The sequence below is a fragment of the Polypterus senegalus genome, chromosome 11, assembly GCF_016835505.1.
Source record: "Polypterus senegalus isolate Bchr_013 chromosome 11, ASM1683550v1, whole genome shotgun sequence".
Lineage (NCBI taxonomy): Eukaryota > Metazoa > Chordata > Cladistia > Polypteriformes > Polypteridae > Polypterus > Polypterus senegalus.
In genome coordinates this window covers 124,762,855-124,834,943 of record NC_053164.1, presented here as the reverse complement: position 1 = coordinate 124,834,943, position 72,089 = coordinate 124,762,855, and positions in this window count along the sequence as shown.

Here is a 72,089-nt window from a genome sequence, read left to right as displayed (position 1 = left end):
TACAGTGCTTATAAAAAGTATTCAACCCCTTGGAAGTTTGCACTTAGCATTGTTATGCAGCATTGAATAACAGTGGATTAAATTTGGATTTTCTGACACTCATCTGCAGTAAAATAAAAAACAAAATACAAAATAATTGACTACATAAGTATTCACCCTCTTTATTATGGCACACTAAAATCATCACTGGTGCAGCTAATTGGTTTTAGAAGTGACATAATGAGTTCAATGGACATCATCTGTTTATAGTCAATTGGTTTCATTTGATTGTACAAATGCTTCTGTATCTGGGAGATCCACCATGTGGTGAGTCTGTATTGTGGCCCAACAACACAATGCTTCTTTAATTTTTTTTTTACATTTTTTACTAGCTATGTAAGCCTATGTAAAAAGTCTGGGCTCCTAGAAACTTTTGAAATTGTCAGAAAAAAAGTTGAAATGCAGAGATGTCAGGTAATTGAAAGGAACTACTCTGGGCAAGGGATGAGAGTCTATCTCTAATGTTGTCCCACTGGACCAGTTAAGTAGGCACTCATGATATTATTTTCATTGTCCCTGCAGACTTTACATTCAATGTCATACACCTTAAAAAACTTCATGGTAAACAACATTCCGTATAAAAACCTTGTCCCCTTACGGCGATCAAGCCTCAGACATCAGCACCTGAAGGAAAAGAATCTGACACTGAGCCACGGCGGCTGATTCATTAATTTGACAGGGTGAATATCAGACCATTACATTCTTAGGCGGAACAGACAGATACACACACTTCCACACGTAGACGTTTATATATCAGATGCTCCAGACTGGTGTTGACATGAAGTCCTCAAGTTCTCCCTGCTCATCAAGGGAAAATAACAAGTGACTATCAATGATGTTAACTTGATGATTCATGAAACAACAATAGACTAACAACTGTCGACTTCCCCCATAACCCTCCATCAATCCTTCCATGAAGGGCTCCATGCATGTGATGTGCATATAGGAATGAGTGGCTGTTATCATCTGTTTCCTATTGTCCACTTTAAGTGACTGATATTATGCAACAGGTCTCTGTCTTTATGCCACTTTCTCCTTACCACAAACATTTTTAATCCTGGTAGTAAGTCCTAACCAACACTAACTTCACACCTATAGGCACAAAATAGCAATGGTGGTTAAGTAGGTTTATTTCTCATGCTTTGGTCACATGGCTCCCCATGATCATGGGTTGGGTAGGAATGTTATATATAAGAAAGTGGATGGATTGATTCTTCCTTACAATATATTGTGAAAGGTAAAAAAAGGTTTGATATAATTCACCTTGATTTTATCATTTACTTTTATAAAATCTTAAATTTTAGCATGAGTGTATAGCTTTTGAGTTCCACATGTTATATCATTAGGTTCCAGTTTTTAAATACACAGAGACAGCAAATACATATGACTCAAGTAAATGAATTAAAATAGCATACAGCAACATATTTTACCAGTTAGCATTTTTACTTTCATAGTTTTGTCATTTTAAATATAAAATATTCTCAAAACCATTATAGAAAGTTACTTAATGCATTGTTATTTTTCAATGTACTCAAGAAACACCTTCACTAACTAACATTTTTTAAACTGCAGTTACTGTTATGACACCAGACATACCTGTATATTTCATGAAGATGGCTTCATTTTGGGGGGCACTCCTTTGCTGAAAAATGAAATCTTATATTTCACAGCCTTCACTTATTTGCTAATATTGCCTTAGAAAATCAATCTCAAGAAAGGTGTCAGAAGGTGAAATGTTCAAACAGAAAAAAACAGCTCTGTGATGCCCTGTGCAATGGCACTTTGCACCTAGCTTGGACTGCAGGCACCTATAGACATAACCAAGAAAGAAAAACAAAAGCCTCTTAAGAAAAAAACACAAATATATATTTCAGGCTATGCAATAGATTATTAATAAAATCAGTCTTTTGTGCTCAGACACATTCGAGAGAAAACATACAATTATAAATGAATAACATTAAAAAACACTTGCACCATTTACCCTCTCCAGAATTACTTGAGGTAAAGAAGTTTCACTGAGCTCCTCCACAGGTTAAGACTAGTTCACAAGCTCACACTGCTAATTAACTACATTGGCTCTAATCTTGGACTTTCAGTGGACTTCTGTCTCCAGACACTGCCTTACCTTCTTTCCCCTCCGAGGCCTGTCAAAAACATAAAAGCAAATCCAAGAAATTCCCAGTAACAACTACAGCATCTGATCTTTCCAGGTTCTTACCTGCACCTCAATAAATAATTGAAGGACATAACTCCAGAATACTGCATCCGATTCTTCCCCTTTCATTGAATTTGCAGAAGGCTGCTATACTTCAGTCACTAAACACAACACACCAACAGAATCTCTCTCCCTCACTAGCCCTTGTGGTGTTTCAAGTATCTTCATGGGATATCTGCAGCCAATCCTTGTCTGATCAACTATTCAACCTCACCCAGTGGGTCATACACAGCTGCATTTGATCACCTAATTAATGTTCCTGTATCAGTGGAGTCACAAATTCTCCTGCATGTACAGGCATTCACTTACATTACTGTTCAGTCTTATCTCCTGAAGCCTTCATGAGGTAATCCATATCTATGAACTCTCTCTGGGCATTTGCATGGCTTTTATTGTCCAGCACATCACCTGTCTCCCTCCTTTCACAGGCAATGGGATACCACCAGGATGTTGGCACCTCCCACAGATGCATGCACAGTCAGATAGGCCTCCCATACTCACACACACTTGCTTGTCACCTCCACCCACTAAGCACTCTGGTGTAACTGTCCAGCTTCTCGCACTGACACAACACACTGCATTTGCACAGCCGTCTAGCCTCCATCGGCATGTTGCACTGTGCCTTCTCTTTCCATTGAGGTAAGTATAAAATTATGTTTTTTCTGTTATACCGAAAAGTAAACCAATACACCAAGCCTTATTTAGCCACATACATTAACATGGCCCACCATAGGCTCTTAATGTGAATTTTAGAACTAATTTAACTTTTTTAAACAAACAGTGGTTAAGGCTTAGGAAAACAGAACATCATCATCAGAAAAATGATGTCTGGTCCAGTAGAAGAAAGAGGGTCATGGATAAGTTTCTTGTATTTTCAAAGTTCTTGACTCTGTAGCTTTGCCCAGAAGCATAGGCTTAGGGTCCAAGTGCAGAAAGACTTGACAAATCCCAAACAAAGGGCAATCACATGTTAACCATTTTGGCAGACAGATAGTCAGGATCAATTGTAACAAATAAAAAATTGTTTACTAGGAGAAGTTCAACTAGTGTTGAATACACATCCGTAGATTAAACATGTTCTTCATCTTAAGTCCAAAAGCACTGAACTTTTCCCTTAATCTTAATTTGTAGCAATATACTAAGCTACATCTCAGTTACAACAAACCCAAAACATCAGCTGCTACCCTCTGTTAGTGACAAAAGTCACATTGGCATGAAGAAGACATGAAGCGCAGCAATGCATATGGCATTGCATCAGACCAAATTAGATAAAGCCAGAAGAGCAAAAATTCATGACGTACCGAGGCAGGGGGTCAAGCTTAATGGAAAAAAAAGTCTCAAAGCATCTATATTCCCAGTCTTTAGACGAGGTTTGGGATATATGACTTGGTAGGGCAGCAGATATCAGAGTCAGATTCCACAGAACAAATCTCTGGGCATCCTCCCAATGTGGAAGCACAAGTAGCACAAGACATGATATGACAAACAGAACTGCTGTAATATTCTTCATTGTGTTCCAAAAAAATTGATAATTGCTTTTCTCCTGTATTCGTTGTGTATCCTGTCATTTTGTCAAGTTATCAGGTAGGAAAGATTTGCTTTCATAGCTATGCTGATGGTACATATATACAGTATATATATTGTGACTTCCACAGTTTGGAATGACACGTTACTCAGTTGCGGACTATGAGAAGATGCAGAGCAGCCTGGAGAAGCCGGCCATAATTGCAGCCTATGTAGAGCATGGAGAAAGTGGTGCAGATACGCCATTTATTTGGGAGCATGTAGAAGGAGCTTCTTCCCTGCTCAGGTCAATTTTCCTGAGGGAATCTTGGGAAGGATCCTGAATTGGATTGGCTCATGGAGATGGGAAACGTTTGACAGATAGTGTTTCTACTGATACCCATGTAAGCAGTATATGATGAAGCCATTGACATAAATGCATAAGCGAAAGAGTAGACAGATGGGCACTCATGGAGCCATAAGAATTCAGGGCCATGGTGAAGAGCAGGATATGAAAAGAAGCAGTGATTCAGGCATTAAGGAAAATTGGTCCTTTTAAGGGCTACACAGCACCAGTGTCATCAAGAGCACAACTTTCCTTCCTCTGTATTTCTCCCTCCCCAGGACTGTTACATTGGAGGTAGTGGCAGGAGAAAAAACAACTAACAACCAGTGATGGGGGATTGGTTTAGCACTAATGTTGGTGGTTTCATTTTAACGTTGGTGCTTTCCCTCAACCTCTCACTGGATCTGGCTCAGTTTGGGCAAACCAGAAGAGAAGGAGAAGAAGAACTCCTCACACCTCTCAAATGGCCAGGAGGAAGACCTTCATATTACCTTCAAAGATCAAGGGTTTTAAGAAGATCGAAGTGTAACACCTACAATCCAGACTCTAGAGGGACAAGTGGAGAAGCTGGCTATATAAGCAGTCAAGGCAGAGTATGGAGGAGAGGATGCAGATACAGCAGTTATTTGAAAGAACTTTAGATGTTCATCTCTGCTTCCAATGTCCACTGACTTGGGTGTGTGGCTGCCAGTGAGCCTTGGGAAGGATCCTAAGCTTAGATCAGCTCATGGAACTGGGGCTGATGACATTGTCACTGATCCTAGGTGAACGGTGTAAGGCAGAACCAGAAATTTGAAGGCTCAGCAGTAAAGAAATCAACCATCCTTTTAGGGGATGCCTACAAGAGTGCAGTCTTTTCCTCCATCTCTTGCCCACCTCTGGGTCATTACAATATATACACATATACTGTGTTTGTTAGTGTATGCATGTGTCTGTGCTGGACCAGATAATGCTAGTGCTGTAAACCATTTTGAAAATTGTTTGACAGCATCATTTAGTGATAGAAACTACTTTTTGAAATAAATATAAGTATTATTGGTGATAACACTCAGAGAGATCAGGGAAGACTTGCTTCAAGAATTAGATCTAAGGAATATTGGACTGATTTAAGTTTTATCTTGTGTGTTATGTCACCTTAGACTGCCAGAGGGCCATTTCTTTCCCTACAAGATGCCAAAAAAACTGGCAGATGCATTTTTGTTTTATCATGCTGTATTGCTCAGATTACCAAAATAAACTCCAAGTGGTGTAAAATAGACCTGCCAGATTACTGGTATGATCTCAGAAGAATGAATTATGGAATTTGTTTAGTTAAAGAAATTTGTTTTGTTTAAAAAACAGCTAAAAAGAAATGTTTTTAATTTGACCCTGGTGAATTGCATTTTATCTGCTTAATTATCTGTTTATTTTATCCTGTCTATTCTAATTTAATAAGGATTGATTTTGATAGGACATCTTCGTGGAACGGTGCTTAATGGTATATTTTGTCACTTTTAAATGATTGTTTACTTTTTATTGTTTTGTTGCCTTTTAATTTTCTGTCAAGTACCTTTAGCTGAAACATTGTGTACAAAGAAATAAATAAATAAATTATTATTATTACAAGAGTAAAACTGTGGTAGAAAAACTATAACTTCTGTCTGTTTCACTACACCCCGTTTATCTGCCCAGAGAATTTCTACAGATTTTCATGACAACTGTGTATATTCTCCCAAGGGTAATGGTGAGTGAGTCTGTTAACACCATCTCCAGAGTGATACAGAGGCTTGAATTGCTGTCCCCAGAATCGCCAAACTTTATTTTAAGGAGACTTTAACCAGTGTGCACTGAACAAAAAAATCAGTTTTTACCAGTATGTCATTTGCCCAACTCATCAAAACCAGAGTGCTTGATTAGTGCTATGGGTAAATCAAAGGCACTTATGAATCGAAAGCAAAAGTGCTGCTGGGTTCATCTGATCATTACAGTGTCCAGCTTATTCCAATCTATATATCCATCTTTAAGAGAGTAAAGCCAGACAGAAAGCAAGCAAATTAAAGTCTGAGATGAGGACTCTGTCGGTTGCCTGCATGACTGTTTTGAGTGCACTGACTGGTAAGTGTTTTAAAAATTCTGCACTGACATTATTGAAATGACAGTCACTGTAAACTGTTGCAAACAATTCTGTGAGGACACTATAATACCCACAAACTCAGACAAAATATTCCACAACAACAAGCCATGGATTATCAGAGATCTAAAACAATTGATAACCTGAACAATAGGGCATTTCAACATGGTACATTGACGGAAGAGAAGGAATTACAAAAGAAGGTGAAACATAAAATAAAGCAGGCAAAGCTGAAGTATAAGGACAGGATAGAGAATGTAGTGTGGACTGATAACCGGGGCTCCTTAGCAATGGCATGAAGATGATGGCTGGCATTGATACAAAAGGTAATAATCAAGTTGAACTAGCAGGGGTCAAAACTGACTATCAGATGGCGCAAAATGTGAATGAGCTCTATTCAAGATTTGAAACACAGGATTTTGCTTCAGAAGTCAGCAAAAGAAAAGACAGAGGACTGGAGTCAGGGGTCAGCCCATCTTTGACAAGAATGATGTCACAAAGGTCCTCAAACAAACCAAAATCAAAAAAGCATGGGTCCAGATGGAATAATTGGCCTGCTGCGTCACTACTGTGCAGAGGAGCTTTCTCTGCTATTCCACTCCATGTTTGAAATGACCTTGGATTTAACAGCAAGTGCCCAGCCTATGGAAACAGGCAACTGTTATTCCACTGGCAAAAACTGCACACCCCAAAGCATTAAGTGACTTTAGACTTTTGCATTAAAATCTCATATCTTGCAATCCTTTGAGAATAGACGTTTCATCAGCTTCTAATATTATCCAGCCCCCTGTTTTTCATTGAGAAACTGATTGATCAATTCTGGTTGGAGCCTAACTTGGTGGGGTGGAGTCTGGACTTTTTTACAAAGACAATACAAAGAGTGAATGTTAATGGCTGTTTCTCTGATAGCATAAGTACATCTGTGGGCTCTCCACAAGTTTGTTGTTTATCTCCCATTTTGTTTATCCTGTATACAAATGACTGCAGGAGTTTACATAAACATATATAGACATATCCTGAAATTTGCAGATGACTCTGTCATTGTTAGTCTCTCTATTATAAAAAGAAATCCTATCCTGGAAAGCCAAAGCAAGGCTACGATACGTGATCTTCTTGGAAGACATTTAAAAGACCTGCGAGACCAAAGAGACTTGCCACTGTGCATCTCATGGGGACTGTAAACATGAGACATTGTGCCAAGAGATTGACCCAGGACCGTCTCGCGATGACGTAGAACATGAGATTCTTGCAAGACACGCCCTTCTTACAATCTATCAAATAGGACAACGTGGCAGCAGAACATTCAGTCTTGTGAAGGATTTGAGCACATACAGATCCATGGTCTCAGCGCATATAAAGCATAGAAGGACATACGTTATAAATGAAACATCGACGAATAAGTGAAAAAGAAATGAGCACGGAGGAAAGAGACTCAAAAGTGTTGGAAAGAAAAAAGAAAAAATAATCTAGGTGCAAATTCAGAAAATAAGGCAAGTAATTATCAGCCCGTAACAAGTAGAAATTAAACAAAGCACGTCCAATTGGGCTCAGAATTAAAAGACAGAGTAAAAGACGTTCACAAACATTGGGGCTCTACACATGCAGAGCAGATTAAGAAAGCAGAGCATTCGAAAGGTTAAAAAAAAAAATGTATGCGCGATTCAAATGTGGAGAAAGTTAAAGAATATGAAAGTAGGAAAAGTATAAAAAAAGAAAGTAAAGATCGCAGTAGCGCAAACAAACGGAAATTAATGCTCGAAAAAGGAAAGATAATCACCACAGACCAGGTGTCAATTGAAAAAAAAGCAGGACAAAGTGAGGTCAGAGGTAAAAAAAGAGTAGAAAACAAAGTGAAAAGTCATAAAGAGGTTAAAAAACAAAAGGGCCAAACACCAGGTTAGAGATAATTCAGGATAAGTTTCTCTGTTTGGAATTTCAGCACAGACAAAGCAATCTACATCATCAGCAGTTAATTATTTTTTTGCAAAGTAACCAATAATTGCATGTGAGGTAAAACACGTTTTTGAAATTCTTTGACGTAAACTTCAAAGCCTTACAATATTTACATACTTCTGACATATCATCTATGTCCATATATTCAATCTCTATTCGCCTTTTTGTTATTTCTCCGAGTAATAATTTCTGTTTTTTAGCGCTAATGTGAAATTTTGTTTTTTTTTGGACACTTTCGTTTTTTTGCTGCTTTCATATTTTGTATCTTTCTCTGCATGTGTTTTGCGCCTACGTTTTTTTGGGGTCTTTTGAATTCCTGTTTTCATTACCTCTAGCCTGACAAAGTCATTAAACACATGTCTCACTGACCTTATTTAAAAGATTCAGCATATTTGGACTCGAAAGATTCCAAATATTGTTTTTACAGAAGTTCTGAAATAAAAGTGAATCTAACGAAATAGCAAACATTCAAAGAAAAAAAAATCTTAAAAGTGTGTCCGGAAAACTAAACATGGGGGTTGGCGAGTGAAGCGAGTAGGGGGACGAAGCCCCCTAGTCTTCTACAAGTTAAAGAAGACAGCCATGGACCTATTGTTGATGAGTTTGTACAATGGTGTGATCAATGTAAATTACAATTTAATATTTCTAAGGCAAAAGATATGGTTGTAGATTTCAGGTCCTCTCCAACATCCACTATCTCAACCTTAATGAAAGTGGAGACAGTGGAGATGGTAGAGCAATATAAATATCTGGGAACAATCAATGATAACAAACTACACTTTGATCTTAACATAGCTCAAATCTTTGAAAAAGGGCTGTCACAACTTTTCTTTCTTTGGAAAGTCAACTGTTCTAAAGTGGACAAAATAATAATGACACTTTTTGTAAGTCCTGTATTAAATCCATTTTCATATTTGTTTTATCTGTTGCTTTGGCAACCATAGCAATAAGAATATAAATTATCTTAACAACATTATAAAAAATTTGTAGTAAAATTATTGGTTCACAGTAGACCTGTGTCTCTGCAATGCATTGCAGAAAGGTTAGAAAGAAAGCTAACTCAGTTCTGACAGACAGTAGCCATCTTCTTTGCTCTAAATTCCAGCTGTTGCCATCAGGGTACAGATTTAGGTTACCAAATATAAAAAGCAAAAGATTTAAGAATTCTTTTTTTCCCAGAACTATAAGCATGTTAACTTCTGCATTATTATTTTAATAATAATTGAAATGTATAAATATTATATTAATTAATTATTTATTAATTAATAATGTTGAAAGTAATTATTCTTCTTGTATTGATCTTGAGTGTGTGTTTATGCAATAGTATTGGTTGTCAAAATGTTGTGTCTTGGTTTATCATTTGGATCTTTGTAACAATGTTTTTGTACTTTCCTGCTGCAAACAAGTTTCCTTCTGGGATAGTAAAGTCTACCTAACCTAACCTAACTTAACCTAAACCTACTCTGTTTATAATTTAAGCAACTTAGAACTGTATTTTAAATAATTCTCACAAATACAGTGAAAACATGTTAGTGTTACTCAAGTACTTCAGTACTTGATATATGATAGATAATAGATAATAGCCTGTAAACACTAGGGGCACCACTGAACCCCAAACCACAGACACATTAAATCCCAACACAATCCCAGGTTCAAATAAATAATTTATATTTGACAAAAAGCCTTTGACATACAATTAGCAGCTAAATAAACCATTCATAAATCCTCCTTTCTCCTCCAAAAGAGTGTTGCCCACTGCCTTCTGATACTGAATCAATTTAAGTGAGGCAGTGGGCTTCCTTTTAAGCTAAAAGTCATCTGAAGAACTTCCGGGTGTATGAAAACCATTGCAGTCCTCCCCTGGCAGTGCCCTCTGGCAGTCCCCAAAGACCCTGACAGGGCTGCATCTGAAAACTCCAATGCCACACTGTTAGTTTCCTGATAAGGTTTAGCTCTGAGGAATACTGTCATCTACTGTACAGGGGAATGAACTGCTCCTGGTGAGTCTGTTCACCTGATCCTTCCACTATGACCTCCTGGCAGGGTATGAATCCTTCCTTTATTTAATTAATGTTTTCTATCCTCTAAGTACTTTATCCTTAATTGTTTTATTTTCAAACAAAATGGTTAGGTGAAGTAAGTACTGCTTTTAGGTTTTGCTGGATTCTTACCTCCCAACTATAATTTTCTGCATTGTACACGAGATAGGGAAAGTGGGAGTGATGCTACCACTATTTTTATTTTTAATTTAAGGAATGCACACAGGGTAATTTTTCAACTTTTGAACATTTAATATTTAGTTGTCAGTACCCGGTGCTCATTTTAATTCATTTACCCACCCTGTGCTAGAAATGGAGTCTGTACAATTGTATTTGACATGATTGACTCTGAGCTCCTTCATGTTGTGTTTATGTTTCTTAAGCCTAGCACATATTTTCTGGATTCTGGCCCAACAAAATTTTTAAAGCTGTTTTTAGTTGCATAGCAATTGTTATTTTATTTATTGTCAACCATTTGCTGTGTCTTGCCATATTTAGTCAGCTATTGGTAAGCCTACTCTGGAAAAAAAACAACCTTGAGCTGTTTATTTTAAGTAACTTCAGACCAATATCATAAGTTCCTCAGTAAAGTGCTTGAAAAATGAGATCTCAAACAGTTGAGTATTCATCTTGCCAGAATCAATATTCTGGAAAAATGTTATTTCAGGCTTTGTGCTTGTCAACTTGTTCTTCTTAAAGTTACCAATAATCTTCATTTAAGTTTAGACTTAAAGATGCCTTCCATTTTACTGTTACTGAATTTTAAGTGCAGCATTTAATACAATCAATCATGTGGCAACTTCAGACAGGCTACATACTTGGGGTAGGCTATCAGGTCATATTTCATCTTGGTCCAGTAGCTTCCTTACTGGCAGATATTATCTCTCCTTCATTAGAGATTTTTCCTCTACAAAAATCCCCAACTCTTGTGGTCTTCCTCAGCAGTCTATCTTGGGTCCAGCTCTGCTTTTTCTGTATAAGCTTCCATTTGGTGATGTCACCAGGCAGCATGGCATTGACTTTCATAGCTATGCGGATGATACTCAGTTGTATACCACAGTTTCTCCTGTCTTAATAAACTAATTCCCTGTGTTAATGACATTAACCGTTGGACAAATCAAAAATTTGTATAATTAAAGAAGAGAAAACTCATCAGTGGGTAAATGATGTTATATACTATTTGAAATGGAAAAAATCTAATTCTCACTTAGAACATCTTAAAGGATCTGTTCAAAACTTTTTTAAAACCTGGCAGGACCTAATCAATTACATTTTAGAATAAGCATTTATATGGGGGGAAAAGATTCCTTTCTCATTTTACTACTCTTAATAGTTTTACTCCTTCCTCTCTCATGGGTGAGGGTTGATTTGATTTTAGTTTTGTTAAGTTTGACTTGATTGTACGAAATGTTATACGCATTTAATATAATCAATAAAAAGAAGAGAAAACTGAGTTATTGATTATTCGGACTTAACCACAGAGGGGATTTCTCAGTGCCCTTTTAAAAACACATACATTTAATAATAAAATTCAGGCTTGATCCTGCCTTACACATTAAGAAACACATTACTCAATCACTATGTCTGCCATTTTGTTTTTAAGAAACAGTGACGATGTGCAACATTTTCTTCATTTAACTGGCACGGAACCTTTGGTGTGTGATTTTATTTTCAGCAGACTTGACTGTTACTGCTTTCTTTTGTCCTGTCTGCCTAAGAAAACCCTGGGCAAATTTCTACTAGTCCAGAATGCAGCAGCAGATTTGCTTTTTAAGGATTAAAAGAGAGATGAAATTACTCCTGTGTTTTGATGTGAAAATTTGCATACAAGTTGATAAATATTTTGTATGTCTTTATTTGTAACTTAGGCAAATCAATGTAATATATTAGTGTTACATTAGTGAGAAGCATTCATGTTCACCCCCTGTTTTAGGAATGGGTCTCTTTGAATTTTATGACAGGGATGGGGGAAATGCCTTAAACCAGTTTGGCAAGTGTTTCTCTGCTAAAGTCTCGCACTCAACCCCCGTAGGAAAGCCAGGCTGCCTAACTGCCAAACTTTACCTTAACATATAGTTTGGAGGGCAGGTGTGAAGGTCTTCTATTCCCCCATTGGTCTGAAGTATGGCTGTTTGGAACTGGCTTGTATCACAAGCCTTTAAGTACCACGACGTCCTATTGGCTCTAGAGGTTGGACAGAAAACCTATAAATTTGCTTGCTTTACCTCACACTCTCTCTCTTACCAGACTGATGGAAGACCATCACACACCATGAACTGAAAAGGACAACACAATGAAGAGCACAGCTTGGCAGTCAAATTGAGACAGGCATGTGGCCTATTCTCAAGAAAGCTGACCACAAAAGGAGGACTTAACTAACATTTTAAGTAACTAAAAATTCTGTGTGCCGCCTGAAACTACACATCACCATTTATCAGGTTGTATAGTTGCCAGTATTCAAATGTACTTTGCATTTTGTTATTATTTATGAATATTATCAATAATACATTATTTAAATTGTAAATTAACTCCGGCTTCTCTTTTACTACACCTATTGCCTGATGGTATACATGTAGAAGGGAAGGTGGAGAGAAGTTAAATGGTACAGTACCTTATAAACAGTGGTAAGTCTGGGAGATTTGAGGCATTCTGATAAAGACTACATATTAGTAATACAAAAGGGGAAAGCAGAGTAAAATATTACTCTATCAAGACAAAACACTCCTGTTTTAAGGTCTTTACTAAGGCTATTGATTAAGTTTAATCTGGATCTTAAAATCCTTTTAATTTTCTTTAAATATGTTAATGGCCTATTACCAAATTGCTTGTGAAATATATTAATCAAGCCCCCAGCACACATAAATCATGCTAATTCTAGAGTCATGTATTGCAGAGACGGTCAACCCAAACATTTACCCAGGGCATAGGACATAGACCCCAATTAGTGGAGGAATTCTTATGAATTCGCTGAATTCGCAGCGGCGAAGTAGTGTGTTGAAGAAGCAATGAAAAAGAAAAGGAAACATTTTGAAAATAACGTAACATGATTGTCAATGTAATTGTTTTGTCACTGTTGTGAGTGATGAGTGTTGCTGTCATATATATATATATATATTTACACACACACATAAACATATATATACATATCTATACATATACACATACATACACACACACATATATAAACATATATATACATATACATACATATCTACATATATACACACACAGCTATTTCGTATCAGTGCAATACGCTGCTTGTTAAAACGGATAACTCCCGGTCTTACGTGCAAGTCTGCGTGGATATTATGAACTATCGTATTTGTTTAAGTTCTATTTAAATTTTAAATAGAAGGAATTTTTATTTAGTCGACAGAAATATCTTTGGTAGGAATGGTAAAAACAGACAGGAATATTATTCGTGAATAAATCAACTCAATCCTTAAATAACTTAAAAGAACAAACATTCAAATTTCTTTACTCTTATGTAAATTTATATAAAAAATAAACTTAGATTTTAAATATCCCAAAAGATTTTGCTCTCCATAAAAATATATCCTTTCAAAATTATACAAATTCAAATATGAACATGCTGCATAACAAAACCTAGAAATATAAATAAAATGTGTTCCTTTCAGCAATAACAAATCAAATCATTCAGTTGTCTTTGCTCATATGTCATTTTAGAGCTGGACGCCTGGCATCTTTTTTGGCAACAGGTTCGTTTATGTTTGGTGTGAGGTTCTGTGTTGTGGAGATTCTCAGGATGGATTGCAGGTGCTCATCAGTGAGGCGACTCCTGTGTGCTGTTTTGTTAGTCTTTATCACTGAGAAGAGCTTCTCACACAGATATGTGCTACCAAACATGCACAAGGTTCGAGCCGCATGTAGACGGACTTTTTGTTCTTCAAAGTCACCAAAGCGCCGTGCAAACTCAGTGCGCTCAGTTTATCAGCAAAGTGCGATTTGGGAACACCGTAGTGACGACTTGGTTTAACATTACTTGGCAACAGGGAAAGTTGCACTGGTGCATTTGTGTCTCCCATAAAAGCAGCTTCACTTGAAATCACTTTGTGATTGTGCACGGGTAAAATGTCCGCTGAAGTGTCAGATTCTTATTTAATTCTTCTGCTTTCTGTATCTTCTGCAGTGCATTCAGGTTACCCTGATGTTTTGTCTCATAGTGCCGTCTTAGATTAAATTCTGTAATTACAGCCACATTAGCTCCACAAGTTCAGTAAACATATACTCAGCCTCCCATCGGTTTTTAAAGGCTCTATTTTCAGAATCAACTTTTCTCTTCAGCATCGTGTGAGCTAGCTTCGCAATAACTTGCAGCATCATAAGCTAGACATGATTAACGCGTAAGTGTTCGGCAAGGCAGCTGAAGCGCTGCATTATGGGATCTGTAGTTTATTGTGTTACCAGCGCTTCATATACCCGGGCTTTAATAACAATAATACAGTATATAAAATGATCTCGGGCTGGATATAATTACACGGGCTGGATGTGGCCCGCCCTTGAGTTTGACACATATGGACTAAATAGAACTTGAAAAGATATATTTTTTCAAATGTGATCGCGAATTCAGATAGAGTTGACGCACTACAGCCTGCATCCTCCCCTCGCTCTTACTTTTTTACCGTTCATCTAATGAATACACTGAGTATGGCTTTACCAAAACAATCATTGATGGCGAATAAAGTATCCATTATTCGAGTATGTAGATCGGGATATATATATATACATATATATATATACCCGCGTATCGCAGCGGAGAAGTAGTGTGTTAAAAAGCTAGAAAAGAAAAGGGAACATTTTAAAAATAACGTAACATGACTGTCAATATACAGTATTTGTTTTGTGAGTGTTACTGAGTGTTGCTGTCATCAAGGATTTGATTATCATTATTTCTTTCAATCAGGTTCGTATTTGTAGGATGTGTTGTGTTCAAGTTACATTCCGTGTTTGTCAATCGTTGTAAAGATGACAGGTTTCATTCATCGATTCGTTTCTTACTGCATCAATAAACAGCTCATCTTCTTCTTTATCTGAGACCTGACACACTGCATGCACGGGTTTTTTACACTGTCTTCCTTTAGCGGACATTGACTTTTTCCACCGTGTGCTTTGTTTCCACAGTAGCTAGATTTATGAATATGCTTGTAAGTATGAGACGCTTCATATTTTTGCTGCCTTTTCAATTGTGTAATTCGGTTTTGTTCAGCTCTTTGGAACTGTTGCCTTTTATCTGTGCACTGCGTCAGTTCACGTGAGCCGCTCGGTGTACATGCATCGAAGGTTCCCAGCTGTGCTGGTGCCATCTCGTGCTATGTCCATGGCTGTATTTAATGTTACCTTAGTCCTGGCACTTAAAACTTTCTCTCGCAGTTTCTCTGAGTTTGTACCAAACACCACCCTGACCATCTCATCTTCCTCTGCATAAGCACAGTCCTTAACCCGTGAATATTTAGTGGCAGTTTGCTATTGGATTGCCGCTGACGGACGGCCTTATATGGGCAGGCACTAAATTACAAACGCCAGCGGCAGCCTGTCTATGAACTTAATTTAAAGTGTAGGTTTACATCGTGCTTTGTTTCCAGTAGCAGAACTCATGAATATGGTTGTATATGTCACTCGGCTTCTTATTGTTTCGCTGCCTTCTCAATTATATAATGCATGTTTTCTTCAGCGCTTTTTTGAGGTCTTCCTGGTTTTCTATGTACTGCGTGATTACGTGAGGCGTGATGATGTCACACGAAACTCCGCCCCACGGCATTCAAGCTCATCTCCATTACAGTAAATGGAGAAAACAGCTTCCAGTTATGACCATTACGTAGAATTTCGAATGAAACCTGCCCAACTTTTGTAAGGAAGCTGTAAGGAATGAACCTGCCAAATTTCAGCCTTCCACCCACACGGGAAGTTGGAGAATTAGTGATGAGTGAGTGAGTGAGTGAGTGAGTGAGGGCTTTGCCTTTTATTAGTATAGATATATATATATATATATATATATTTATATATATATTGTGATAGTAGAGGGCGCTGTCGCTCCTCTAAACCCAAAGACAACACATCTAGACACCAGGTAAAAGTCCCAGAAATTAATTTATTTTCTGCAATACTGTGCACAAAGCACCACCACCTCCACAATACACAACAATTATCAATAATCAATATAATAAATCCTCCTCTACACCCAGCAGCTCCGTCACACTCCCTGCCAACTCTGGCTCAGTCTACTGGGTTTACCACAGTCCTTAAACTAGTCCTTGACCTGGAACTTCTGGCTCAAATGAAAACTCTTATTTTTCTTCAGTCCGGAAGTACTTCATTTCTTCTGTCCCCGTAACTAGGGAGAACATCCGGGCTATAATAGAAAAAATCGTGTCTCCCTGCAGCGTCCCCTAGCGGCCCCCATGGTATGTGAAGCCGAACTCCAATGTCCATGATGCCCTGTGGAAATTCAGGGCACCTCCATGTTGCAGGGAGGACTTCATTTAGTGGCCTGGGGCTGCTGGCTGGGATAAACTGCCAGCCACCTCTCACAATATATATTTTTTCTTTCAGAATATATTGTTGGGATATTGTGACTGTTGGGATGTTGTGACTGTTGTGAACTGCACCCATTGCTGGTAGAAGCCACGCTTATTTAATGCACATTAATTTTTCTGCGCTGATGTTCATGTCAGTGCACACACATGTATACCGCATTTGCTTGTCCACTGCTCGGTCCATTTAAATACATAATTTGAGGTATGATACAAGGTACAACGTGAATAATGCATAGCAAGCTGTATTAAGCTAGCACATGCATTGAATGATGTAGAGGTACCAAACATACCTGTACGTAAGTGGTTCTCAACCTGTGGGGTGGACCCCCTAGGGGGGTGCAAAGTAACAAAAAGGGTGGCGCGAAAATGTGAAAAAAACATCTGTTAAAACCAAAACAAATTAACTTAAACTACATACTGATACTAGAACAATAAATATAGAGTTAGATAAATGTTGATAAAAGTTAAGTAGGTAAAATAAAATATGCATCTACATTTCAAAAAAAATGTTAGAGGGGGCACGATTAAAACTGTTATGAAAACTCAGGTCGCAAATACTTAAAGGTTGAGAAACGCTGCTGTACGTGCATACTGACCCAGCAAAACTGGCCCATAAAGGAAAAGATTTTTAGTTTTACTTATTTTGGCCTCACAGGCAACATTTGAGTTTTGCTGAATAACATCCTGCAGAGACCACAACTGATGTATGTAGGATCTGATTGATAGGTGGCAGGCATACGGTACTTATTTTCACAGGTAAACTGTCACATAAAGGATTTGATTCCTAAAAGATCTCTTTGATCATTTGGCTTGTGCCCTTTATCCATTCTGAGGTTAAAAAGAAAGACATTGCTTTTAGTGTTTATAGCTTTCACTTTTGAAACAGTTTGCCCAGGAACTAACAAATTCCTAATACAAGAAGAAACAAGAAACTAGAAACAAAAGCAAAAAAAAAAAAGGTAGAGTGGTAGCTCTGGAAGGTAGCTGGTTCAAATCTGCCAGAAGGGATCCTATTCTGCTGGGCCCTTGAGGAAGGCCCTTAACCTGCAATTGCTCCAGGGGCGCTGTACAATGGCTGACCCTGTGCTCAGACCCCAAGGGGTATGCAAAAACTAATAAATTCCTAATACAAGCAATTATAAGAAATACAATCTGTAGATATTATTAATTGGAATCTTAAAACATACATCTACTTTGGTTAGTATGCTGTATTCATTATTTTATTGTTTTTATTTGCTTATTTATTTATTTGATGTTATTATTTACTGTTGATTTTATATTTGTGTTTCTTTCTTGTTTTATTTTATGTGAAGTACTCTGAAATGATTCTTTGAATGAACAGTGATATATAAATACATACATACAACATTTAGAATTAATGTATGCATTCATTGATTCAATAGATAATGATATTAAACATAAATTGCTCAGCAGTCATACTACTATTATTAATATTGATATTTATTAAGATGATTTTGTTTTTGGTCTTAAAGCAAATTTTCTCACTTCCATTGTCCAGGATATGCTTTTTATGGTATATGGTTAGACATGCATTATGATCAAGTTAAATTTTTGAAATATGTAATACCGTCTTTGACACCACTAGGAGGTTTTCCTATTGCCAGCAATTTGGGTACTCTGTTGTTAGGGCCATGTCCCACGTTTCTAGGGGCATGACCTACGAAGTTGTGACCTCCCCTTCACTAGTGTGTCGGAATGGAAGGTCAGTTAGGCATTTGTCATATTTGTGGATAAAATACCTTAAACTGAAAATGCTCTAATTGCTACTCCTTTCCATTTTTCTTTGTTTTGACTCTTGCCTGGTTTTTGTCGTCAATTCCTGCCTTTTGTCTGGTTTCGGTTGCTATTTTTATTTGTTTTGTTTGGAGTTTTATGCTTATCTCCTGGTTAGTATGGTTTGCCTGTCTGTCTGTTCATCTGTCTCTTTGGAGTCAGAACACGCAGTAAGAATTTCACCGTACTCTTTATACATGGCAGTGCTGATAATACAAACATCCATCCATTATCCAACCCACTATATACTAACTACAGGGTCACGGAGGTCCAATCCCAGCCAACACAGAGCGCAAGGCAGGAAACAAACCCCGGGCAGGGCACCAGCCCACCGCAGTAATACAAACATATAACTTTTTAAAAATGAAATTGAACATCAGTCCTTATTGGCAGAAAACAAAGCTTTGAATATCAGAGGAATTTTTTTTTGTCAAGTTCAGCTCCAGAAACTTAATTTTCAGTTCTGTTAAAGAGTAAATTTTTTAAAATTTTTGTATCAGTATACTGCTGCTGGATTATGTGAATTTCCCCTTGGGATTAATAAAGTATCTATCTATCTATCTATCTATCTATCTATCTATCTATCTATCTATCTATCTATCTATCTATCTATCTATCTAATTTTTGGCATATTGGTGTCTTCTGTAATGATTTAGTGATACAGTAAGTGTGTTTGCCTGTTAATCTGCAGAATTTTATTAACCAAAGAAAATAATGGCCATCACAATACAATAACAGCTGTGGTTCTCATTTGTTTCATGACTAATTGCATGTTTTGGCACAAGATACAGTTGTTAAGTTAAAAATGTAGGTCAGATATTACAAAGTAAAAAGAAATAAAATTATAGTTATATTTTTACGTGGCTTCCATTTTAGCTGGCTAATCAGATTTATTTAAATTGACGGAAACTCCTTTGATGTTTGTGCATATTATTTCAACAACATCGGGCAAGCAACCCTTGCAACCAGACTAAGCAGAAATGCAATTGAACTCAATCATTGTTGTGCATATTTCTCACAGCAGTCAAACAGAGAAGAGGAGATAATCTCCAGAGAGTAATGTTCTGAAAAAATCCACAACTTAGACAGTTGTAGAGTAACCCAGAAGTCTGTTACAATTGTTAACCCCTCAAGAGAGCAGGGTGTGGTAGGTGTTTATGCTCGTCCTACTAGAGACTTAATATTTCAGAGATTTGATGACCTCTGCTGGGCACTTCTCTCAATGCCACATTGAACTCAAGATGTTGAAGAGATCTCAATCTGGTTTACTTACATATTAAATTCAGTCAGTCATCGTCCAACCCGCTATATCCTAACACAGGGTCACGGGGGTCTGCTGGGACCAATCCCAGCCAATCACAGGGTGCAAGATAGGAACAAATCCCGGGCAGGGCACAAGCCCACCACATGACACACACACACTCAGACACCAAGCACACACTAGGGACAATTTAGGATCACCAATACACCTAACCTGCATGTCTTTGGACTGTGGGAGGAAACCGGAGCAACCGGAGGAAACTCACACAGACATGGTGAGAACATGCAAACTCCACGCAGGGAGGACCAGGAAAACAAACCCAGGTCTCCTTACTGCAAGGCAGCAGTGCTACCACTGTGCCACCGTGCTGCCCACGTAATAAATTCAGTTTGGTAATTGTATATTTTCAGTATAGTACAGAGTCATCCCTATAATTTGACCTTGCTAAAGGCATTTTCTGTTAATTTAACAATTTCATATTTTGAGGATATTTTGACTGTATGTCTTATGTATAATTTGATGAAGATGAGAACAATAGAGGATTATGCCTTTCACAGCCACTCAAATATGATAAACAGTTATAAAATGGTAAACTTGAACTTGAGAGCATTTTCCCAACTTGTAATTAAGTTATAAATATCTGGCAAATATCCCAGATAAGATTATCTAATAACTCACAGAAGGACACAGAAACCAATAAAGGAATATTTGTTAAACTCATTCCAATTGTAGCCATACAACCACAGTTAAGCTCTTAAGCGGCCAGACTACATATTGGTATTGTACAGTAAAGTGTTGTTAAGTGTGAACTCCCTCTAATTAAAGGTCCATCTTGTAATGTGGCTTGTATATAAGTCATCTTGTCTTATCTTAAATGAATTGCCTAATACAATATTCTTACTCGTGGCCTTTTAGGCTGTCTGTGAAGAATAGTGCAAGTTATTCAGGCTCACTTCAAATTATTTCATTTTTAGCTTTTATCATTAGCTTTTAGCATTGTTTAAAGAACAGAACCTGAAAGAGTTCATTTTATGTAGCGTTTATATCTTCAGTTTGAACGCTATTTTTGATACAATCATGCAACCGTTTCAGACTGACTACATAATTGGGTATTCTGTCAGGTCCTATTTTTCTCTTGGAGTTTAATTTTTTTGAAGAAGAAGAAGCAAAATGTTTACAAAAAGATGAAAAACATCAATGCAATGTAATGAAAGTCTGAAGTATGTTAGAACTTTTAAATATCTCTTTGTTCATTTAACAAATAGTAAAAGTGACATTTTAAAGTTTGAGTCTTCACTTACCGTATATATTTGCAGAGAAGTTCTCCCGTGGATAAGTCGGGACTTGATTTTACAGTATAATTTCTGGTATTTTATAATGTTGGTTGTATAAGTCGATTGTGGAAAAATCACGCTATTGGTACAAGGGATTATGATATGCTAACGCCCACCTGAGAGCGTAATCATGGAGCACACTGCCTTTTTTTTCTATGTGGGTGCTGCAATGCGCTGTATCAGAGGGTAGTCCTAACCTCTCTGTCTCTCTCTCTATTGTGCCTATGTGACCACACGGTAATACCCGAACTATTCCGAAGCAATGTTTGCACTGATTTGTGTTTTTTGTATCTCACACCCTCCTACACCTTTATCGTAAGAGCATCCCTTATCTACGATGGAGCGTTCGATCAGAAGAAAGTATGAAGCTGGTTTTAAATTGAACGTCATTGAAGTAGAGAAAGAAATTGGCAACTCTGCTGCTGAAACAAAATTTGATGTGTCTGAGAAACTGATGTGAGATTGGAGGAGGCAAAAAGATGTAAAAAAAAAATTAAGTGTTGCATTTTTGAACGGGCGTACAAGTCGGGTCTGATTTTATGATCGATTTTTCGGGTTTCAAGCCACGTCTTATACGTGAGTATATACAGTAATTATGTGTGAGTTATGCAGTTTGTTGGTATGCTAATGTGTTATGATTTTTGTGCAAAGTGTGTTCTAATTTTATGAAACTTGATTATCTATTTATGTCATTCCACTGATATGAGTAAATGCCCTTAACAAAACAGTTGCACGGTTTCCAGAAATGAATTTGAAGGGATATTATGTGGACTCATATACTGAGTTTGGGGCCAGTGCCATTTTTTTATGGTGTATACAAAAATGAGTGCAATGAATGATTCAGTTGCTTAAACAATGCCTCTACTTTTCCCTGCTTCTTTCCGTAAATCCAATTGTTGGTTATATAGAAGAATCTTATGCCTAACCTTCACCAGTATTTTGAAGTTGTTTACATCTCAAGAGGACCTTTTTGTTGAGTCCAAAATTACTCTCTCATAACACCTAACTTCAGGCTAAAATGCTATTCTAAACAGTGTTTATTGATTTTATTTATTTGAATTTTATTTACTCACAGAGCACTGCTTTTTCTGTAGATTATTTATTGAAGAAACTGCGCTGCACTTTGTTTTGGACACGCCAATTACTGGAAAGGTACTAATCAATTTTGCACCATTCTTGTCTATGAGTTCTCATTTGTCCTAGGCCATTTTGGTTCTTTGATTCCCAGGTTTTAGAGAATATTATGCCAGCTACAGGCAACCTGGGCATCCCAATTATCAAAATCACACCATCCCCACCATGAAGCAAAGTGGTGGACGTATCATGCTGTGGGGATGCTTCTCTGCAATAGGCCCTGGAATGCTTGTGATGGCAGAGTGTAAAATGAATGCAGCAAATACAGGGAAATCCTACAGGAAAACCTGCTCAGTGGGAGAAAATTGTCCTTCCAGCAAGACATCAACCCCAAGTATAAAGCAAAAGCTACATAGAAATGGCTTAAAAACAATGTTAATGTCTTGGATTGGCTGACTCAGAGTCCAGATGTCAATCCAACGGAGAAATGTGGATAGACTTGAAAATGGCTTCTTCTTCATGAGCTCCATGCAACATGATAGAGGTTGAGTAGTTTTGCAAAGAATGGGCACAAATCGGCTCTGTCATGGCTATCAAACGTGCATCTATTAAACACTTAGCAACCATTTATTTTGTTTTATATTTGTAATTAATTTAGACTTTGAAGAGATCTGTTTCCACTTTGATATTAAAGAGTCTTTTTCTGTTAAGCGTCAAAAAAGCCAAATTAAAGCCACTGTGATTCAATGCTGTATGTTAAAAACTCCAAGGGTGTATGTGTTTCTATAGGCACTGTAGACATGTATCATTGAAAGCTAATCCATGTTAAAATATACTGAAAAGCTGCATATGTCTGCCTAATTAAAGCATAAATTACAGTGATGATTTCATTATTGAGTACTCTAAGAAGACACAGGGAGAACACTAAAAAATACTTTCAGACAAAAACTGATGTGTGATTTGAACCCAGGACTCGGGAGCATTACCTACTTTGCTTCTATTCTGATAACTGAAAATGTGGGGTGTGTGTGTGTGTATTTTTTCCTTATGCAAAGTGTATTCATATGTGCTGTAATATCCATCTTCAGCCTTCCCAAGTGTATAACTCCTCAGTCAATGTTTGTGATTTTATTGGTTTACTGTCACATCTTCAATTTTTTACATTCTGTGCCTCAGGCTTCCACCCTTCTACCTCCCATTTTAACATACACATACTAGAACATATTGAGTTGGAAAGAATACAATTTTCTGATTATGGACATGTGTCAAAGGCCACATAGAATCACAGAGGTTGAGAGCATGTTCTGATAGAGAATTGCCGCACCCACCACACGACGAACCATCTGGATTGGGAGTGCAGTGGATGACAACCTCAGCAACACAATGGAACGGTGTGAGGGTTTTTATGGTGGCTGGAGTGCCAAAACTTTCACCAACCCCAAAGTTTTCACTGTAAGTTGGAGGACCTTTTGCAGGGCTGGATTCAGATTAGCGTCATACCCAGGATGGAACAACTGCAGGTTAAGGGCCTTGCTCAAGGGCCCAACAGAGTGGAATCACTTCTGGCATTAAGGGATTTGAACCAGGGTTGCTGGGACAGATCCCCAGCCTCAGAGCCACCATAGAAACACAGATAGTAATACAATTCAATTTATTAATCTGAACATCAAATAACTATAAGTCATGTGTGTGTATGTTTTCACTCAAACATCATGCAGATAGATAGTATGATTATTGAAACATTTCCACAATGATATCTTTCATAATTCTTTTAACTAAAGATATAATTCACTATTATGTCTATGAATACAGGTGACTGACACCTTGAGATAGTGTCATGTAAGACTAGCCTTACTGTGTATGATCAGGTTTTCTTTAACCAAAGAGCTTACTGCTGCCAAGGATGCACACCATAGCATAATAATAGAGAGGAGGCCATGATACCCCAAGGATTTTATACTCTGTGATTAATACTATATTAACCTATATCTGGCCGAATCACCTCATCCACAGAAGAATGTAAAAAAAATCCTTTACTCTTAAAGTGATAAAATTACAAACCTAAAAAAATTAAAGTAATACAAATCCATCCTCCTTTTATATTTTTCCCAGTCTTGTCTATCCACCCAGCTTCTTTTCCAAGAAGCTCTGTAAGATGAGACCTACTCCTTGTGTACTGGACCCCAACACCATCACACTTGTCCTATCCTGCTTTTATGCCATAATCCCAACTTTTATGACAATAATAACTACAACTGTTGAAATTGGCTTTGTGTCGGCTACTTTGAAAATCGCCTCTGTAACCACAACATTAAAAAAAAAGAACAATCTAATCTTAATGCTGACAAGCTGAAGGATGTTTGAGCTCTTTCTCTCTCATCTACCATTTTTTGTCTAAAATTCTTCAGAATGTTGTGGTCTCCCAACTCACGAGTTACTTCATTTGTAATAAAAAGATGGAACCATTTCAGTCTGCTTTCAGAGCACTGCAGAGTTATGAAACTGCTCTGCTTCAGGTAACTAATGGTTTGCTTATGGCAACAGACTCTGGGCAGACCAGCATATTAATTCTGTTAGTCATTAGTGCAGCATTTGATACTGTCAAGCATGACATTCTGCCATCTGGAATGGAGCAAATTCTGGTTATCTCTGGCACTGCCCTCCAGTGGTTTAAGACCTATGTGACTGATAGGGAAGAGTTTGTTAGTGTGGGTGACAGCAGGTCTAACTCTGTGCCAGTCACACAAGGAGTCCCTCAAGGGTCTGTCATTGGCCCTCTGCTGTTCTGTATCCCTTGGCCATATTATTCATCACTTTGGACTGAGTTATCATTTTTATGAAGATGATACTCTAATCTATTTCAGCGTTAAAAGTGAAAGTTCCCAAGAGCTTTTTCAGCTCACAACTTGCCTCATTGAAATCAAAACCTAGATGGAATATAACTAAACTTGAATTATAACAAAACTGAAGTCATGCTAACTGTCACCAAAGCTCAGCTTAAGAAAAAGAGCTCCTTCTCAGTCACCTTTCCCTTGATGATAATGTCATCAAATCTTCTTCTGCTAGGAATCTTGTCATTTTAGATTCCTCTGTTTTTATTCTACCTGCATTTATCACATTAATAAGCTTTTTTCCACTTCATTTCTCTGTAACACATCCTGTGTTTGTTCATTCCTCCCAGTTTCAAAAGCTGAGAAACTTGTCCATGCTTTTATTGCGTTGTACATCCCACATGGATTATTTTAATTTCACACTGGAAGGTGACTCTCTAATTTGTTATCACAGCTCCATTTGGCTCCAAACTCTGCTGCAAGAAGTCTTACAACAACAACAACAGTGAGCACATAACACCCATCAAACTGTGCCTTCACGGCTCCCTGGTCTTACAGGACTGAGTATAAAAGTATACCTCTAACGTATAAAGCTTTAAATAGCCTTGCACCAGACTACATCAGTAAACTATACTCCTCTCCGCCAACAAAGGTCCACTGGTTCTGGAAATCTCATTGTGTCCCAAATGAACCTGTGCTCTATGAGTGAAAGAGCCTTCAGCTTAATAGCACCCATACTTTGAAAACACTTCACTAAATTCATAAGATCAACCATATCGATTCATTTTTTTCAACAAAAAAAAAAAAAAACACTTAAAACTCATGTGTTATGGATGTCATTAAACTGACCCTGATATCCGGATTCTTCTTTTTGCTTACCCTCTTTGTGCAAAGGCCCAGGAATATTTGTGTTTGTACCACAAATTAAATTGTTTGCTCAGGGTTTTCTTGTAGTATTTGTATTTTATTCTGTTTTTTTCTCTTATTCTATTTCAGGGCTTTGCATAACCTATATTTATCTTTATTTAGTGATTTATGCAATATTTTTTGTATCCAATATTGCATATGCCTTGTTCTTTTAGAATTTCTGTGAAGCATTTTGAGCATGGGAAAGATGCTATATAAAGGTATTATTAAGGTGTATCTTTTATAAATACATAGCTTCTTCAAAAGCTGTGATCTTACTTGAAAAGCTTTTAAAAATAGATACCTAGTCATAAGGCTAAGTAATATATGCACTGATGAAGTTCCTTGAGAAAACCATATTATTTGTTTTCTGCATTTGATTTGATCATTTTTCATTGGCTGCCTGAATGCACAATAGATAACAGGTCTGCATGTGGGGCTAATGTTTCACACCTGCAAAACAGAACTTAAAGCATAACTTCACAGCTTGAGAAGACTCCGTCAGAGGGAAAACAGTAGGTTGGAGTAGTGGAGTGGTTTGATTTAATTTTATTTCTTCTAGAGAAACAGGGATTGGATGCACTGCTAGTAGTGTGTATCTAGTGTTTAGAATTCTTTTCACTGTCCTGGGAGGTAGCTGTTACAGCTAAGATTATTTCAATATATATCTAAGAAGTGAACAATGCACAATTTTTTTTATTAAATTGGATTTATGAAGTCTGTGGTGGGCTGGCGCACTGCCCAGGGTTTGTTTCCTGCCTTGTGCTCTGTGTTGCCTGGGATTGGCTCCAGCAGACCCCCGTGACCCTGTAGTTAGGATATAGCGGGTTAGATAATGGTTGGATGGATGGATTTATGAAGTAAGGGTACAAGTGAGACATGGACACTTAACCAAAAAAGCCGTTTAGTGAATATCTTTGTATTGCATGTATTTAAACTTCAACATTATTGTCATATGCACTCGGTACAATATCATTCAGCAATAAACAAGAATACACAACAATAAACAAACACTTGGGTGAAAAAGAAATGCAAAAACAAACAGAAGTAAAAGTAAATGTGCAAATAAATAAATGATTCAATGTAAGCTCTGCTGGAATATGTTCTCAAGATGGCCTCCAGACATGCAGTAGCCTGCAATGCTGAGAAGAGGGGCAGTGAAAGGGTTTTATTTGCGAACCTGATAGCATAAGGGAGAAAACTGTCTTTTGGATTTGTTGTTCTCACTGTTATGCTCTTGTAGCATCTCCCTGATGGTAGCAGTATGAACAGTTCATTTTGTGAGTGGGTTGTGTCCTTAATAATGTTATGGGCCCTCTTGAGAACTCTGGTGTTATGGATGTCCTCTAGTGCACTGTTCTAATGATATTTTGTGCTGATTTTACCACCCGTTGTAGAGCCTTGCAGTCCATGCTGTACTGTTCTCAAACTGGACTCTGATGGAATAGGTGAGGAAACTCTCAATTGTGCATCTGTAGAAGTTGCTGAGGATGGTGCTTGGCATGTCAAACTCACTCAGTCTTCTCAGAAAATACAAATGCTACCAGGCTTTTCTCACCAGCTCTGTGACATGGTAGGTCCAAGTGAGATCCTCAGAGATGTCAATGCCAAAAAATTTAAATGTACAGTGGTGGGTGCTGATCTCTTTCACTCCTTGTATCAATATTTGTCTTCTTCATTTTGCTACTGTTAAGAAAGAGATTATTATCTTGACACCACTTTACAAGGCTAACCACCTCCCTCCTGTACACTGACTCATCAAATGTAATAATATTGGTGTTATGCTGGGAAGTGACGCAGTTAAGGGTAAAGAGCGTGTACAGCATGGGACTCAAAACACATCCTTGTGGGGTTCCTGTAATTATGGTTATTGTTTTGGAAATGATGTTCCCCAGCATAACTGACTGGAGTCTGCCTGGTAAAAAGTCCAATACGCATTTGCAGCAGAGTGGGTGGCACACCTAGAGTGGAGAGCTTGTTGGTACCACAGTATTACAAACCATGCTATAATCAATAAACAGCAAATGGGCATAGCAGTCCTTGTTCTCCAGGGGTATAGGAACTGTATGTAATGTTGTGCTAACTGCTGTCTCTTTTGACCTGTTTGGTATATGTACAAACTGTAGAGAGTCCTTTGTGTCGGGTATTAATGTCTGAATGTGGCTCATACTGATTCCCTCAAAGTAAATGCAATAGGCCAGTAGTCATTCCGACAGTTAGCTTTGCCCTTTTTGGCAGTGGAATAATGGTGGTTGTTTTTAAGCACTGCTGATTGCACTTTCCATCACCCCTCTTGACTCCTTCCCAAATACACTCCTTCTTGGTCATCTCCAAGAAGTTCCCAGCTCATGGGGTCAATTCCTCTGAGTATCAGGTCACATTTACAGACTTCTTTATAGCACATTGTTGGTCAGCCCAGCTGGCAGTGTCCATTACCATTAATGTGCTGTACATTAGCAGATGAAACATGTATATTATGATACAGTTTTATGGGTGGTCACTGTTGCATCTTTCAATTGTGAGCCAGTCCCTTGTTCCCCCATCTAGTCTGTGAATGGGAGTGATACTACAAAAATAAAACAAAAAGAAAATATGCTGTTATACTGGGCATTTGGACCAAAATGGAATGTGAGGTGACATTATGACATTACTTAGCAAGACGGTGTTTCTTCAGTGACAGAAAAGAAGTATGCTTCTATATAAAAGCGGTCGGGATTGTCCTTCCGTCCCGTGAGTGCTACGCAGGCGTGGAGTTTTACACACGCCCTGTCCATTTTGCAATGCACGATGGGATTTGTAGTTTCGTTTTTCCAGGTAAAAGATGATTTTCTACTCCAGACTGTGCGATATCTTCTTCTTTCTTACAATATAAAAGCGGTCGGGATTGTCCTTCCGTCCCATGATTGGAAAGCGTAGCGGTATTCCGCTTATCACAGACTTACTACTTGCAGCTTGCGGTACGAAGCGACATGATGTGAGCAGAGTTCTGGTGCTCCCATTGTTCCCTTGCTTTTGTGCACGATGCGCTGGAAAAATAGACAAAATTATGTCTCTGGAAATAATTAATGTTGATGGAGTACAAATGCCTCACCGCGTAGTAAATATCAGGGGGGTTCAAAAGGGCAACCTCAGTATAGAAAAAAAGTTTACATTTCATCACAAAAATAACAGAAACTACGAGTATTAAAGTAATACTGCTCAAATGCATTATAACCAAATTAATGAGTTTGTATAAAATATCAAATTGACCTACATATTGAATTGCCTTAAGAAGTTGTCAACTTAAAAGTCGGTCACCTTAAAAGGCGGGTCAGCCTAGTATATTTATATTGTTTGTGAAATTCAGTTTGCTTCAGCATGAAAACAGCTAATAAAAAAGAAGAATCCCTGAAGGGCAGAAGGCTGACAAGCCTGAAGATAGCCAGTCTTCTGAGAATTATGCCAGGCAATTCGTAAATCAACATCAGCCATCATCCTACCATGTCTGCAGCAACTTAAATATTAAACTCGCATATACTTTTATGGTATTGATGTATAGTTAGAATTAAGGCATCAGAAGGCTGGGCACATTCTCATGGGCAGTAATCGATTTCCCTCTATAATAACCACTGACTCAGTATGAGATTTTTTTTCACCCTGAAACAAGAAAGTGAAGGGAAGAACCAATTAAATTTGCTTTCTCAGTAAAACAGGTGCTGCACACTGTAAGGACATTGCAGTTACAGAGGGAATAAAAAATGAACACGTAGAGCCAACTTTTTTACTTATTCTTCTTGTAGAGGCAACCTTTATTTAGTTATCATTTTATCTTTTTCATTGCAATTTGCTGCCCTTAAACTATATTTACTTAAACTGGAATAAAATCTGTCCATTCATTTTTCTCAGACAGTCCAAGATTCCATATGTGGAAGCTTATCGTTGCAGCAGCAGCAGGGGATTTCAATAGCCCACCCTAAATTGGACCATAGACTGTTGCTTATCACGCTTATCCTGAAATGGCCATTCCAGTGTCGACAGTAAATCAAACAGTACTGTATGCTTTTGGGTTGTTGAAGCAGGTGAATATGAACATCAAGAAAACATGCAAGAAAACACAGATTATATTCTAGCTGGAAACCAGAGCCCAGTGAGGATGCATTGCTACATGACGCACCATTGTTTCATCTTTCAGAAAGTCATATACAGAGTTACATATTCTCTTGCCACATCTAATATATGCACAAAAGTAGTCTGGAAAACAAATCCTAAGAAATCTAAAGAATGTGTAGGATGATCTTAGAATTAAACATAATCTAATGAACCTTCTCTCCATATACCAAACACAGTAGTTTGCTAACTAGAAGCTTTCGAGGCAACTCAGGCCCCTTCTTCAGGCAAGATGGTGTGAAAGAAAGAGAGTGGGAAGGGCAAGGTGACTGAATTTATACATATTCTGTCCAAAACTTAAGACCAATAGAGTGCCATGGCACAGAATGGCTTCTGATTCAAAACCAATTCCAAATAGCCATAATTCAGACCAATAGCCGCACACAATGCCTTTCACACCTGCTCCCCAAAACCATTTGTTGAGCTGATTCTTGCCAGCTAGATAGTTTAGCCTCCATGTGGAGGTTGGTTGAAAGATTATGTCCTGCAGAGAATCATTCCTAAACTGGTTTTAGGCAATTTCCCCAACCTTGCCATAAAATTAACAACATGGGTCGGCCCTAAAGACTTTTCGGGGCTGGGCACTGCTGTTTTCATCAATGATCCTGAAACACTAATACCACATTTACTTTGTCTGATTTACAAATAAAGACACAAAATATTTATCAACTTATATAATGAGAAGTCAAAGAAAATGACACATTTTTTTTGGCTAACTGCACCAATTACAGCAAGCTTTTGAGGCAACTTCATGCCAGAAGAAGGGGTCTCAATTGCCTCGAATGCTTGCATATTGCAATCGGTTCAGTTAGCCAATAAAAGGCATCATTTTGCTTGACTTCTTAATGCATCCACAATGGCTAACCAGGTACAACTATCAACTTACAGTATATACAAAATTTCTTTCTACAACACTAGTAAACAAAGCTAATGTTAAGTATTTGCTTAACAAAAATAGAATGTTTGTTTGGCATAGCTACATAGATACTGCAAAGTTCAATTTTATCCCAATAAGTCAATATGTTAAAGGAACATTCCCATCACTTTGGTGTAACTGGTTCAGCTTGAGAAAACTACTACTCATCCATTCAGAAATATAAGTAAGACATTTGATCAGATAGCCCAACACATCAGTGTCCTTAGGTGCTATAGATAAGTAATGTTGCGTCTCATCTGCAAAACTGTGACAGTTCCCCTTGTGTCTTAACATAATCTTGCCTAACGGAAGTATGTAGATTGAAAAAATTGGCAAGCCCAAGTACACTATAAATAATATTCATGGACCTCTGAACTACATGCACCATAACTAGCAAAGAATTTTCTTCCTGTTAAATATGACTGAAATCTATTTAAGACACTGCCAATTGATTCCAAGATGATTTATAAGAATACTGTGATCTATGATGTTAAATGCTGTGCTTAGGTCTAGTAAAACAACAACAGATATGAGACCTCTCTCCACATTAACCCAAGTCACGTGTGTGTGACAGACTGAGATAATGTGTGTATATATTTATAGCAAAAATATTTCAGGTTTAAGAATAGTCTTAAGTATTATATACTGTCTGCGGTGGGTTGGCGCCATTGGTTCGTACCTTGTGCCCTGTGTTGGCTGGGATTGGCTCCAGTAGATCCCCATGACCCTGTGTTCAGATTGTAAAACGGATGGATGGATGGATTACATAGTGTTACATTAGTTCAGTTGGAATTCATGTCCAAAGTTTGTATTTTGGGTAGATGAGTAAAAGTCCTAAATATTGACAATCAAATACTTTTTTTGTGTGAGTAGTTTGGAAATCAACATGACAGTTCTAGCGTGATAGGTGATTACATAGTTGATTGGGACTGTCTGCCAGATGCGATATGCGGGTGCTCTTCCTGTTTTCCTCACTCATCATACATACACTGCTGAGGAAACAGTGTGTTGATTCTGATTTATTAAGCATCACATTTTATGGCAGGGGTGTAACAGATGCGCATTAGATGGTTACACTCACAGTTCCTCCCAGGTATGTGGTACCATCCCAGACTGAGAGGGGGCACTGCCGCTAACTGTCTTGTTTTCTTACTCCACAGTTCAGAGAAACTGCCCAGTGGACTCCACCTCTCCTGGTATCCAGGCCATAAAAGCATGACCAAGAAGGAGGCATCACTTCTTACACAAAGTGACCAGAGCAATGGAGCTCCTCAATCACCTGATGATAGATGAAGAAGTTATATGCGTTCTAGCTGTATTAATTTGGTGGTGACATTTGTGTTTCATTTTTCACATCAGTGAGCATTTAGTTTTGTTTGAAACTTCAAGTAATTGGGGAGGGCCAGGTTGATGCCCCAAAATTTATTTTCTGTTGATCCTGTCATTTCCTCAGATGACCACACCTGGATCTCATTTACTACTATAAAAGAGGAGATGGGATGCTAAAAAAGGTTTAGGGCACAGCCATACCCCATATAATGTGGAGCAAAGGAAAAAATAAATCTCTTAACAGACATATGAGTAACATATTTTTAGAAAAGAGCCCAACAAAGAACTAAATTGAGATGGCAGGTGCCGATTTATAAGGGCTGTTGGCACAAAGGGGAAGGTCTAGGTAGGCAGACAACAGCAGTGACGTTAGTAGTGAAGTGGCCATTAGTACTCTGTTCTGCAGAGAAAGGAAGACAAAAGGCATTAGATCACAAGGGCAACACGCTTAGGTAGAGTGCAACAAAGTTGCAGGTCTTCCAGACTGTATGGCCAGAGAGTGCTAAAAAGTGCAAATAAGCTTACAAATTATAGACCCATTTCAAATTTACCCTTTCTCTGTAAAATACTTTTTAAAAGTGGTTGCCACTTAGCCTTAGTCTCAACCCATGCATCAGCATTTTTGAGAAATTCCATCCTGGCTTCTGCATTGGGTCATAGAATACAAACAACACTAACCTGTGTTATGAACAACATTCTTATATCATCTGATAAAGGAAACTTCACAATGATTATGTTGTTTGATACCTCTGGCCATTCTATTTTTTTAAATGGGCTGAAAAATTACATTGGGCTCTTAGGCACTGTCCTTGCTTGGTTTGGTTTTCACATCGTATGCTTCAATTAGGAATTATCACCAGAAAATATAAAATTATTTTTCACTCATATGCAGATGATGTACAATTATACCTTTCTTTTAGACCAAATTAAATTTCTTTACTGCTGTCCTTAATTGTGTCAGTGAGTTTACGGAGAGAATGGATAAGAATTGATTGTATCTGAATCCAATAAAAAACAAATGATTTTTGGGGGAAATGATGCAGACCCAACAGTATTCTGTCAATTATTAAACTCAGTTGGAATGACTATTAGTTTTATCGAATAAATACAGAATTTAAGAAATTACCCTAGTACATTATTTATAACACACATTACAAAACATCCACAACATGTTTTTCCCATGTTAAAAATGTTGGATTTTAAAGGTGTTTTCCAGATATGGAGGATGCTGAAAAAATAATGAATATTTATTTTTCTAGTAGAACTGACTACTCCAATACATTATTTATTTGCTGTTCAAATAATCCTTATGCAGTTTTCAGTTAAATCAAAATGCTGCTGCGAGAATTATTACATCAACCAGAAAATAAACTGTACATACTTTAACTCCAATTCTCAAGCCTTTGCACTGACTCCCAGTTAAGCTTAGAGCTGATTTCAAATTTCTCTTTTTAACATATAATGCCTTAAATGGCCAAGGCCTTGATTACTTAATCTGAATTTATTATTACTTATAAACTTTAGTGCATATTGGCATCTCAGGTTGCTGACAAACTTACACTTACTGGTATGCTCTGCCTACTAGTACGAGAAATGCCTCGTGTCTCAGCTTTTAAATCCAGGATGAAGACTTGCTGGTTTAGTGTAGCACACCCTAACTAGAGTTACTGATTAACTGTTCATAATGTATCCCTATTTGGTAGTTATTTGTACAAAAATATATGTAATACAATTTATAAACTCTTACCCCTCATCTATTCTTTTTCTCTTCTTGGTATTTTTTGTGACAATTGGTGTCACTGCTGTACTGTTCTCCTCCATATGGAAAAGTCATCTCAGATAAAGGAGTATTGGAGTCTTTGGATGGATAGATTATGTTGTTGGATTTTACACTATAGCATTCCCAGAAGAAGGTGGTTTGCTAGATGGCCTATGTTTTTAGGATTGGGACTGACTTTGTGTTTGACTTTCTCTCTTAAAATTGAACCTTCTTGAAACATTCTTCCTACTGACTTTGGTGTCTCACGTGTGCCTTCTAACAAATTCTGACCAAGATGTCATTGGTAAATTTATTCATTTATTTTTTTTAAGCATAGGCTTTCTCTTTGCTACATTCCCATAAAGCTGTAACTGGTGAAGCACATGAGCAACATTGTATGTGCAGTGTCTCTACTCTCATCCATTGAAGTTTGTAACTCCTTCAGAGTTTTCATTGGTTTTATGTTGGCCTCCCTCACTAGTGGTTTTCTTGCACAATTGCTCAGATTTTGTACATGGCCTACTCTAGGCAGATTTACAGCTGTGCCATAATCTTTATATTTCTTAATGATTGATTTAAGCGGACTCATTGTAAGGGATATTCAGGGACTTGGATATTTTTTATCTCCTCCTCCTAACATGTGCTTTTCAGTCATTTTTTCATGGAGTTGCATGGAGAGTTCTTTTTTTCTTCATTGTTTAGGAAAGGCTTAAATATTGAGTTGCCACAAATTGGACCTTCCATATACAAGTGCATTTACATTACATTTGATTGAAACCCCTTAACTACAGACAGGTGATCCTTTAACTAATTATGTGACTTCTAAAGCCAACTGGCTGCACCAGTGGTTATTTATTTTTGTCATATTAAAGAGGGTGAACAGTTGTGTGAACAATTACTTTATGTTGCATTACAATAGAATGTGAAAGCTTCCACTTTTTATATTCACTGCTGTGACTCCCCAGTTATCAATGAGTCCTCTTGAATATACTCGCCTTGAATGTCCTCACACTTTGTTCTTTCCTGGTTAGCAACTATAGACTAACGTCTCTGCCGACTGTTCGGTCCTATTTTATAACCACCCGGATCACTTACCCTAAAGAGGCAGCTTTCTCCTAATTGACAGCCTTTTTATAACAAGAAAAATTAGTAAGCAGAAATTAGAAACAGGATGTGTTGTGAATTGTTTTTCAACAAAGAATTCACGGTGTCATAAATAAACATTCCACAATGGAAAAGAGTTGGGGACTGTCCCCGTATAATGTCCGATGGACAAAGTAAAGAAACGGATGCAAAATAAAGATTAAAAAACAGCAATTGACAATTAATGATACAGTCATGGCGTTTTCATACTGGAAAAAATGGCGGGCAGAAATGATGTGGCAGGAAATGACATTGTAACTGCAAGACGGATGTGACGTAATCAAAAGGAGACCGGAAGTGATGTTATGGCCAAAGCCACATCATCTTTAGGAGACCAGAAGTGACTTCATTATGATGGAGCTGGAAGTGACATCATCATTGGGAGCTGGATAAGGAAGTGACATTTGGCAGCCATCTTGAGAACCCGGAAGTTTGTGAGGTAAGTTATTTTTCTTCTATTGGTGTGATGCAAAAGAGAAAGAGGCGTTAGTACTGCAAATCAACCCTTCATCTCGCGATGTTTCACTCACCTCAGGGCTTGTTGACTGCCTCCTAAGCACACGTGTGTGAAAACAGTTTAGTATGTAGTGCTACTGAAGAAGATAGGAAGGCCCTTGGATGGAAGAAAAGGATTGGGAGATGAACATTAGTCAGGAAATGATCATGTGTCAAAGCTGTAAAACGTTAACCAAAAATGAAGTCTTGAGAATTTAGCAAATTTGTCAAAAAACTGGAGAATCCTTTAAGCATACTCTATGAAAAAGTCTTTTGAAGTATCCATAAACTTACATTGTCTAATCTTTGACACAGGCTTAAACATCATCACACCAATGATGCCACATGATGTTACTGTGGGGGGATTGTTTTTGACAATTGAGGTTAGTATCTAGGCAATGGGAAACAAAATGGTGGCACCTAAAAGCAATACAAAATGGAGCAATGGAAAATAACAAAATATGACACTACAACATAAATAATCTACAATGAAAGTAACAAAAGTGAAACTATGTTCAGCAAGTCTGAATGTATAGGGGATATCAGGGCCGGTGCATTAAATAATGACATTTGAGGCAAGGAACATTTTTTCCATGCAAACACCAAATATTCATACCAGGCATACACTTAATCCAAATACAATAAGTATTGAGATACAGATTTCACAATACAATACCTGCACAATACAGCTCCTTGGAACAGCAGTTTTTTCAATTGCAAAATTAATAAACCCGCAAGGTGCAAACATAATAATTCTTTGCATTTATATGGCACTTTTCTCAATAGTCAAAGTGCGCAGCAATTGCAAGTTAAGGGCCTTGCTCAAGGGCCCAACAGAGCAGTGTCATTTTTGGCATTTACGGGATTTGAACCGGCATCCTTCCGATTGCCAGTGCAGATCCCTAGCCTCAGAGCCACCACTCCGCCTTGAAAGATATTTGTCATACATATATATTTTGCACCTGACTTACACCTTAATACCATTCCATAAATCAACAAAATTGTATAAAATGACAGCTAATATACACATGTATACAGAATACATTATGTTAAAAATCAGGAAAAAAAAACCAATATGAGAGACAAGCATGAAGCTTCAAAATGCACATGGACTGTTTTGATACTCAGGGCCTTCCAGTGTGGTGAAGTGGTACAAATTGCAGTTCTAAGAAATTTTTAATATTTCTTACTCTTTTAAAGATTTTATAATTTTTTTAAATGAAGCACTCAACATGTATGTAATGCTTATGATTAATACTTGACTTACATTTTTTGTATTATTATTTCGTATTGTTAAATATTCTTTTATATTAATGCTACTCTGACCAAAGCCCTGCCTGAGGTGATCACCTTGTTGCCATATTGTTTCACTCCACGCACCGGTCCTGGGAAATAATTTACCTTTTCAGCTGATAGATTCAGGCGATAGACTGTAAACATGAAGGTCTTGTCAAGTTGAACAGGAGTGCAGTGTATTTTGGGATAGCTGAAAGGCAAAGCAGGATTCATTGTATTTTGCTTAGTTAGAAAGTGCAGCTTATGATTCCCATGGGAAAATACACGGTGACTTGGTTGGGAGGATTCTGTAACATTTTCTGTGTTTTGAGAAAATGAAAAACATCATGGTGTGCTTTGCTAATAGAGATGAAATCAAGAAAGCCAGGCGTTTCGTGCATGCAAGAAGAGAGATATTTTTCAAAAAGACATTACTTTCTTATCCCATGTTTGAAAGTGGACACTTTTAGTAGTTGTTGCTTGTTTGTAAAGAGTTCAGCCCAGTTACTGCTTATATACACTTTAATGGAACTGCTATTCACAAATTGTAAGAGTCTCTCTTTCTTCAGCAAGAATTTTTTTTCTTTTAATTTCTTCATTGAGGATGTGTAATCTATAATTAAGGAACTGGACTGTCTGAAAAGGTATCATTTTATGTTCTTCCTGTTACAAATTGGACTGAATGATGGCTGCACAAACCCACCAGGGCTGTAATGTTCCTTGTATTGCTTATATTTGTTGGTTTTGGTTTTGAAGGAAATAAGTATAATTTTTAAGTGAAAGTTTAAAAGCCTTGTCTCTACCTGATCCAGAGAGTGTGAAAGGAAGCACAAAGAACAAGAAAAAGGTTTGGGGTTCCACCCTGTATATTAGCAATTTTGGCTTTGAATAAATAGGAGGTGCAATAATTCACGGAATAATCTCAAAAGACTGAGTCCAGGATGGGACTGACTGGGGAAGGAAATGGGCTGGCTTTATAAACAGAGGGAAGAAAGAGGAGTGTCCAAGGGGATGCAGGAGAAAGTGAGGTCAGGAGCAGGGCATGGACTGGAGCCAGAAGTGGAATCTGATTGGTTCTTTGGAAGTCTTTCCTTCTAATGATCTGAAAAGGATGGAGAAAAGACATTAGTGCACTTTTTCAACCCCTGACCTGGCCTTTTACATTTAGTTGAGCTCATTGGCTGCCTCCCATGCACGTGTCACCATATCCAACAAGTTGAACTACTAAAACACCAAGGTTGAATTCTAGGATGCTAAAATGAAAAAGAAGGCATACCCCCTTTAAATTACTATGTAACAAAGCCAAATGTATTTAGAATTAAATTTAAACAAAAAAAATAAAGTGCAGAAATATAAAAATAAAAGAATAAGTTAGAATAAACTAAAAAAATGAGTCTATTATTTTAACCCTTCATCCAAACAAGGGATTTGTTTCTGTTTTCTTTATTAAATAAGATTGAGCTCACCCATCCAATGGAACATTTTTTGCTTCATAAATGCTGATTGCTTTTTCTTTTTTACAGTTTGGGAATATCCAGTGAGTATAACCCATTAAAGGAATTATCTAGAAACTTCTCCATTCCACTTAGAATTCACCACCATGTAGTAATCCTTATCAAGAGGTTTACTTTGCAAGCATGATTCCTAAGATGGAGGATCTCTCTTTCTTCCCAGTGACTTCATTTTCTTTTCCAGTTCTTTTATCTTTTCACAAGATAACCTTCCTGTAATACCTTGTTTCACTATAAAGGTCCTTCGTGTCTTCACACTACTTCACCTAGACACTCTTTTCAAAATAAAAGCTTAGCAAGTAATTCAGGTTCTGTAACACCCAAACCCTTCTCAGTGAAAAATGTTAGCTTACTGTGGCACAGTGAGACCAGTAAGGGGTTACTGATAACAGTTATCCCCCATTAGGAAAAGAACCTATGGATTTATCTGGTAGATTTTGTGCTAGGTGCATTTTACAGGTGATCTAATGACACAATAAAACACTTAAAAATCTAAAAAAGAAATACATTTCTAAGAGAAATGTACTCAGCTCAGAAAAATTAATAAAAAATAAGTGTCATAACATGCAGGGTGCAAAACAAAATTTCATTCTTCTTCTTTCGAACTGCTAGGTGTTCCCAAAACAGATCATCTTCTTCCATATCTTCCTGTCCTCTGCATCTTGTTCTGTTACACCCATCACCTGCATGTCCTCTCTCACCACATCCATAAACCTTCTCTTAGGCCTTCCTCTTTTCCTCTTCCCTGGCAGCTCTAACCTTAGCAACCTTCTCCCAATATGCAGTACTCAGCATCTCTCCTCTGCACATGTCCAGACCAACACAATCTTGCCTCTCTGACTTTGTCTCCCAACCATCCAACTTGAGCTGACCATCTGATGTACTAATTTCTAAATCCTGTCCATCCTTGTCACACCCAGTGCAAATCTTAGCATATTTAACTCTGCCACCTCCAGCTCTGTCTCCTGGTTTCTGGTCAGTGCCACCGTCTCCAACCCTGATAACATAGCTGGTCTTACTACCATCCTATAGCCCTTCCCTTTCACTCTTGCTGATGCCCGTCTGTCAGAAATCACTCCTGACACTCTTCTCCACCCACTCCACCCTGTCTGCACTCCCTTTTTCACCTCTCTTCCACAATTCCCGTTACTCTGAATTGTTGATCCCAAGTATTTAAACTCATCCACCTTCATAAACTCTACTCCCTGCATCCTCACCATTCCTTTGACCTCTACCTCTTTCACACACTATTGGCGCTTTTCCATTGCATAGTACGGCACGACACGGTTCAGTTCAGCTCACTTTTGGGGGGTTTTCCACTGGGAACAGTACCTGGTACCTGGTCCTTTTTTTAGTACCACCTCAGCCGAGGTTCCAAGCGCGCCGAACCGTTACCAAAACGTGACGTGTAAACTCTGCTGGTCACTGATTGACCGGAGAAATCGTCATTACTGCATCACTGAACTTGCGACACGAGACACAACAGACCCGCTAGATTGTCTGCGTGTTGTTGTAAAAGTTCCAAAACTCTCGTTTTTTTTAGCTGTGTTTTCTTTGGCTGCCATCAGCCTCTTTTGAAACAAACTCCTTCGTCTTGCTGTTGAAAACATCCACATGCCGAGAATGAAGAACACCATTCCGTCGATATGCTCCATTGTTGTGTGTTTGTTTGTGGCGCGTTTACGATGATGTCACGGCAGTAGAGGCGGCGCACTACAACGACACATGAATAATCCCACCCACTCTAAAGCGGTACTAAACTGCAGTCAAAACGCAAACCGAGCCGAACTGAGCCGAACCAAGGTGAGCTGTACTGAACCGTGCTGTGCCGTACTATGCAGTGGAAAAGCGCCTATATATTCTGTCTTGTTCCTACTGACCTCCTCTCTAGAGCAAACCTCCAACTCTCCAGGCAAAACAAAGATTCATAAACAGGAAAAAAACAAAACTCAACGTCAGAAATCTTAAATTGATTATTTGAAATATTTAATTTAGGGATTGTCTCTTCTTATTGGTTGTAAGTTTCATACAAGGGCAAATAGCAACCAAACTTACTACATAACCAAATGACATATGAAATAATATGTATGGTCAACTCTGTCACAAGCCTTTACACTACTTTTTGGCAGCAGGGCTTTTCCAGGAAGATACCATCATAGGAAAGTTTAGCAAATGTTTGTGGCCAGGCTTTGTGATAGATATTTTTATTTCAAAGGCCAGAAAAAGTGTTTCTTTTCACCTTTGAAATACTTCAGACAGATTTCAGCTTTGGCATATTACGAAATTCCTATGCAATCATCTGAATGTCTACAGTCTACTCTGCTTAGATTCACCAGCATTTGATCTTGTAATAAATGCATATTTGTTCATTACGTATTTGCACTAGTCTCTGCAGGAATCTCTTTGCTGATCATGAATGAGGAAAGTAGATAGTTGAAGAAAAACCTCTCTATCTTTTCTTTCCCCCGATAATTCTTAAATAAAATTATCATTTATAGTTCAGAACTAGGCATACTACTTTACTCTAAATGATTTTTGATCTCTGACCTGCTGCTGAATGTCCAGTTGATTGCTCAATAGTCTCTTGTTATGCTTAATTTACTAAATTAAGCCCTTTCTAATAAAAGGCTGCATACTCAAGCTCTTTGATGTCAGTCTGAATCTTTTTTTATCATTAACTCATTTTAGTTAATGGTATCTTTCATGCTTCCCTCAAATTCTCCAAAGAAAAGTGTGAGTCCTCAATTACAAAATCATTCTGAAGAAGCTTTGAAGTGATGAAGTGCCAGTCAGAAGGCATCCACTGAGATTCATTATTTTGAAAATTTCTAAAGCTGAGGTCCATGAAACCTGTAGGGTAGAAGACTGACAGAACTAATTTAAGTTTAAATGAGAGAATGCAGCCTGTCCATTCTGACGAAGCTACTATTGTTAGTGATGTTTTTCACATCATGATATGTGATAATCTTGCCCAAAGTGCTGGTCCAGAAGAGGTAACTACTGCACCTCTTAATAGCTCAAGGGATGTGCTGGAATTGTCCTGCCTTACAAAATACGCCTAAGAGGTAAAGGTGAGGCATGTGGAAAGTAGTAACTCGTGTTTATGCTTTTCCACTTCTCTGTCATTGTTACAGTCATTGGAACACAAGAAGAATGCTGAAAGGCCAGCATTAGGTACGTCTTGATATTAGACAGTAGATTTGAATTTCAGATGATTTATTGAAGCAAAATAACGTAATCAAAAAGTTGAAGAAGCATGTGCATCACGTGGAGGTTCCACTCACAATGAGCTATACATATATAGTAACTCTCACCAGTAAAAGCAGATGGGAAGCTGAGATGAAATTAGCTCAAAGCAGATCTATGACTCATTAGTGATAGTTCATCAATCCCAACATTTTTAAATTAAAAACAGCAGAAAATATCAACTACTAAAGTAATATGAGGCATTTACACAGACTGTCATAGCTACAAAAATGATCAGGGTTTATTTTTAAGTACATAAAATGGGTTTTGATTTTGGATGAGTTTCTAGTTGGAATAAGTACAGAACTTTGAGTTTTTTATAGCAAATAGTTTTAGGTAAAATTGAAACATGGGTTAAGGTTTTGTCACAGGTCCTGGTAAAGCGTTAAAAAGTGAGTTAAAGAGTGAGTTTTCTCTTTAATAAAAAAAATAAAATTTTTCATTTTGCTTCAGCTAATTGGCATCCTGTCCAGAGTTTACTTCTGAATTGCACTCAATGTTACACTGAATTGAATTAAATACTGTAGGTCGCATTACTGTATTTCATGTTACCTTGTACAATATATTCATCCTGTTTATAGATCACCTATCTGATTATGTTGTCACATGTCTTAGTTCCCTTCTACAAACACACACTTTTGGCACATTACTTTCTCTATAATTAAGCAACCAACCCTGCATGCAAGCTATTGCAGGTCCCACTCACACTCACCATGGCATCAGAGCTGTTTAATTGAACCTGTAACAGGACATTTCTTTTGTATCACAATCTGGCAAGGCAATTGTTCAAATTCTGAAAGTGAAGTTTTAAAGCAGGGGTCCTCAATCATGTTCCTGGAGGGCTGCAGTGGCTACGGGCTTTCATTCCAGCCAGTGTCCTAATTAGAACTCAGTCCTTGCTGATAAAGATAGTTGGTGTTTAACTCTATGGCTTGTTAGTGTCTTTATTCATCAAAGACAAATTTTAGTTACTTTGTAGATCAGAGGTAATTAATTGCAGTCCTGGCAGTCTGCTATGGCTATAGGTTTTCACTTTAACCAATTTCTTAATTAGAACCCTTTAGATAGATAGATAGATAGATAGATAGATAGATAGATAGATAGATAGATAGATAGATAGATAGATAGATAGATACTTTATTAATCCCACTTTAATTTACTACTAAAGCAATACATTTTTTGGGCTTAATTTTAGTACTCTTGCCTGTTACCATTCAGAACCCTTAATTGGCTATTTTAGATTTTAGCAGCTGCATTTAAATTTTAATTATTGCCTGTTTTCTTAATCAGACATTAGTTAATAATGAGATGCAGATAACCAATAAACCAGCAGCTCTCCAGCTCACGTGCTTACCATGAAGTATATGTGATAAAAAATGTTTAGAAATAAATGAGAGGAGAATTGGAAGGACCATTAAGTTTAAATCTACTCTGGTCCACAAAACACATGGATCATGTTCTCACAGAAGGAAACTCTACAGTGCAATTAAAACTGCTCTTGGATGAATGCAAGCATTAACAAGCTAAATAGTTCAATACCAAGTTTCATTGGACTGCTTTCTAATTAGGAAACTAGTTGGAATGAAAACCTGCAGCCCTCCGGGACTGTGATTGAGGACCCCTGCTTTAAAGCATAGGTTTTTAAATTATGGGTTATGACTCATTTTATGTCACATGTTGTTTAAATTTGGGTCGCCCAGAGTCATGATTTGCAATTCTACTCAATGGGAAAGGGTCACATACAGTTTGTGGAATGTCTTGTGATGGGTTCCTGCAGCAATTTAAGCAGATACCATTGCAAACTCGCAACGGCTGCCAGAGGAGATTCTCCAAGGGGTTAGGGATTGGGTTGAGAAAAAACATTTCAGAAACACTGTTTTAAAGAATTAAATAAAGGCACATTGTATAAACTGTAGAAGAAAAAAAGATTCACTGACTGAGAACATGAGCTTTAGTCCCAGAAAAACAAGTCAAGAACCAAAGATTACAGTCACACAGGTCATAAGTTTTTTTCTTTCTCCTGCAATGTAGGAATGTTAAAATAATTGGATGACACTTGAAAAACACCCTTATGTCATGCAATGATTGTTTAGCTATGCATTCACTTTGCTGTAAGTTTGTGAATTGTCTGTTAAATTTTGTAATATTGTTAACATTACATGTGTTTTTCTTTTGTTTTACTTGCTTATACTTTACTTGGTGTTTATGAGGATGCAGACAAGTAAACATGTCATTGTATTGTTGCATATTGACACTAAAGTGAATTTTCCAACCTAAACTGTAGTATTTTAACAAAATGCTCCCTAAAAAGATAAGGCACTGCAGTCTCCTTCCTTTTCAATAATCGTACACCCTAAACCTTCTACTTTCAGTGTAAATTTTAAAAAGGTCTTAAACTACTCAAAATATTTACTTGAATAATTGATTTTGTGACATTTTGGGTTTAGCACAAAAAGAATGTGTCTTCTTTTGTTCATGTAAAACCATTTTAACTAAAGATCTTTGCATGCATTAAGTGTCTGAAAACCTTGTTTACTGACGATGAAGAAATTCACTGGTGAAAGTAAGTTGTGAATATGAATTTTATAGACTTTTCTCTGTCATTATTCCACTGATGTGTTTTGTTTTCTTTGTTCCTCTGGTTTTAGAGGATTTGGAATATGTGGAATCCATTTCTGTGACTTTTTTTTTTTTTTTAAAAATGTTCGAGTTCTTGAAGAGCAGCCATTTTTTTTTTTGTCCCTTAAGGCTGCCACTATTTTGGGTTGCATTGTTTTGCCCTTTTTTTGTTACTATGCCCATTGCTTTCATATGACAATGGAAGGCTATGACTTGTGATGTCACTCTTGCAACAGTGTAAGGGATCAGTGTTGCACATCTCCCATTTTCAAATTTTTCACAGTGGCCACCTCCTTGTTCCTGTAACAGATTGTCTAGTTTGTTTATTTCAATCCACAATAAGCCAGACTCTGAAAAGAAGGTAGGAAATCCATTCTAATTTCTTCATCTTTTCACAAAAAAGCTGAACACAAACAGATAACATTATGGCTATCCATCAATAATGTAATGTGATAATATAAATTACTCACATCACAGGTGAAGACTTCAAGCATTGCTTCCAAAATTTCAGAATTTCTGGTACAACTGGCAGAAGGGGATTACCTTGAAAGGCAAAAGCTTACTGTATAATAGTAATGTTTGAACATTATTTTTAAATCTTAAAGCCTTAGAACTGTTTAATAAATGTAACACTCCACGTACAGTATACAAATAGGTAAATACTATAAAAACTAATAATAGTAAATAAAAGCTATAAAAATTTACAGTACTTACAGGTGGCAGGTAAATGTAAGGGGTATACCTATAAAACTGACACCAAGCATCATGATGAGGAGTTTCAAATGTATACACATAGCCAAAGTGAAACCCAGTTATGGTGTTCTTTTATTGTCATAGTCTGTCTGTAATGGTGAAATATTCCAATCTGGCTTTAAAGGTCACCATAGAACTGCATCTATTCTTTTAAAGGTCTTTAATAGTCTCTTACTAATAGCTGATTCTAAGAATTCTACACTCTTTATTGTCTTATACCTAACTGCAGTTGTTGGCATGGTGGACCATGACATCCTTATTTCCCACCTTGAGAAAGGTATCAGAATTCAAGGTACAGCCCTTGCTCTGTTTAGGTCCTATTTGATGGACAGAAGTTTCTCTGCATGCTTTGGGGGCTCCTCCTCTTCCTCTGCCCCTGTCACTTGTAGTATCTTCTGAGGGTTTATTCTAGGTTCCTTGTTATTTTCATTGCACATGTTCCCCTTAGAGTATATCTTTAAAAAATATGGCATCTGTTTCCGCTGTTACCCTAATGATGCACAAATCTTTTTACCATTGAAACAGGGTCACTACCTAAAGTCCTTATTGAGCTGTATGGAAGACATTAAGTCTTGGATTTTGTTAAAAAGAAAACCAAGATTGTGATGTTTGGACTCTCTGTCCTCCATAGTATCTTTGGTTGTAATCTCAGTCCACTAGCACCATACAATTACCCCTGTGCTAGGAACTTAGGTGTGGTATTTAGTTAACTCAGATCAGATAAACATATGAATTCTGTTGTTAAGGTCTGTTTTTATTTTTCCTTCTACAAGAGTTAGTTTGTCTGTTGCTGAACTTGAAAAGGTGACTCATGCCTTTATTTCTTTACGATTGGACTACTGTAACATAGCAAACACTGGAGTTACCCAGTAATTCCTTTCTTGTCTACAACTGGTCCACAATGCTGCTGTTAGACTTTTGATGGGCACATGTAAGCACGACCATGTTTCTACCTTATTAGACTCTCTTCATCTGTTTCAGAATTTATTTTATGGTGCTATTGTTTGTTCGTACTGTATGTACCTAAATGGATTATCACTTTCCTATCTTTCCAAACTCTTACATTCCATCTCACCAATTTTGGCTCTCTAATGAGACACTCTTGGTGTTAATTTATAAATCCAGGCTGAAAGCACATATTTTCTTTTTGGCTATTTGAATATCCTTATGTAGCTGTATACCTTTTTATGTCTTTTGTTGAACTTTATCCTGTCCTAGAATGTAATGCTTCTTAGCTTATTTATTTTAATGTGCAGCACATAGGTCATTGCTTTATTAATAAACCTAACTAACTTGATCTATGCAACTTTTACATCAAGTGAAATAATATGCTTTTTGGATTTTATATATACAGTATATATATTTATATAGTTGTATTGGAAAGCTATTGTCACTATACACATTGTCCACATTTATTGTAAACTAGCAAAATACCCGCGCTTCGCAGCGGAGAAGTAGTGTGTTAAAGAAGCAATGAAAAAGAAAAGGAAACATTTTGAAAATAACGTAACCTGATTGTCAATGTAATTGTTTTGTCACTGTTGTGAGTGATGAGTGTTGTTGTCATATATATATATATATATTTTTACACACACACACATAAACATATATATATATATACATATCTATACATATACACATATATACATACATATATATATCTACTTATATACACACACATATATACACACACATACATACATACACACACATATATACACACAAATACATATATATATATATACATACATACACACACACATATATAAACATATATATACATATACATACATATCTACATATATACACAGACAGCTATTTCATATCAGTGCAATACGCTGTTTGTTAAAACGGTTGACTCCCGCTCTTACGTGCAATAACAAATCAAATCATTCAGTTGTCTTTGCTCATATGTCATTTTAGAGCTGGACGCCTGGCATCTTTTTGGTCACAAGTTCGTTTCTGTTTGGTGTGAGGTTCTGTGTTGTGGAGATTCTCAGGATGGATTGCAGGTGCTCATCAGTGAGGCGACTCCTGTGTGCTGTTTTGTTAGTCTTTATCACTGAGAAGAGCTTCTCACACAGATATGTGCTACCAAACATGCACAAGGTTCGAGCCGCATGTAGACGGACTTTTTTTGTTCTTCAAAGTCACCAAAGCGCCGTGCAAACTCAGTGCGCAATAACTCTAGCTTCTCAATAACTTGCAGCATCATAAGGTAGACTTGATTAACGCGGTAAGTGTTCGGCAAGGCAGCTGAAGCGCTGCATTATGGGATCTGTAGTTTATTGTGTTACCAGCGCTTCATATACCCGGGCCATTAATAACAATAATACAGTATATAAAATGATCTCGCGGGCCGGATATAATTACACGCCGGGCGGATGTGGCCCGCCCTTGAGTTTGACACATATGGACTAAATAGAACTTGAAAAGATATATTTTTTCAAATGTGATCACGCAATTCAGATAGAGTTGACGCACACTACAGCCTGCATGCCTCAATGAGTCATCCTCCCCTCGCTCTTACTTTTTACCGTTCATCTAATGAATACACGAGTATGGCTTTACCAAAACAATCATTGATGGCTAATAAAGTATCCATTATTCGAGTATGTAGATCGGGATATATATATACATATATATATACCCGCGATCGCAGCGGAGAAGTAGTGTGTTAAAAAGCTAGAAAAGAAAAGGGAACATTTTAAAAATAACGTAACATGACTGTCAATATACAGTATTTGTTTTGTGAGTGTTACTGAGTGTTGCTGTCATCAAGGATTTGATTATCATTATTTCTTTCAATCAGGTTCGTATTTGTAGGATGTGTTGTGTTCAAGTTACATTCCGTGTTTGTCAATCGTTGTAAAGATGACAGGTTTCATTCATCGATTCGTTTCTTACTGCATCAATAAACAGCTCGTCTTCTTGTTTATCTGAGACCTGACACACTGCATGCACGGTTTTTTACACTGTCTTCCTTTAGCGGACGTTGACTTTTTCCAACGTGTGCTTTGTTTCCGCAGTAGTTGGATTTATGAATATGCTTGTATGTATCAGACGCTTCATATTTTTGCTGCCTTTTCAATTGTGTAATTCGGTTTTGTTCAGCTTTTGGAACTGTTGCTTTTTATCTGTGCACTGCGTCAGTTAACGTGAGCCACTCGGTGTACATGCATCGAAGGTTCCCAGCTGTGCTGGTGCCATCTCGTGCTATGTCCATGGCTGTATTTAATGTTACCTTAGTCCTGGCACTTAAAACTTTCTCTCGCAGTTTCGCTGAGTTTGTGTCAAACACCACCCTGTCCATCTCATCTTCCTCTCCATAAGCACAGTCCTTCACCCGTGAATATTTACCCGTGGCAGTTTGCTATTGGAATTGCCGCTGACGGACGGCCTTATATGGGCAGGCACTAAATTACAAACGCCAGCGGCAGCCTGTCTATGAACTTAATTTAAAGTGTAGGTTTACATCGTGCTTTGTTTCCGAAGTAGCAAAACTCATGAACATGGTTGTATATGTCACTCGCTCGCTTCTTATTGTTTCGCTGCCTTCTCAATTATATAATGCATGTTTTCTTCAGCGCTTTTTGGAGGTCTTCCTGGTTTTCTATGTACTGCGTGATTACGTGGGAGGCGTGATGATGTCACACGAAACTCCGCCCCCACGGCGTTGAAGCTCATCTCCATTAAAGTAAATGGAGAAAAACAGCTTCCAGTTATGACCATTACGCGTAGAATTTCGATATAAAACCTGCCCAACTTTTGTAAGGAAGCTGTAAGGAATGAACCTGCCAAATTTCAGCCTTCCACCCACACGGGAAGTTGGAGAATTAGTGATGAGTCAGTGAGTGAGTGAGTGAGTGAGTGAGTGAGTAAGGGCTTTGCCTTTTATTAGTATAGATTAGATCTACATTGAAAGACACAATATTATTTCAAAACACATTTTGTTCCTGCTATTTAAAATATCCTAACCATGCCATGTGAGTCTCTCTGTGTGAGGCCAGCTAGCAGCTGTTCTGCTCTTTTCTTTTTTTCTAATTAAGCGACAGCTCAAATAGCACTCTTGCTCATCGCTCACCTGCAAAAGTTCCTTTTGGTGCTTTAAACTTGAATCAACATTCTGCTAAAGTTCACTGTTAACATTTTTTTTTCATTACATGTACCAACTATGACTTTTATGATGACAAAGGTGCTCATTATAAAATCATGTTCTAACTTTTTGGTCAACTCATTTTCCTCAACTCATGTCTCATAATTAGCAAACTTGTCAGTGTAATATGATATTCATCTATTGCTTTTTTCATGGTGTTTTTTTCATCTTGTAACTTCCAAAGTCACTCCGATTTGCCCTACTGTGTCCAAACCTTTATTTCTGATAGGTGCAAATGGTGGCCTTGCCACGTGAACCTAGTATGCTTTTTAGTTGGTCCACTTCACATTGGCTTATGTAGCCAGTGTGATTTATTGTGTACACCCAGAGCAATGTCAGTAAATATTGAAAATGCGAAGATGAATTTTAATTTAGTTAATCAATTATCAGTCTTGCCTTTGTTAAAAATGGTAATTTAATCAAATAATTCAGCAAGGCTCCTAGTTTATTTACCTTCCCTTTCTCTGTATAAGGTGATTTCCAGCCTTTAGACGTGTACCAAGGTAACTGAAGCACACTCATTTTAAGAAACAGAATAATGCAATTTATTGATAAACAAAAAGATTACAGAAATATGATGACTGCATATACTGTATATGTTGACATATAAGACAGGATGCAGACAGAATAGACAGGCAAACATATCACATAAAGGGGCTGGCTATTAAGTTGCTATTTACTGTTCTAATTTGTTTTAGCACAGATAAATAGTTTTACTATACTCAGTTTTTAAAGGTGAAGTCCGACATTGTGTAGAGTTGTTGCTTTCTGCTCCAGGTTCAAGTGGAGGTTTCTTCTTGGAGTGCACTTTTTCTCTTTGCAGCATATTCATTTATGTGTGCTGCGCGGTGCTTTCCTTAGCTAGTTCTTTGTGGTGTTGTCTACATCTTCATAGGAATAGCTTTACTTTTTGTGGCACAAGAAGTTGAAGTTCCCTACTTGAAGTAATGGATGCTTCTTAGCAGACTTCAACTACTGGCACAGAGCTTTGGCTTGACAATGTGAATTGAGCTTTCAGGTCCACAAAGAGAAGGGAATTGTCAAGTTCAGCTATCCCCAGAGAGGGAACTGTTTATCTGCTTTTTTAGTTTCGGAGAGAAGGTCTCAGAAGGTCATCTTGCAGATTTCCCCCCTCCCTTAAAGAATTCCAGAAATGGGGGCCTGAGAGAAACCCCAGGGAGTTTAGTGAGTATCCAGAGTATAATGGATGTGATGACTGAAATTAGTTTTAAGGAGATGTATAACTTCTGACTGGATTAAAGTTTCTTCCAGTTACAAAATCTGTGTGTCCTCATAGGTGGGTTCTTCTGTCCATCAGAGTTGTGATTCATTTATTTACAGCTGTTTGTTCTTCCTTGAGTCTATTTTGTGTGTTTTGGATCAAGATGTCTGCAGGGGGACCTTGTGGTAAAGTGAGGTCCGTGGCTCATTGCCTTTTAAAATAAAGAATTGCTGCATTTGTGGATTAATGAGGGGGCGTGATAGTGTGGCTGGAGCGGTTTGCTGACTGAAGTGCACAGGTGAGGAATCGTCAATGTCTGTAATTGATGCTGGGAACTGCTAATTGCCACACCTGTGCTATGTCCCCATATATAAAAGGAGAAGTGTGAGTGGGAGAAGGAGGAAAAATTGGAATAAAATGGAACAGAGGTTAAAAGGCGGCTGAAGAGCAGTCTTGGGTAGGACAATCCGGCCACCTAGAGTGGCAAGGCAGCACAAACAGGGGCCCCACGAAGGAGCATAGGTTGTGGCACTCTAGGAGCTGGTTCACCCCACTTAACAATAGTGTGGAGTGGGGCAAGCATGGCAGATGACCTCCCCAGGGATCCGAGGTATGAGAGCAGGTGTGTGAAGGAAGACGGGAGGAGTGCCAACCTCGGACATTCTGGCTACGCTGTGAGGAGGCAGCCAAGACAGGTGTCAGGGGATAAAGTTCGTGGCTGCTGAGTCTCCGCCGGCTGTGTGAATTATTGGTGAGCCAGGGAAATGAAGAAGAATGTGGGCTGAGATCTGAATGTGCCAGTGACTGCATTTTTAACCTCTGCTTTTAATGGATTTAATTATTGTATTTTTATCCCCCACTATTCACTTGTTTTGAGCACTGCACTGTGGACGCTGTTTTTGGTTTTGTTTTGATTCTTTTTAATAAAAGTATGGAACACTTTTTACACTATCCATTTGTGATTTGTTCACATCTGTCAGCTCATTTGGTCATAACTATCGACGGTGTTGGGATCGAGAGGCTCCTAAATGTGAAGGGGAACATGGAGAGGACTGGCATCGTCGCAGACCTCTGGAAAGATGTCAGCTCAACATTTGATTTTACACCCTTATCAGAAGACCTACAGACGGATCCTGGTACAAGCTGGATTTCAGTCACTTAGTTTGGAATATAAGTTGAGGAAGGTGCAGCTGCATGTCTGTTAAGTCTGCTTTCTTAATAGGACTTGTGTACCACTAAAGCCTTCCAGAACGGGCAATGGCCAATTTGTTCTGCACTATCATAAAGTTTCCCCAGTAGTGATCTGTCTCAGTTCCATTTGTCTGTATCTCCAAAACTTTAACTTTTCCACAATTTGCCCAACCCTGGTTCCATGTATAGGGCAGAAAAGCTGGTGGTACAGCTTAACCTCCTTAGCTTTACATTTTTTTTCTTGAATAAAAATGTAAAAAGCATTGTATGGTTTGGCTTGAAAAATTACATAGTTATTAAATCTGATTTTTGCACTGTAAAATGAGCAAAACACTAAAAGTACCAAGTCAGAAGTGTAGGAAGTATAATAATGATACAAATAATAATAATATATAATAATAATTTTAAATAATGTTAATACCATATATATTGTCAAAACGTCTCATTTGTGTTGTATATCCTGAAGCACGGTGAAATACACAGTCGGGACAATAGTAATGTGATTCCTTCCAGATTTTCTTTCCAAACTGATCAGCTTTTGAAGAGCAAACTGCACGTGTGCAATTATCATGAGCATCAGAATCACTTTCGGTTTCACTGTCCGTTTCAATTTCATCTCCCTGAGAACTGATTCACTTGTTCATCACTGCTCGTGTCACTATGAAGAGCGTGCAACACCTGGGCTGCTGAAAAACGTTTTTAATGAGACGCCATTATGAGACTTGGAGAAGATGTGTCTGCCCCATTGCACTCCAGCCTGTTGCTTATGCAAGAAACCCCTATATCGTTTCCCGAGCAATACTGGTGGCCATTGATACCAGATCTATAATTATGTTAGTTTAGGTGGCGCTTTTTTCCAGGTACAAAGGCTTAACTGGATGTAGGCTCAACACAATTTAAAGTAGGGCATTCTTATTAGAAGAACGTGCCTCATTTTGGACTGAAGAATGTTGTTGACAACAGTATACTTGATGTGGTATTTTCTGGCAGCAGTATAAGTTGATATCAATTTTGTGCTTCCAAAGCTTAAGTTAGGAGGAAAGTAGGTCTAACTCCACTACACTTGACAGTGACCACCGTCTGAGGTGTTGCTACAACACCCAACACTGAAAAGCACAACTATGACAAATGGTGAAGGATATATGAAGTAGACCACGTTCCTATGTGTGAAATGGAATGTGATGGGGGGGTGCTTCATTAGATCACAAAAGGGCCAGCAAAGCATCAGCAGCAGGAAGAGAAAAAAATACTAATGGAATATGAGGGCCTTTTCATTACAGGTCATCAAGTGTGCCTCAAACAAATTTATGTATGAGTCAGTCATCTTAGAATGCTCAGCCCATTTTTGATAACATTTATGAACCCCAGAAAGTTTAGATCAACAAAAAAGATTGATTCTGACAGTTCAGGGTAGTTTAAAATTTCCTGACTGCTCAATTTAGTTCAGTTTATTTTTGTGTAGTGCTCTTCACTGAGTGTAACAAATTCACAGGTAAAATTCAATTACAAACTTTTCTAATTACATCATGTATACACATAGAGAAACAGATTTTTTAAATGTTTTAAACAAAGTACAGTGGACCCTTGACTTACAAATTCAATTTGTTCATGAGGGTTCATTGTAACTCAAGTTGGTTGTAAGTCAAGGCTATTTTTCCCATAAGAAATAATGGAAATACCTATAATGCGTTAAATACCTCCCACAGCAACACTTACTTAACCTTTTCATAATAAAAAAGGGTTATATAATGTGCATAATTTACCAAAAACACCAATAATTTTTCTAATGTCCTCACCAAAAAGTTATAAAAAGTGCCTAGCCTACCAGAAACAACAATTTCATACTTTAGTCACCATTTAAGTTTACATCTTTGGCTTGCAGGAAGGGAGGAGGAGGAAAATGATTTGGAAGGTGGTTATTGTTTGGAAGGAGCTTCCTTATACAAATCTTTTCTTTGTAAAATTGTTGAGATGGTGGATTTCAACATGCTGTACATATTAGCGAGATCGGTCACATGAACAGCACTTTCATATTTCCACACGGTTTCCTTCTTTGTTTCGATTGTGACTGCTTTCTTTACCTTCGTTACCTTCTTTTCCTTCCTTAGAAATTAAAAATATAATCGAGATAAATTATATAAAGCACTGCACTGACAGAAATTACGTCCACAAACACATGTATCTGGGCTCCGACTGACGCTTCCGAACAGTCTCGGCTGTTTGTTTACAATTGCACAAGCGCATACACATGACCGCATTCCGGTCGTAACGCAAGATGTTGGTCGTAATTCAAAACAAAAATTTTGGTCGTAAACCAAGTTATTCTCATGTCAGGCTAGTCGTTGTGGTACCCGGCCGGGCTCCAGCCCCAGACCGCGAGAGGGCGTCCGCCCTGGTTATGTTGGGGGCCTCGGGTAAAGGGCTTAGAAGCCCAGCCCTGTAGGGACCCGTGGCCACCGCCAGGCGGCGCCCCAGTGCCTGAATATCCTGGGAATACTTCCTGGTGTGGCGGAAGTGCTGGGGGGAAGACGACAGGGGACACCCGGACAGCTTCCGGGTGCGCAGCCGGCACTTCCACCACACTGGGGCGTGACTCTGGAGGAATGCCGGGAAGCAGCTGGAGCCCATCCGGGTTCCTATTTAAGGGGCCGCCTCCCTCCAGTCATTGGTGGATGTTGGGTGGAAGCGGACAGAGCTGAAGAGAGGACTGGAGGCAGCCAGGAGAGAGGCACAGAGACTGTGAGGCCTGGACATTGGGGGAGTCGGTGCTGGAGGCACTGGGGTGTGTCGTGCACGTAAAACTGTAAATAATATTGTAAATAAACAGTGTGTTGGGTGAAACGACGATGTCCGTCTGTGTGTGTCCGGGCCAGCGTCCACATTGTATATTGAGTGTCGACTGTAGTTCCAATTAATTAACATACAGCAAATGTAATTTAACAATATGTATCGATTAACACTGAGTTAAGGCCAGTTAACAAAGGAGGAGAGGAAATCAGAAACTTCAGTTCATGAAGAAAATAAAACTCTGGAGAATTCATGGTCAATTGTTAAAAGAGAAAATTAAAGACAAAGTCTGACACAGTCCCAGTCTCAGTGAACTCTGAGAACTAGCCGCCCTCCCCCTAAAGGGGAATTTTACTTAAATTGATTCCAGGACTCCCATTATCACTGATGTCTTTCCATGAACAACAAAACAATTTGGAAGTGGAGCAGTGGCACCAACTTCTACCACAAGATACCGAGAAGACAAACAGTATAGAGTGGTTAATAATGGTTAATTAATTACTGTGTTACTTATGTTTTTGCACAAAAGACAACCAAACAGAGGTTCAATATGCACAGCTAATCAGCAGCTCTAGACTGGATGTGCTAGACTGAAGTAGTGAGTCTTCAGCTTGGATTTTAAAACTGAGACTAGAGAAGCATCTCTTGTAAAAGCAGGCAGATCACTCCACACCCTGTAACTAAAAACTCAACCTTGCACTGTTATTTTATTAATCCTTGGAATCATACCGTAAGTAGTCTGGCATCTTGAAAACTTAATGTGCGCTCAGGTTTGTAAGTAATGATAAGTTTAGATAAGTAAGCAGAGCACTGGCCATTTAAAGCTATATATGTATGAAGGAGGATTTTGAAATCATCCCTAAGCTTAATTGGGAGCCAGTGTAATGACTTGAAGTCTGTAGTTATGTACTTATACTTTGTAGTTCTTGTAATGCTTCTTGCAGCTGGATAAAGAATGACTTGAATGGCCAGTGAATAATGCCTTTAAGGAGTCAATCTGACAAGCAATAAATGTATGCATTAATTCCTCTCTATCAACCATATTAAACCATTTTAATTTTTCAATATTTTTAAGCTGGATTATACATGTTTTAGATTGTTATGTAATATGAGGTTTTAAAGACATGATAGTGCCTAAATTGCATCCTGATTCGGTAAAATGAATGTTTAGACTAGCTAAGTTAAAGTGACAGAACATTGTTTTCCCCTATAACTAACATTCCTTTTTTTTCTGTTCAGAGACAAGTAATTTTCATTGATTCATGTTTTTGATGATAATTGAGGACGACTCAATTAATTAAGGATACCATCAGAGAAATGTTAGTTGAACTAAAAGAAAGGGATCTTCTTGGGTATCTTCTGAATACAACTGAATATTCTTATGATAGTTCTCAACAAAAGCCTGTAAATTGAGAATGTTAAAGGTTAAAGTATTGAGCCCGGTGGGGCACCATATTTAACATCCGAGTATAATGACTGAGCTCTGTCAGCACATTTCTGCACAAACTGAAATTGATAAATATGAACTAAATCCTGCAAGGACAGTGCCTGTATGCCCAATGTAATATTCAAAGTAATAGAACAGACTCTTCGATTGCATCAAATTTCCTTCATCGGAGGATGTTAGAATGTCATTTACAGCACAAGTTAGTGCTACCACAAAAGCCAGAGCGGAATTTCTCAAATAAACTATGATATGTGACGTGATGCTATGATTTGGGCTCTGTTAATTTTTTGTGATCTTTTGTGCATAGTTATACTTGTTCTTGGACTTGATTAGGGTTTTTTCTAAGCCAACGAAGAGTAATATGGCATTTGTTTGTGGTTCTCCTAATGTTTTAGGAGTTAAGTAATTTTTGGATCATTTTGTCCACCATTCTGAATTCTTAATGATCACTGCTATTTTTCTAAACAATTGCTATGTCCGTATCGCAGATTGTCAGTGGAATGGTCTCAGAGATTGTGACCAGTTGGTGATTGGTGTGACACGTTAAAAGTTTGGCTACAAGTGCACTTCCTCATCTGATATAGATTTAAAATCTCTTTCAAGCTTATTGCTAAAATACTTTCTAGTATATTGCTTTTGGTACAGACCTCTTGCTTCATTTTTTTGACTTTGATTTTGTTTCACGCTCTGGTTTTGTTGCTGTTCTTTTGATACCGTGGTTCTGAAGCTCCTTTGCTTGATTGTACTTTTTCTGGTTCCCTCAAAAATATTTTAGTCAGTTTTCTAACATAACAGGAGAGAATTAAGCTGTGTGGTGAGTAATTGTTCAAGTATTTTACAAAGAGAAGGTAAACTAATCCATAATTGATAAGCATATGTGGGTCTAGCTGTGATTTTTGTCAGTAATGGTCTCCTAACTGACCACGGGTAAATGAACCTGTGCCATTCACTAATGAACTATTGAAAATGCTAATGGGTGCTACCAGATTATCCATTGAGCTGTTCACTAGTTTAGTTGGGACTGCTTCTAAGAAGCGGGTAGTAGGGTTAATTTCAGAAAATAAAGTTATGACTTCCTTTTCTGTTACCAAGTTAAAATTACTGAAGTGATGTGTACAAGGACAATGCAATATTTAGCTTGCATTGTGGCACTGAAATCTGTGATCATATCTGGTGAATTCTATCATACAGATTGAAGTGCTTACAATCTGCACTGGTAATGGCTTTAGTTATTTTAAATTGCAGTTCAGAATTCCCAGTTGTTAGACTACCCACTGTTCTAAACAAGTATGAGGGTTATTACTGTTGCTATCTATGATTCCTGAGTAGTAATCCCAGCAGGCTATAAAGAAAGTTTTTTGACACTTTTTAGCACTCTCTGTCCATCCAGTTCAAAAGACCTGCAGGTTTTCCTGCTCACCACCCAAGATGATACTGATGTATTACTCTGACATTATTTTCTTGGTGTTTATTTGTTCAAGTTTGCTTTTGTGTGCTATCAAGTTATATTGTGGCTTTGTATTTTATTCCTGGTTTTCATGTGTTAGCTTGATTTTGTGTGAGTGGCAGTGATGACCGTTTGTAAAATACTTGTGTATTAGACAGTGCATACATGTCCAAGTCATGTTTTTTGGTATTTATAGCCTCTCCTTTGTTGCCTGCTTGATAACACTGTTTACTGTAAGGCAAGGCCTAATGGCATTATTGATTAACTGCCATAATGGACATGACTCCAGTGTACAGAGTGTATGGCATTTTTGGACAGCTTTTTGGAAAATGCTATTAATTTGATACTGGCTGTCCAGCAAGTCTGCAGTGAATTGGAGTATAATAAGCAAAACAAGCTGAAGCTTTAGATGCGGTGCAGCTATTTGGTATGTTTGGGGAAGAGATTTTTTCCAGAAATACTGTGTCCTTATAACCCCAAAGGCCTCTACTTTCTGGATTGTATCAGATATTTCCTGTGTTTTGCTGACATGTGATAGGATTGTAAGAAATATTTACAGCTTCTCAGGCAAAAACTGTCAGTTTCTAACTGGATTGCTATGACACCCCAAGTATCTAAAAATTCATTGTGAACGCAGATGCAAGATTCATGAATGGGTGCCATTCTGTCACCCAAGTGTACATGTGTATTACAGGAGAGCTCTTAGCTTCAGGATGTGTAGTTATTTTGTGATGGTGTTGAATCTCAGCTGTGCACAGACCATGAATCTGAATGACCAATGGCTCACTGGATTTAGATTCTGCATTTGTTCAAATATGAGATCAAGTAGATGCCATGAAAGATCATGATAATGCTAATGTGCCATCAACGAGACCCTGTAGCATGCCACAGTGAGCAATGAAAGGAGAAATGACAAACTGTGTCTGCTTGTGTGTGTTTAATTTAATGGTCATCTGAGTATTGAGAATATTGTAGATATGAAGTCCTAGGAACAGCTGCATGGGACACTCAGCATCAAACAAAAATCTGTGCCTTAAGAAGTAACGATAATATATTTAATACTGGTGCCCAGCATACCTAACCAGTCTTTTCTAAATCTTTTTTTTAAACTACAAACAGTCTTAGAAGGTATATTTGAGGTACTGTAAACTCTGGAGGCAGCTTTATAGTGTTCACCCCAACAGCTAAAGATATATTCCAATGCTTAGCTGATACCAGTTAGCTGAGGAGTAAAATCAAGAAATATCTAGTGATCCCTTCAGCAGGACAAAACCTGGCCACTTGTAGAGTATGGTTATGATCAACTTTGTTTACATAACCTTTTCCTTGGTTTTAAAATATGTTTCATATTATGCTGTTTGTTCTATGTTTGTTTATTGTTTGTACAGTATTGGTTTAATTGAGTGTTTTTTTTTTCAATGTTGTATTATGTTAACATTAAATGTGTTAGTGTGTAGCAATGCTACTAATAGTTAGAACTGCATCTCCCAGCAGTCCTTTCAGGGGCTGTTGGAGTCAAAGGTAGCCAGAGGGGTTTAAAAGGAGGGCAGGTGTCAAATAGACGGTGTGAATCTTAGCAGCCCCTGACTGCTACAAGTGTTCTTTGTTCTGTGCCCTCTCTGTGTAGCCAAAGGGGACAGGGCCATCTTACTGTGTATCTGGGTTACTTGCCCCAGCAGTATTTAAGCTGAAGGATTGTTTTTGATTGTTGAATCCTGATTTGGTGAATTTTAGTGTATTGGGTTTATTGTCCTAAACTCTGTCTTCTATTGTGTTTATTGGATTTACTTTTTTAGGCAAAACCAATTGTTCTGCCTTATCTTTTGTACTGTGATGTCAGTGGGGAGCTATGCAGTACAGTGGGTGCTAGGCAAGAGAGTGAAAGCACGGCCTACATCATCAAGAAGCACACTACTCCACTTACAGGCTGTAAGAAATAAAAGTGTTTCTCCTTTAGCTTATGAGGCTGATGAAGAGGGCTGTTAGAATCTAGAGGTAGCTGGACACTGGCAGTTGCCACTCTACAAATCTGCAAACTGAGAAGGCTTGTTGTTTGTGTGTTTGAAGCCATAAGAGAGCAAGCTCTCTATGTACTATAGATAGATAGCACTTTATTTGTCCCCAGGGGAAATCTTTGGGTTTTTTTTGCAAAAGTTCAATAAAAAATATAACAAACTTTAACCCCCTCTAAATTAACATCAGAATGTTTAAATTGAAAGAAACCAAAAAAAATGACTTGGCTAAAGATAAAAAGAGTTGTCATAGTGAGGAACTGTATTATGCAGGTGTTTTGCCATTGGCATAAAGGAGCTCCAGTGTTGTTTCTTCAGATACTTTGTGCTGAGAAATTTGTTGAAGGAAGGTACTCAGAGTTAGTCTGTCCTTCACTACTACCTCCAGGGTATCCCATGTATGCCCCATAACTGATCCTGCCTTTTTAAATAACCTTGATCATTTGATGGGCCGCTTTTGAAGTGATGTTACTGGATCAACATATCACTCGTGAGATTCTTCAGTCTACTTTCTATATATAAAATCCTAAGCCTAAAAGTGCAACGAGTTTATGTGACGTTTTTTGTCACGCTTTAATTGGGCCCTATTTTAAAACCTACATTTGCATGTTTGGTATCATTCTTTTCAGAATTTATCTAACTTTAATGTGATGTTGTTAGATTTTCAGATTTTTATTTTTAAATTATAAACTAAAAAATATCAAGAACCCCTGTCCCGCGAGATGAGACTTTGTGCCAATAGATTTAACCAAACCAAGACAAAGAGTAGATGACAAAGACAGCTGCTGTACAGGCTTTTAAATGTTCAAAGCAACACGCAAGATGCAGATCACACGGCATGGCAGCAGCAGCAAGCCAGCAGCTGATCAAGCACAGAGGAAGTAAAAAAAAATACTGTATTTGTTTCCCATTGTATCACCGTTTAAGAGGGGGTTTTGGACGAGCGACCACGTCCCCTTGAGGTGCGTTCAGCCCCACTCTTCACAACACGAGTCACAGAGATGTGAAGTGTCTGGTGCGTAGCTCAGGCCAGGGAGATTGGCGAGTGAAGCAAGCAGGGGGGAACCCACTAGTAAATCTATAAACACAAAGAAACATGTTTGCTCATGGACTAGAGGTTTATAGTGTCCCTCTTCTCCTTTTTGAATATTTTAGAAAATATGAACTGAAAACTTTTAGTCCTATTGTCTGGACCTCTGCAGGCTGTAAGTCTACCACTAGGTTGTAAAGGTGTGAGGCATATCTAGTGGTCCCAGACCTATTTTAAGAGCAGATGTGGCTTTTTGTGGTTGTTTCTGAGGCCTGCACCCTTTTTGGATTGTTGTTATGGCAGGATTCACAGCAAGAGAAGTCGTCATGCATAAAGGAAAATTCTGATATGGCCCCACAAGAAGTTTTATGCCACATTTTCTTGATACAGCTACATGTTAACAGATGGCAGCACTTGTTCTTGTACATTTAAGATATGGATTGCAACTTGAGAAAATAATTCTAAACTTTTGCGAATTAGATTAGGTTAGGGAAAAAACACAGACTAGGAACATGGCTTTGCTGTTTATATACACAATTGCTCGTTCTTATTATGCCATTAACTGAGTGATCTCTTTATTTTTTGGCTTTTGGCATTGGCTTGTTTTCTTACCATAGTTTCTCTTTATCCCTGGATAAGATTTTTCTGTCTCTGGCTTTTTGTCAAGTCTTTTCTAAAATGTTTGTGGTTCATAACAATAACATCCATAGCAAACAGCACCATGTATTATTATTTGACACCTGTTCTAGTTTTGAAGATAAATGCATCAATAGATTGGTAGGTAAAATGTCTAGAAATTAAGTTGCTTGTCCATGTAAAAATGGTTAGTAATTCAACTTTAACAGCTTAATAACAATACTGCAATTATATGCAAAATATTTATAGTAATTCCTTAGAATGTTTTATTTGACATTGACATTATTTGTTAGAAATGTCCAGTTTACCCATGAATTGTACACTGGAGTAGTCTACAATGTGGAAAGGTGTATCAGTGATTGACCTTAGAGGGCAAGTGTCATTGTGTCTGTCCGGTTGCTATGTCAATGCAAAAGATTTGCAGTAAAGTATTTTTTTACAAAATAATTTCCAATTCACGGTGCATAGCAAACCTTAATGCTGAGGTCTGCGTTGAATTCTTAGATTTCAAACCTGCAAAGCTGTTTTGTGGTGCACTTGTAGACACTACCACCTACATACCATACAAAAGTACAGTGGAACCCAAAGTAATTTCCCCCATAGGACTGTATATAAATTAATCCACTCCGGACCATACAAACTTTATATAAATATATATTTTTTAAGATTTTTAAGCACAAAAATAGTTTATTATACCATAGAATGCACAGTGTAATAGTAAATTAAATGTAAAAACATTGAATAACCCTGAGAAAACCTTGAAGAGAGAAAACTAACATTGCAAGAGTTCACACTACAGCCTTACGAACCGCTCCCTGTAAACACTTTTTTAATGAGTTTTAAGTACAGGGAAAAAAATGAACATTTGAAAAATCCATAAATTATACAAAAACTAACCATAAATAACCAAGAAAACTAACCTTGCAGTCTATTTAAAGACAAGCCCGGTGCATTCTTTAACTGCCTTCTCACACTCGCTCTCTCACACTCACTCGCTGCACAGGGAGAAACTGAACACGTGTGGAAATCATCAGCACGTACGAACCGGAAGGGAAACTGGCTTGTTTGTCACCCGAGTGTGCGGTCATGAACAGATGCAAAAGTCTGGCGAGCTTTTTGGTTGTAACCCGATTTGTATGTGTTCCGAGACATTCGTGACCCGAGGTTCCACTGTATTTGGTTTAATCAATTTTGAATTTGAAATTACAATGACATTGAAAGTAAATATAATTAATATATGTATTGCAGTCTACTTATGTCTGAATAAAAAGACACTTTGTACCACTCTCCAGGAATGTGGTTATACCCCAAAGCATCAGCATGATTATAAACTGATGTATCAATTACAGCAAGAAGTAATGAAAAAGAAATAATAAACAAATGTTCAGAGCTCAATGACCAGCACTCATCCGTATCGACCCACTCACTAATAATCCCAGACCAGCTCTCAGCAATCAATGATATAAAAAAAGAAAGTAGTTGAAGTAAATCACAAAAATCACAATTACTTTACAACACAAACTCCTTAAACAACAAATACATTTCCCAAAACAAAGCATGAGGATGACAAATTATGTTAGTGAATAAAATCAGAAATACTAAACTAATTCAACGTATGCAAAGTTTGAAAATAATAGTCCAGATTAAATGTTTTACAGACCAGGATGAGGACAAGGGTACCAGAATGATATCACCAGTAAACTGCCACAAATGCAAGGAAAACTGTTTACCCTACCAGAAAAAAAGTTGAGTGCTCCAGACCAATACAACAGAAAAAAATTCTTCTTCAAAGACATTTCTGTTTTGTACCTGGTGCTGCCCATTTATATTTAATGAATGGGTTAAGGAAAGAAAGCACAGGTTTTTGTGTTTTAAATGGTGATCCTGTTGTTCTTGCTATCGTTGTCATCTGTCATCCACCCTGCCTCTCGATTCTTCTTCAAAGACATTTCTGTTTTGTACATCCGAGCTAAACATCCAGCTTCCTATAGCTGGGATCTGTTCTGTATTTCTTGCACTTACCGGTTTACCCTAAACTCCTGCAGAGAATCCCATCTCTCTCCTCTCAGTTTTTACATTTCCAGGTTACAAACACTTTTGGAAACTGTCCATTCCATTCTGTGTCTTCTCCTTAAAGGTGTACTTCGCAAGTTTTCCCCATTAACAGGCAAAAACAAAAGAAACCATTTTATGAAGTATACTGTACATTAAAGAGGGCAAAATCTGACCAAATGTCGGTACAACTTCAAATCTGTTTCAATGATTAAAAATTGTGTAGTATTTTATAGAGGCAAATCTTTTAGTTTCCCGAATATAACACTTGAAATAGTGCCTAGTGATTTTACCTTTACACTAGAAAGAACAATATGTTAAACCTGTTCTTAGGGTGGTCTACATTAGTATGCCACTTTAGTGCCCTCTAGAGGTTGTATGCCAGTTTTTAATCTGCTGCTAATAATCCACTAAAAGTACTTTGCACTGGGGCCACACCAATGTTAATTCATACTGACACTGAATCATTTTGAAATGATCTTCCGCTGACTGCACATTGCATCTTTAGGTACCTTTCTATTGTTGAGTAAGTTTTAAAGTACAGATGAACAACAGTTACAAATCTGTACTTACTGACTAGTTGTAAGCTGAGAAAGCCAAGATATAAACATCAGTAGATCAAATCAGTAAATTAAAAATAGTTCTGGCAAGTATGTAAGAAATTATGAAAGTTTGATATTTCTCATATAGTACAGTAGTTGTTATCTGGGGGGCTGTGGCCCATTAGGGGGGCCCAGTAAACTTGCAGGGGAGCCACAAGATGACTGAAGAAAATAATAAATAGTGGAAAAATACTTAAATTACTAGAAATCAAGCTACAACAGGAGCTTAGAATTTAAAGCCAGCAGACCAGATCTGGCCCTGGGGTCATTTTAAAAGCAGCCTGTTTCATCAATATTCAAAAGGTGTTACATATGTCTGACAATGACTGTTAGTTTTCTCAAAGACCCCTTTAAAGTGTGTTTCATATGTTGCTTGTATACATAGTTGAATCACATTTACCCCTGACATTAAAATATATTTCCATTGTCTGCATTATGTTCAGATAGAGATTGGATGGACTCCCTACATGCACCTAACAATTCTGAATTTAGTGGTCATTCATGTTTACCTTTGTGGCACAGCACACTGCAGCTAATACCCTGTAGTTAGAATGGGAATGGGTCACTCGTAAAGAGCCAAAAAGGAAAAAAGAGAAGAAAGTGACATTCCACACTCCCATGACGAACTTTAAGTGTTTTTTGCAAGATGCCAAAGACGTAACATGAAGGAGATTGTAGGTAAACTTCAGATATGCTGCTGCCAATCACTGTGCTCACTTTTTTGAAGCTGCACATGTGTTGGGACCCTTCAGTAACATAGTTAACTACTGCTGCAGTCCTACACAAAGCTTTTGTCTTTTCTGCTGACTCTACTGTTCTATGTGGACAGAAAATGCATTTATATTTCCCCTTATTTTAAATGTGGCTGCTGCTGATGGAAACATTCCAGTGCTCAATCAAGAAGATAATGAAGTAACTTTTGTAATTAAGCTATGAAGAAATGCTGCAGCAACTAATTCTGAGTTTTTAAAATTACTTTTGTTACTTTCAGTCCCCCAGAGGGGACTGTGCAGTCTCATGGTCTGGAATCCCTACAGAGTTTATTTTTTTCTCCAGCGGTCTGGAGTTGTTTTTTTTTTGTTTTTTCTGTCCACCCTGGCCATTGGACCTTACTCTTATTCTATGTTAATTAATGTTGACTTATTTTATTTTCTTATTGTGTCTTTTATTTTTCAGTTCTTTATTATGTAAAGCACTTTGAGCTACTGTTTGTATGAAAATGTGCTATATAAATAAATGTTGTTGTTGTTAATTTCCAATATGCTGTATTATTTTATACTTAATGTAAGCTTAGTGAGGAGGTTGTCATCAAAAATATCTGCAGTGGCAAATTCGGTATTTTCAAAATTACTGATTATGGTTTATCCCTAAAAAATGTTTATTTATGATTGAGAAATTCAGGGACCAGCAAAATGACTTTTATTTAATAAAAAAAACACTGGCTGGTTTTGAAATGGCCTATTAATTTTAATATATGCTTTAAAACATAGAGAGTGTAATAGTGTTAGCAGAAAAAAATGTTCTTCTTAATAAATGAAAGTTCAAAAACAATCTCCTTTGTCAGCACAGCAGCAAAAGTATAGAAGGGTAAATGTTATCGCCGGGGCGGATGGGGGTCTCACACATTCACACGGTATACTGGGGAACCTTACAGAAATAAAGGATGTGAACCATTAATATAGTGCTTTAAAAGTGAAAGGTAAATATCTAATCTGCTGACAATGTGAACAATTACATTGAATTTTGTGTATTGCTTAGCTTGATCCTTTTGTGTATTGAGAATCAAGCATGTGAATATTTCACTTTTTGGAGTTTACATATAGTTTGCTTTAGAAGATCAATATAAAAGCATTATAGGAACCCAGATGTGGAAAAAAAGCATAATGTGTACTTTAACTGAATCTGGGAGGCATATTTACAAGTACATAATACTAGCCAAAGTACCTGGTGCTACCCGTTTATATTTAATGAATGGGTTAAGGAAAGAAAGCAAAGGTTTTTGTGTTTTAAATGGTGATCCTGTTGTTCTTGCTATCGTTGTCATCTGTCATCCACCCTGCCTCTCTATTAATATCTGTGCTATTGTAAATTTGTTCCTTTTGGTTATTATTGGTTTCCAGAATTGCAGTAACTGCTTGCTTGCTGGGTTGTAACAATAAACACTATCATATCTGACTCATCTTCTTAATTCAAGGTGGACAGTTTATAGTGCCTAAATTATGACAAAAAGCCAACACAGTAGGAAATTTGCAAAAAACCCTTTAATTTTCCTTTCTGTTCCATTCCACTTCAAATCTCGATCAAGCCTCACCCAACACTCCCATGCAAAAGTGCAAGATACTCTGTTTTATATCACAGTAGATAGAAGCAGCACATGCCATTTCAAAAATGTGTTCTTTCCAGATTAGATTCCAGAATTGTGGTAACTCCTTGCTGAAAGGTACCTATGAACAGTGTCATGTCTAACTTGTCCTCTTAGTTCCAAGAGAACAGTTTGTAGTGCTTAAATGATGAATAAAAGCCAAAACATCAGGAGTTAACCAACATCCCTTTAAATCTATCTTTGTATTGCACCTCACTTCCACTTTAAATCACGTCTCACCCAACACCCCCCTTCAAAAGCACATGATACTCCTTATTATATTACAGTAGACAGCAGCAGAACACAGTGTTGATTGGGTAAGTAATGTTAAGCTCTGGTCATTTTGTCTGCTAGTCTGGGTTCAGTCTGTTCAGAATAGTTACTTGCACTGACCCAGCAGGTGGCACTGGTATGCAAACTGTAAAACACAGGGTTCAAATTTTGGGGTTCAAAGTAGTCTATCTTATCCATATGGTTCTAGAAAGTGAAAATGCAAAGTTTGTTTTTCCATCCATTATCCAACCCGCTATATCCTAACCACAGGGCCACGGGGGTCTGGTAGAGCCAATCCCAGCCAACACAGGGCGCAAGGCAGGAAAACAACCCCGGGCAGGGTGCCAGTCCACCACAGGACACACACACACGGGACAATTTAAGATCACCAGTGCATCTAACCTGCATGTCTTTGGACTGTGGGAGGAAACCAGAGCACCCGGAGAAAACCCACACAGACACGGGGAGAACATACAAACTCCACGCAGGGAGGACCCGGGAAGAGAACCCAGGTCTCTTTACTGCGAGGCAGCAGCGCTACCCACTGTGCCACCGTGTCGCCTATAGAAAACATACATATACTATATATATACTGTATATGTATATATATATATATATATATATATATATATATATATATATATATATATATATATTGTCACACACATGTGCATGGGAGGTAGCTAAAGGGCTTGAATGAGGGTAATTCGAATTAGACTGGGATGTGGCAGAGTGCAATGATTCTTTTTCTTGCTTTCCTGCAAACCATTTATGGGAAATTCTGCCTGGCCCTGTTGACATCACTTCCGGGTCCAAACCTATGAATGAAGACCTTTCCGGCACTGGCTTCCTTGAGTTCATATCCAGGCCCGAGCCTATGGTTGAAGATCCTTCTGGTCCAGGCCGCTTTTATGTCACTTCCTATCCTGACCTTTAAAAGCCTCCACCTATCCCCTGTTCCCTCAGTTCTGTTTTGGACCCTGGTTTGTGCACACCACTGCTACCATTTGTTTGCAATTTTGCAGCCATGAAAACAATATATGGATGGCTGCCCAAAACCTAGCTATAGCTCATATTCAAGTCTGTGACAATATATATACATACACAAACCGGATTCCAAAAAAGTTGGGACACTAAACAAATTGTGAATAAAAACTGAATGCAATGATGTGGAGATGGCAAATGTCAATATTTTATTTGTAATAGAACGTAGATGACAGATCAAACGTTCATCATTTTAAAGGAAAAATATGTTGATTCAAAATTTCACGGTATCAACAAATCCCAAAAAAGTTGGGACAAGTAGCAATAAGAGGCTGGAAAAAGTAAATTTGAGCATAACGAGGAGCTGGAAGACCAATAAACACTAATTAGGTCAATTGGAAACATGATTGGGTATAAAAAGAGCTTCTCAGAGTGGCAGTGTCTCTCAGAAGCCAAGATGGGTGGAGGATCACCAATTCCCACAATGTTGCGCAGAAAAATAGTGGAGCAATATCAGAAAGGTGTTACCGTAAAACCATACTGGATGCCCGTGATATCCGGGCCCTTAAACGACACTGCACCACAAACAGGAATGCAACTGTAAAGGAAATCACAGAATGGACTCAGGAATACTTCCAGAAACCATTGTCAGTGAACACAATCCACCGTGCCATCCGCCGTTGCCAGCTGAAACTCTACAGTGCAAAGAAGAAGCCATTTCTAAGCAAGATCCACAAGCTCAGGCGTTGTCACTGGGCCAGGGATCATTTAAAATGGAGTGTGGCAAAATGGAAGACTGTTCTGTGATCAGACGAGTCACGATTCGAAGTTCTTTTTGGAAATCTGGGACGCCATGTCATCAGGACCAAAGAGGACAAGGACAACCCAAGTTGTTATCAACGCTCAGTTCAGAAGCCTGCATCTCTGATGGTATGGGTTTGCATGAGTGCGTGTGGCATGGGCAGCTTGCATGTCTGGAAAGGCACCATCAATGCAGAAAAATATATTCAGGTTCTAGAACAACATATGCTCCCATCCAGACGTCATCTCTTTCAGGGAAGACCCTGCATTTTTCAACAAGATAATGCCAGACCACATTCTGCATCAATCACAACATCATGGCTGCGTAGGAGAAGGATCCGGGTACTGAAATGGCCAGTCTGCAGTCCAGATCTTTCACCTATAGAGAACATTTGGCGCATCATAAAGAGGAAGGTGCGACAAAAAAGGCCCAAGACGATTGAACAGTTAGAGGCCTGTATTAGGCAAGAATGGGAGAGCATTCCTATTTCTAAACTTGAGAAACTGGTCTCCTCGGTCCCCAGACGTCTGTTGAGTGTTGTAAGAAGAAGGGGAGATGCCACACAGTGGTGAAAATGGCCTTGTCCCAACTTTTTGGGATTTGTTGACACCATGAAATTCTGAATCAACATATTTTTCCCTTAAAATGATACATTTTCTCAGTTTAAACTGTTGTTCCGTGATTTATGTTCTATTCTGAATAAAATATTAGAAGTTGGCACCTCCACATCATTGCATTCAGTTTTTATTCACGATTTGTATAGTGTCCCAACTTTTTTGGAATCCGGTTTGTATATATACAGTATATATATATATATATATTTCTATATATTTTTATATATATATGCAAATATATATTTGCATATGTGTATATATATATATATATATATATTGTCAGGGATGCCAGGGGCAACGACCCGGCCGGGCGCCGTGAGGGACGGAAGAGTGTCAGAGCCCACCCTGGATCACATGGGGGCTGCCTTCCTGGTTGCTCTGGGGGCCACGGGTACAGGGCATGGAAGCTCCACCCTGTAGGGGCCCGTGGTCACCGCCAGGAGGCGCCCCAATGCCTTGGGGACCTGTTACCCCAGCACTTCCGCCACACCAGGAAGTGCTGGGGGGAAGATTTAGGACGGCACCCGGAGAGCTGCCGGGAGGACAGCCGGCACTTCCGCCACGCTGGGGTGTGGCCAGAGGTGGAATGCCGAGAACACCTGGGGCTCATCCGGGGACTGTATAAAAGGGGCCGTCTCCATTCATTCAGCGCTGGACTTGGGAGGAGGCAGGACGAAGCACAGAGGAGGTGTGGAGACGGCCCGAAGAGAGGCATTTGTGGGCAGGACAGAGTATTGGGGTGTTTTTGTGCACATTTGACTGGGTCTTAGTGACCATAAGTATTGTATACATTTGTAAATAAACGTGTGGTGGTTGAAGAACAACATGTCCGCCTGTCTGTGTCCAGGTCGGCTCCACAATATATATATACATATATACTAGCTGTGTAAGTCTGTGCTGTAAAAAATCATCGGAAAAAAAACTGAAATGTAGAGTAGAGTTTTGTTTTGCCGCCATGCTCGACCCCCTTGTCTATCAGCGGTTAAGTGAGTTACTCTCTCCTCTGAGGTTTCGTTTTTCCAATGTGCTCGCCTCGCTTGTGTTTTAGTGGCTAAGCGAGTTTGTTTCTCTTTCTTTCAACTTCCTTGCACTTCTTTCTTTATCCGACTTGTTAACTTGAGGCTGCCTTGCCGACTCTTTGAGCTTCTGGGCTGTAGCCTCGCACTTCCAGGCTGAAGAGACAGACACACACACTTCCATGCGTAGATGTTTATATATAAGATATATAAATATATATATTGTCACTCATGTGTGCATAGAAGGAAGTTGGATGGACCAAATGAAGGTAATTCCACGCCAGGCCAAAGGGTGGTGGGAATGCAGTAAACCTTCCTTTGTTGTTTCTGCAGACCAAATATGGGAAATTCTGCCTGAGGCAACTCTGAGGACACTACTTCCGGTTCCGGCCCCAAGAGTAACCTCATTTCCGCTTCCAGAAATCAATGACATCACTTCCCATTCCCTGCTTTAAAAGACCGGACAACATCAGTATACCTCGGTTCAATCCTGGACTCCAATCTATACACTTCAGTGTGACTTTTCATAGCTTTTTGCAGAAAAGGGATAATATACGGGTGGATACCCCAAATCTTTTTGTGTGTGTTGAGGCTGATTATTTCACAATATATACAGTATATAACACCTGTCTAATAATAACAACAGTACACAACATGTGTTTCGCCCTAAACTACTCAGAAAAATATAATAATATTGTTCAATTAATGTTTTCAAAATGATGTATGTGGCCACCTTTTAGAACACCATTTTTATTTATTTATTTCTTAATTTCTTTTTGTATAAGCACATTTTTGGATGAACCTTATAAGCCTAATAGACACTAAAAGGCTTCTGTCGAAATTAACATAAGCATTATTCAAAAAGTAAATATTTCTTTCACCAAAACAAGTAAAATGACAAGCACAGAAATTAGAGAATATTTGATTGAACTAGACCATTTAATTTGTGAATTTTCCCAACTTTCCCTTGATCTAAATCGTATGTTGAGGAAAATCTGTGCAGAATTCTTGCATTTATCTAGGCCATTAATACACACATTTTCGACAATACAAAACACATGTCTCTTTTTGAATTCCAGAATGAGAGGGTGCACAACAGTTATAATTTTGCCTGGTTTGCAACATAATAAAAAAGAGATTGGCCAAAGTAATTTATTATTATTATACAATCATTGGAGGCTGACAAAGACCTGGGGTCTATCCCTTTTTGCTCTCAGTGTGTATATATTGTGACAATTGTTGTGCATTGGTTTTGTCTAGATTCTCTGAAGTTTGTTAACATCTCAAAGATGTTCACATAAAGTCAATCGATCATAATAAACTGCCTTCATACGAGTGTGTCCTGCGATGGACACGATGCATGAATTTCGATTATCATTACTTATTATTTGGCTGGTAACTTTGTCTAAGGTTACTTACAACATGATAGATGTAAAAGGTTATATTTGTTTTATTTATGCATTTTTTCTTTTTTAACTTGCAGCATAGGCAGGTGATGTAACTTTCTCATGGTTACACATGGCCTTAACCACTAAGCCACACTACCTGCATGATCAAGTTGAATTTTAATTTTGGTGTTTTCAAATGAGTAGCTGCAGGAAGCTTCAAAAATACATTGGAGGGAGCTATTAACTTAATTCAATATTCTTAAACTCACATAATACAAATCAAGGTGGCGGAGGCACGAGCCACACCATAGCTGGGAACAGTTAGAATATACAGTAGCTTTGGATGGGAAACCAGTACATCACAGAACCCACCTATACACACCCACGCTCACAGTTACACAGAAACAATTTGTTGTACTGTTAAAAATATTATTGAAATGTGGTTTAGGTTCACTAGCAATAGAAAATATATTTAAAAAAATAAATAAATATTTGTAGTCTGTAATCTGGAAATCATTTTGTGTTTAAAGACTCATATTGCTTATAAACATTCAATACATTATTACATGTATTATTTTAATGGTGTTCCAAAAGAATAACTTTTAATATTCCTTCTCCAGATACAACATTAATCCAGCTCATGTCATGTATTTGTAAGATTTAAGATTTTCTTAGACATTGGTTTCAAGAACATTCACACTTTATTCAACTACAGAAAATGACTGGATCTTGCCAACTATGGTAAATACAGTACAATGTCTAATGCAATGTTCGATCAAATAACAATAAAAGTTTTGTCTTCCACACCATATTCTGGAGCAGGTTTGCCAGATTTCCAAAAACACAGATCAGGACAGCCATCATTTTCAGTGACTAGTAAAAAGACTTTAAGGAAGAAAGGCTCAAAAATAGACCAT